The 72089-nt window shown below is 32.6% G+C and overlaps 3 protein-coding genes and 1 long non-coding RNA gene across 11 annotated transcripts in view; all 4 read left to right on the top strand.

The window, feature by feature from the left end:
* Nucleotides 1–21554: 21554 nt before the first annotated feature.
* LOC115724196 (B3 domain-containing protein REM19-like) lies at nt 21555–23471 on the top strand. The gene is made up of 6 exons (XM_030653676.2): nt 21555–21780; nt 22245–22361; nt 22495–22585; nt 22659–22760; nt 22846–23033; nt 23165–23471. The coding sequence occupies exons 1-6, from the start codon at nt 21667–21669 to the stop codon at nt 23426–23428; spliced, it is 876 nt and encodes a 291-aa protein (XP_030509536.2). The 5' UTR covers nt 21555–21666; the 3' UTR covers nt 23429–23471.
* Nucleotides 23472–31366: 7895 nt separating this feature from the next.
* On the top strand, nt 31367–35832 carry LOC115723561 (B3 domain-containing protein Os03g0620400). 8 transcript variants are annotated; one of them, XM_061103610.1, is made up of 7 exons: nt 31369–31620; nt 32006–32116; nt 32257–32745; nt 32820–33105; nt 33225–33517; nt 33605–33914; nt 34081–34191. In XM_061103610.1, exons 3-7 carry the CDS (start codon nt 32710–32712, stop codon nt 34149–34151), a joined length of 996 nt encoding a protein of 331 aa, XP_060959593.1. In that variant the 5' UTR covers nt 31369–31620; nt 32006–32116; nt 32257–32709; the 3' UTR covers nt 34152–34191. The 8 variants fall into 8 exon arrangements, with proteins under 8 accessions (XP_060959590.1, XP_060959594.1, XP_060959591.1 ...); XM_061103605.1 differs by lacking the exon at nt 34081–34191 and having other exon boundaries at nt 32257–32392; nt 32545–32745; nt 33605–34074; XM_061103604.1 differs by lacking the exon at nt 34081–34191 and having other exon boundaries at nt 32257–32392; nt 32550–32745; nt 33605–34074.
* Nucleotides 35833–42591: 6759 nt separating this feature from the next.
* LOC115723562 (B3 domain-containing transcription factor VRN1-like) lies at nt 42592–49605 on the top strand. The gene is made up of 5 exons (XM_061103613.1): nt 42592–42746; nt 48063–48360; nt 48438–48587; nt 48683–48840; nt 48996–49605. The coding sequence occupies exons 1-5, from the start codon at nt 42729–42731 to the stop codon at nt 49257–49259; spliced, it is 888 nt and encodes a 295-aa protein (XP_060959596.1). The 5' UTR covers nt 42592–42728; the 3' UTR covers nt 49260–49605.
* A 20735-nt stretch (nt 49606–70340) lies between these two features.
* Nucleotides 70341–72089, top strand: part of LOC133030757 (uncharacterized) — a 2722-nt gene continuing 973 nt past the window's right edge. The window contains exon 1 of the long non-coding RNA XR_009684295.1: nt 70341–70823. This is a non-coding gene — a long non-coding RNA (uncharacterized LOC133030757). The remainder of the gene's footprint in view (nt 70824–72089) is intronic.

The raw sequence follows: 72089 nt of genomic DNA on the forward strand, positions 1-72089 counted from the left end.
AAGTTCCTGGGCTTCATCGTCAGTCAAAGGGGGATTGAGGCAAATCCAGAAAAAATCCAGGCTCTCCTGAGCATGCCATCCCCCAAAAAGCATAAAGATGTGCAGAGCCTGACTGGAAAGGTAGCTGCTTTAAGCCGCTTCATCTCACGGTCCACGGACAAGTGCATACCCTTCTTCAACGTGTTAAAGAAGTGCCAAAAGTTTGAATGGTCGGACGAGTGCGAGGAGACATTCAAAAAGCTAAAAGAGCACATGGCCAAGCCTCCTATCTTATCAAAACCTGTTCTCGGAGAAGACCTATTTCTTTATTTGGCTGTCTCCGAACACGCGGTCAGCGCTGCCTTAGTCCGGGAAGAAGAGAAAACTCAACATCCCGTGTATTATGTCAGCAAGCGCATGATAGGAGCCGAAACCAGATACCCAGTCATTGAAAAGCTGGTTTTTTTCCTCCTGATGGCGTCAAGGAAATTGAGGCCATACTTCCAAGCACATCCGATCAAGATCCTGACCAATCACCCACTCCGGCAAGTCCTCCAAAAACCTGAAGCATCCGGAAGGCTCCTCAAGTGGGCAATGGAGCTAAGTCAATTCGACTTGCACTACATGCCCCGAATTTCTATAAAAGGCCAAGTCTTGGCAGACTTCATTACTGAATGCAACGAAGTCGAGGCAACCGCGAACACGCCGGTACCGCTAATCCCCACATGGAGAGTATTTGTAGACGGAGCCTCCAATGAAAACGGTTCCAGAGCCGGAGTGGCTATGATATCACCAACCGGACTGGGACTCCAGGCGGCCCTACGGTTTGACTTCGCAGCTTCAAACAATGAGGCCGAATATGAAGCCCTAATAGCAGGACTGAAATTAGCGAAAGTTGTAGGAGCCAAAAGAGTGGAAGTCTATAGTGATTCCCAACTGGTCGTAAACCAGGTATCTGGAGAATACCAAACACGCGGCGAGCGAATGGCCGCGTACGTAACAATAGTCCGGGAACTACTCCACGAGTTCGCGGACTACAAAATAGAAAGACTCCCCCGGGAAAAGAACGCTCACGCGGACTGTCTGGCTAAGTTAGCCTCAGATAGCGAAATCGAAGAGCTGGGGGTAGTACCAGTGGAACGCTTGGCAGAGCCAAGCATCAAAATAAAAGAGACCACGATAACGGTTGGGCAAGAACCCAGCTGGATGGTCCCAATCATAAAATACATAACAAAAGGTGAGTTCCCCCAAGAAAGGGCACTGTCTCGGAAGATTCAGTATCAGGCTCATCGTTATGTGATGATGGATCAAATTCTCTACCGAAGAGGACTCAGCATGCCTTATTTAAGGTGTGTATCGGACCCTGAAGCTAGACAAATCATGCTAGAGGTCCACGAAGGGTTCTGTGGAGATCATACGGGAGGACCTAGTCTCTCAAAGAAAATATTGAGACAAGGGTACTTCTTGCCAACAATGAAAAAAGATTGCATAGACTACGTCCAAAAGTGTGATTTGTGTCAAAGGTTCGCGAACATACCGAGAGCTCCTCCAAATGAAATCACCCTGATGACTAGTCCCTGGCCCTTCGCGGTATGGGGAATAGATCTTATTGGGTCCCTGCCAACAGGAAAAGGAGGAGTAAAGTATGCAATAGTAGCAGTAGACTACTTCACCAAATGGACGGAGGCTGAGCCCATGAAGACAAAAACTGCCAAAAAAGCACTGGACTTAGTTATCAAAAACATAGTGTGTCGATATGGCTTGCCTCACAAAATAGTCTCTGACAATGGAAGCAATTCGATTGTGAGGAATTTACTGACTTCTGCAACCAACACGGAGTAGTGAAAAGCTTCTCCGCGGTGGCCAGACCTCAAACAAACGGTCAAGCGGAAGCAGTCAATAAAATCCTAAAGGTCACCCTGAAGAAAAAGCTGCTGGCCTGCAAAAACAACTGGCCTGAAGAGTTGCCAAGAGTGTTATGGGCCTACCGGACGACCCCCAGAACCACGACCGGTCACTTGCCTTTTTCAATGGCGTACGGTTGTGAAGCGATGGTCCCGGTAGAAACGTTATTCCCATCCCACAGGAGGACGACTTACAATCCAGCCACGAACCAAGCTTTGCTTCAAGAGGCTTTGGATCAAGTCGAAGAACTCCGGGATGAGTCACAAATACGGATGGCAGCTTATCAAAAGAAGGTGACCAAGTATTTTAACTCTAAGGTTAAAAACAGAAAATTTGCTATTGGGGATATGGTCCTAAGAAGAGTCTTCCCAGCCACCCAGGAACCCGGAGTGGGGGTACTTGGGCCAAATTGGGAAGGACCATATGAAATCGAGGACGAAATCGGCTCCGGCACTTACAAGCTAAAAAGAATGGATGGAACCATTGTGCCAAGAGCCTGGAATGCCGATCACCTCAGAAAATATTACCAATAGCCAAAAATGTAACTTAGACTTTGTTTAAAGAGTTTGTACCATCCAAATGTATACCTCCTCCGCACGTTGAATAACACTGAGTGCCTTAAAAACAAAGTTTCTATGCCACTCAGGGGGGTACTAGGGTATACCGCACGGACAGACAGAAAACAAACTAAGTAAAATACCCTGACCCAAAGGGCACGTCAAAAAAAAAGTATGCACAAAAATAAAAAGCATAAGTGTAAAAATCCTGATTCAAAGGACAGGTCAAAAAAGAGAAATATGTGCGTCAAAAGAGATCACATATAAATATCCTAGCCCAAGGGACAGGTCAAAATATATACAAATGGCCCGGGGACAGGCCTTAGAAATTGTCTCCCCTTTAAATAAAAAACAGCTACATAAATGTATTGTCTCAAAGTAGTTGTATGTAAATAAATATATATAAAAAAATAATAATAATAAGAGAAGTGGGTGAAATCCTGGTTGTACTGGGTTAATCTCGAGCGGCCTAGTCAATGTGCATAGGAAGACGAGGTCCGATGCGTGCCTCCACCATGGCATCAAGCTTCTTCTTCTTCTCCCTAAATTTGTCAATCATCTCTTCAGGTTTGGGGTAGAAGGTAAGCTTGATATTTTGGTCATTGGTAGACCAAGCCATGAAGACTCCATCATCGAAGCGCTTAGGGCACCGGCCACAGGAAACGGGAGAAAGAAGCTCAGCTCTTTTTGCCTTCTTTGAGGCTTGTTCCTTAAAGTCCCTGAGCTCCTTCAGCTCCGCGGCTAGAGCGGCCCTGGACTATAAGTTTGCCTGGTGAGTTTCCTCTAAGGATCTCACCTTGGCAACCATCTCGTCCAAGGCTTCCCTGGCCTTCCGGAGCTCCCGCCTGGCCTTTGCAGCGGCCTCACCTTCCGCCCTCAGCTCCTCTTGATGCTTGGCCTCCAGCCTGTCTCTCCGCAAGGCCTCATCCCGGATCATGGCCTCCGCCTGGGCTTCCCTCCGCTTAGCCTCCTCCTCATTGGCCTTGGCAGCAACCTCCTGGTAAAGCTGCCTCTCCGCAGTAAGATCTTGAAGGACCTTCCTGACTTCGTTCATGTACCCAAAATCAGACAGAACGAAGCCATGGTTGATTATGTTCTTGGAGAGGCGGCCAGCTTCAGCAGCAAGCTAAGCAACAATTCAAGTATAAGAAAGAATCTCCAAAGAGAATAAGGGAAAAAACAAAATCACGAAGCACTTACCACAGTGAGGGAGTGGCTGAGATCCTGGACCTGGAAGATGGAGTTCAGGGAGGCACAAGTAGCGAACCGCTTAGGCGCGCACCGGGTAAGCTGAGACGCAAACTCGCCAGTCATCTCCGCGGCGAAGGGAGCCAAGGTGGGCCCAAGGAAGCAACGGAACCAGTCCGATAGGGGGTCCAAATTTAGGTCCCACGGATCCTGGTACTCCGGGTTGTTGATGGTTTCTTGCACCTCAACTTGCAGAACCCTCCTAAGGGCTTCCACCTCAGCAAACCCCCGGGAGTATTCATCCATGGCGTAGTTATGCTTAGCTATCCGGAGCTCCTGTCTCGCCTCGTCTCCATGGACCGGAGTCAGCACAATGTTGGGAGGGGCAGTATGCTCTTCCATGGGAGAGATCCCACCATCAAGGCCGTGGGCCGGAGTATCAGCTCTCCGAGGCCGCTTGGGCTCGTCCTGGGCAATCATTTTGCCCTTACGCTTGCGAATCAGAGCAATCTCTTGCTCTTCTTCACTTTTTTCAGCTTCCTCAGGAAGAGCCCAGAGCCCTCCTACACCTTCTTCAACTTCCTCAGAAAAGCCCCATTGCTTTTCTTGACCTTCTCCCGGCAGCACCTCCTCGTCATCCAATAAATCAATAGTGTCTGGAGGAGCGCTGGAAGAAATCTTTAGAGCAGGGGCCAGCGGGGAAGAAGTAAAGGCAGGAGGAGCCTCACGAGTGTGAACCCCAGCGAGCTGATCCAAAATGGCATCCATGGAGATACCTGCTACAACAAAAGAAAGCAAGTGTTAGAACATCCGTGGGAAACCACCAACACAAGATATGGCAAATAAGCTAGTCCTACCCTGACTCTCTAATTCGGCCCTAGCAAAGTTTCGAATTTTTATGCTGGCAGCATCATCTCCGAGATAGCTGTCCGAAGGCCGGAACCAGCTGGATGTAATGTAAGCTGAAGGACCTAAGGGAACGGGCTCCCGAGGACCAGAACCCATCCGGGACCGACCTAAGAAATCTCCTAAGTTTGAAAAATAAAATTCCTTCAAGTGATCCCCCCACCGGGTCGAGGGCATCCTAAACCTATACACACGCTCATCGAACCCTACGGGCCTAAGACTGGCATACTCGCCAACAGAAGGAACATAATGAACTACCAAAGGAGACTTACCGTCGGCGCCGGAAGTGCTGGCACCAGGAGCCCCAGTGTTCGGCTCTGGAACCAAAGGCTGTGGCCTGGGAGCCCTTCTCTCCGTTGAATCCCCAATATGAAGGGGCTTCCCGGCAATCGCCTGACTCCTTCTCTCCACCGGGCTCCCCAAGCGGAGCGTCTTCCCGGAAGCCGCCTGGGCCTTAGAGTACGCCTTCTCCTGGGCCTTCTGGTAGAGATACTCCTGGTATTTCTTCTCTGCCGTGGCAATGATCTCGTCCCGGAAGGTCTTCTCTGCGACCGGCGCCCTCACATTGGGACAGATAACCCGGGAAAGGTTAGAGTCCTCCACGGATTGATGCGGAAGGATGAGTTTTGCCTTCCTACAGTTCTCCTTAGTGACCAGACCCCCAACGTCAAGATCGACCCGGTTGTAAGAGGCAAAGGCATGGGCTCTCCGAAGAAAGGCCTGAGTAGGTGCAGTCCGTTCATAGGGGGGAATCCTCACCCACTCAGTAAGGAGTTCCGGATGGTCCACTGCCCGGAACCCGGAGGAGAAGAAAAAACGATGGCGATACTCCTTAACATGAGTTTGCCTGTTATACGGGACCACCCCTTCGTTAGCAGGGTGGGCCCGGAACCCATAAAAACCGTCCTTAAGTTTGTCCCCCTTCTTGGGGACGGAAACAAGTTCATAAAAATACAAAATTTCCGCCGGGCGGGGAGATCCCCATCCCTGGGCGGTGTAAAAAATAAATAAGCCGGAAAGCAGGCGGTATGCTTGGGGAATGAGTTGGTATGGCACAAGGCCGACAAAAACTAGAAAATTAACAAAATAATCCTGAAGAGGAAGCATGGCCCCGACCATCAGATGCGTTTGGCTCCAGGCCCCGAAGCCGCCGTAGTTGTGGTTGGGCGTCTCCCCGTCGCGAGGTGGCCGGTGGTAGGTCCCTGAGGTGGAAGGCTTGATTCCAGCAACCTCCACAATGTTTTCCAATTGATGGGGACAGGTCAAGGTGGAGTAAAGCTCAGCCGCTTCCCATTCGGTCGCCCGGGACTTGTACCCCTCCTGGGCAACGGGTTCCAGGGAGACCTCTTCAAGGGTAGCCATGCGCTTACCACTTTTCTTTGATGACTTTGAGCCAGAAGCAGACACTTTTCTATTCTGTAAAAAGAGTAAAATTCCAGCAGTTAGGCCCCATACCAAACCCTAAATTAAGAAAAAGGGAATGGGGGTCCCCTAACCGCTGGAAAGAGGCCCCCTCCGGACACGTGTCACACAGGAAACCCTGGAAGGATTCCCTGGACAAGAGTCGGGTGCAATAAATTCACAGAAGACGGCTTTACGCGATAAAGAAAACAGAAATAAAAGAGTCTGTCCTATGCCCTAAGCAACCATTATACGAAGGACGTATGGCCTTCTGCAAAGAAAGTAATAACAACAGAGGCGTGACAATAACAATCCTATCACTAGAGCAGTAAACTCAAACAGATCCTGTATGAAGGATTTAAACACTTGCATGCCCAGAAATTTCGAATGCAAACCCAGAAAAGAACAAGCAGATAAGTAATAGCATGCCATTAAATAATAAAGCAAAGGATGCAAAGAACTTACGATGAAGTGTTGAAACTGGGGGTCTTGCTGTGAGTCGAATAGAGACAAGAAGGAGTGGTAGCAACGAGCGAAGAAGAACTGGGAAAATCGCAAAGTGTTTAAAGGCCTTGTTCTAGGTCTGAGAATTTTCTCTCTAGGAAATTTGAGCAAAGATGGCAAGAAATGGGAAGTAACCGAAATGAAGAAAAGGTGGTGGCTTTTATAGGCAAAAATGCATGAGGAACAGGCGTCATCACCTACCAATCGAACGGTGGGGGAGGCGCACGATTCAAATGCTCAAAGATCAACGGACCAGATTGATTTACAATAAAGGCGGTGGAAACGCTTGAGTATCCGTCTGACACCATTAATGCGCCGTATCAATCAATGGGCGCGAAACGAATCGACCCCTGCAAAAAGTGAATCGCTGCATTAAAAGCCATCATTAAATACACCCCCACGCGCTCAAAGCTCGTGCCAGGAAACCGAGGAGTCAACCGGAAGTACTTGAACAAGCCTTGCTTCATTTTTCAAATAAACAAGGCTTGGGGGGTAAATGTTGTTGGGTTTTATGCCCTAAATAAAACTCATTTCAAAATAATCAGATTTACTTATTAATATAGATCAGAAATAACATTTAATGTTGCATGGTTCACATGATTTATTTCATGATTATATGTACATAATGTATAAATTCATCTGAAACCCTTTTCACATACTTGATCCTGTTTATTGTGCCGTCAACACATTGGAAAGTAAACATGACTATGTGAATAAAGTTTCCTAGATTTATCAGACACAGGGTTTTACTGATATGATAATCTACAACAAGAGTTTACTTGTATTTGGAGAAATACTATGTTCTTTCCAGAACATTGGTTAAAGTAAAGCTCAGGTTGGATGCATGGAGTATGCATCGGAAGGGACCGATATTGAACTTTGACTTAGATTTATTAAACTTACCGTAATATCTATTCAAGTCAATATCGCCTAGTTGATCCTAGATCAAATGATCTTAATCCTGTTATGATTAGGCTCAATCTTGAAAGGCTATTCGTGTTCTTTGATTTGTTAGTTAAGCCTACTTTTAGGTCAGGGTGATACGTACATTTTGGGAACACGGTAGTGCAATTGAGTGGGAGCGCTAGCATAAACATGGAATCTATAGCTTCTATCTGGCGAATAGTAAGCAAAGGATGATCTCCTTCGAGCTTGACCAAACGAAAAATAAATGGTGGAGATCTCATTTCACATAAGCTGAAATATCATTTATACGGGGTCAAGTGTTTTAAGGATAAAATACATAGTAGGGTGTTACGGTAATTTAATCCCTTTACTGTGTAGATCATTCATATAGAGGATAATTGATCAAATTAGGATTATAACAATGGATAACTAATGATGTGTCTATATGGTGGAACATATAGAGCATTGTATATACTGAGAGTGCAATTCGAAGTTCTATGCGTGGATTCAACGAAGAATTAATAAGTTAGTGAATTTTAGTGCTAAATTCTTGATCTACTTATTGGAAGCTCGGTTATATAGACCCATGGTCCCCCCACTAGTTGAGATAATATTGCTTGTAAGACTCATGTAATTGGTTTTGATTAATCAATTATAATTCTCAAATTAGACTATGTCTATTTGTGAATTTTTCACTAAGTAAGGGCGAAATTGTAAAGAAAGAGTTTATAGGGGCATATTTGTTAATTATGATACTTTGTATGGTTCAATTAATAAATATGATAAATGACAATATTATTTAATAATTATTTATAGTTATTAAATAGTTAGAATTGGCATTTAAATGGTTGAATTAGGAAATTGGCATTTTTGAGAAAATCAGATGTAGAAAAGGTAAAACTGCAAAATTGCAAAAAGTGAGGCCCAAATCCACTAGTATAGGGCCAGCCACTTTTGTAGGAAATTTAAACTGATATTTTCATTATTTTAATGCCAAATAATTCAAACCTAACCCTAGTGGAATGCTATAAATATATAGTGAAGGCTTCAGGAAAATTACACTTAAATTTTTCTATTTTTTCTTCAGAGAAAAACCTGAGCCTTTCGCTCTCCCTATCTTTAGCTGCCACTTCTTCTTTCTCTTCCCTCTTGAATTTTGAAATCCTTAGTGTATGAGTAGTGCCCACACACAGCAAGTGATACCTCAATCATAGTGAGGAAGATCGTGAAGAAAGATCATCAGCAAAGGAGATTCAGCATCAAGGATTCAGAGAAAGAGATCCAGGTTCAGATATTGATAATGCTCTGCTACAGAAAGGAATCAAGGGCTAGATATCTGAACGGAAGGAGTCATATTATTCCGCTGCACCCAATGTAAGGTTTCCTAAACTTTATATGTGTTTAATTTATCGTTTTAGAAAGTTCATATTTAGGATGTTAATAAACATACTTGTGAGTAGATCTAAGATCCTGGTAAAATAATTTCCAACAACTGGCCTCAGAGCCATGGTAATTGATTTACTTGCAAGAAATTTGGACTTTAAAACGATTGTTTGTATGTTTTTGGATGGTATCATGTTGTATTGAGTGTTATTTGATGATTGATTGATGTTTGTAAATTTTCGTGAAAAATAATTGCGATTTTGTTTCTGGAATTATTTTTATTGGATAGTATGGAAAAAATTAAGCAAGTTAGCCTTTTACAGAACTCAATTTTGATTTTATTTGAATTAGTTATGAATTTTTGAAGATTTGAAAAAATCTGGCCGTCTTTGAAATTTTCCTGCGATCGCAAATCTGTCCGTACAGTTCACAATTTTTTCGTTTTTCTTCGATTTTTCATGCTTTTTCATGGAATTAACTTCCGATTTTTGGTGTATTTTTGTATTTATACTATTACTATTCCTAATTCAATTCTAATTATCATTTTGAATTAATTTAATATTTTTTAAATTTAATTCAAGATATTAGTGTAATTTGAATTTGAATAGAATTAGTATCTATCTTCTTGCTTAAAAATCTATCTTATTTTTAAATTTGATTATATCTTATCTTAATTTTAAATTTAAGGTCAGATTTTATATATATTTTTTAAATTAATTTTTTTTTTAGATATTTTAATCTTATTTAAATTTAAAATAAGATAATTATAATCATGTAATTTTAAATAGATGTAAGATATTTTGCTAACTTTTAAATTTTGTTATTTTATTTATTTAAATTAAATTTAAAATCTGAAAAAGATATTTAACTTATCTTTTCTAATTTTTATTTAATTTTTATTTATAAAATAACATTTAAATTTTAAAAGTAGTTAGCAAATTTTGAAATGATATTTAGGTTGGTTGAAACCTAATTTTTCAAAATTGTAGGTTTAATTTTAAATTTAAATTTTTTTTAAAATTTTGAATGATTCAAATTTTTTTAAAATTTTCGAAAATTTTTAATTATTTAATTAATTATTTTCGAAATTAATTATTTAATTTAAAATTAAATAAATCCTACATCCAACTATCCAGCTAACCTTGTTGCAGGAGTATGTGTTTTAGCTTATGTGTAAGTTTTCAAAACCTATTATTACTTGATTGCAAATAGCCATGGTTACTTTTTGCCAGATCTAATGATCTGATGGCTCCCTTGGTCAAGATAATAATTTGTAACAGGTATATTTACAATCTTCTTTCATCTGTGTATGACCTAACAACATGATAGGACCCATCCAACGTGTGCCTGTGTGAGCCTATGTGTTTAATTTTATTATAGATGCATATAGGTTAATGTTGCTAAAATAAATTATCATAGTTCTTGATAGAATTTATTTAGGCCCATTTAGTTTTTGGGCTTATTCAATTAATAACAATTGTTCTTATTAAGGTTAAATTCCTCTCTTTTGGGCCTTGTGTGAGAGTTGGGAGCCATAGAAGTGGGTACGACATACTGAACCCAGCACCCCCTCACATGAACCACCCCAATTGTGAAGACCCATTTGCCTGATTTGAACAACTGTACTAGGTTAATTACACTAGTTTAACCTAATAAAATTGATTAGCAACATAATTAATTTCATTTATTTTGAAATTAATTTAAGAAAATTATAGTTTAAAGAATTCTTTATTCTAAGCTAAACTATATGTATTTTCTTGTATTTAATTAAATATAGAATTATAACCATCTAGATTCTTTCTGGAACATAATTTAAATTTTTCATTAAATATTCTTATTTAAGTTGATATTTAGTTATCTACAACTAACCAACTTAAATATGAATATCTTTTGAATTTCAAATTTTCAAAATTAAGTTGAGAAATTTTAGGCATTGGTTATTAAGATTCTTTAGATATTTTTTAAGTTAATATCTTTTTAAATATTAACTTAAAATGGAATATTTTCAAATTAAGTGGTTACAACTTAATTTTTGATATTTAATTAAATTTAAATTTGAAAAATATTTAAGTTCTAGATTTTTTCTAATACAACTTAAATTAGATATTTTTTTTTCAAATTTTGTGGAAAAGATACTTAGTCAAATAAGATATTTTCTAGATAGTTATTTCTAGACTACTTATTATTTCTAATATTAAATAGGAAAATATTATACATTGTGAAATTAATTATTTAAATAATTAATTTTGGTACAATTTATTTTAAGTATATTTTTTCCTAGTATTAAACTAGAGATTAATAATTAAGCCTTCTCTACACTTAATTATTTATTTCTTGAATTTAATACATTTAATTAATTTGAAAAATTAAATATCTAAGTTGATTTTTATCATCATACTTAAATATTTCTTTTTCATGACATTTAATTAAATAGAAAATTATTTTTAGTTGAAATTTATTTTTTCAACTAAATTTAAATAATTTTCAAAATATATTTTTTCTTTATTTTATTAATCAATTTTCGAAATTGCATTTCTTAAATGCTAGAATTTCGAATTTTATCTTGAAAAATAGATTAAGTTGTAAATTAATTATTTATTTTAATTAATTCTTGGATCAACTTAAATCAATGATTTTTTTCATTTATTGATTAATTTAAAATAAATTGAATTAAAGTATATTATTAGAAATTGAATTAATTAGTCAAAGGAAAATCTAGATAGATGATATTTTTGCTTGAAGTATTTTTTAAGTGTATTTAATTAAATAGAAAATTAATATTTAAGTTGATTTTCATCATCATACTTAAATATTTGAAATTTTTCTTATATATTTAATTAAATAGGAAAATTATATTTTTTGTTGTAAATTAATTTTATTAATTAATTTTGGGCCAACATTAAATTAGAATAATTTTTCCAGGATTAATTTTTTATTTTAACATGCATTTTCGAAAATTGTATTCTTAAATACTTTAATTTTTCGAAATGCAATATATATTTATAGAAAATTAAATTTGAGTTGTAAATTAATTTATATTAATTTTGTAACAACTTAAATTGAATATTTTTCTAAATATTTATTGGAAATTATTACTAAGATGGAAATAATTCATGTTATTTTCATATCCATCTAAGTAAAATTTATAAATATTAAATTAAAATTTATATTTAGAATTTTTCATTTTAAATTGGAAATTTTAAATAAATATATATTTAAAATAAATAAATTAAATAAAGAGAATCAAAGAAAATATATCACTTTAAATAATGAGCTTGATTATTATTAAGACATTCGATCTCCATTGTGGGTTTTACACTGCGTTTGTTTTAGTGAGTAATCCTCCCTAATGGAGGAACGTTCATTAGCAATTTCGCACCGTTTAACCTCGCATGATAAGTAGTTTGTAAGTGTTTTGTATGGTATATATCACCTTAATGGTGACGACCATACTTGACTTGCAAATTATGAAACAATGGTGGAAGCTCATAAGATAGAATTGCCTTGACTCTCGCCTAAACGGGACAACGCTGAATTCCAATCTTGATCGAATAAAAGGTTGCTAGAATGGTTATCATTTTAGATGAGCTGACAACTCTATTCAATGGATGATGCTTTGACTCTCGCATAAACGGGACACTGTATCAGTTTGTTGAAAAACCTTGGAAATTATTTAGGATTGTATGTTTTAGTATTTTCACTTGTCATTCCTACTTGCTATATGCTTATAATTTCTGAATTGTGTATGAATTTATATTGAACCATGTTAATTTCTGTTATTAAATTGTAGTTTAATTTCGAATCTTCATTGTTGGTCTAACATGTTTGTTTATCTAATGAGATAAATTCCTAATGGATTTTCACCATTAGACATACATAATAGTGTAAGATCTCGAAAGATAAATATTGTATATGCAACATCTAGCTGTTCATCAATTGATGACACCTTAGACTAGTATTTTTACAATATGAAACAAGAAGATTACATAAATAAGATTACTTTGTCTTTCGCTAATCGAAGCATCGTTGGATTCTTATTTATAAACGAAATTATCCTAATTCCTCTTAGCTTATTCATTTCGAATTAGCTTCAAAACATATCATTGGATGAATGGTCTATAAATCATTTCATGTCATTCTATATTTTCTCTTAAGAAATTAAATGACGCATATGATTATAATCCCGAAATTCTATTCCCAATTGATATAAATCCTCAATCTTAGAAATCTCCTACTTGTATGGGCAAATCAGACTTAGAATTAAATTAGTAGTGGTGGTCCAAGAAAGAATTACTCATTATATTTGGTTGAATTTAAGTCATTGACTTTAATTTTAGAATCCAAACAGAAATTTTCTTATATTTCTAATTCCAGGATGCAATACAGTTACACCTTCACAAGGGTTTAATATCCATCTTCTATTAATGGATTCAAACTGTATGGAATATGAGTTAGGTATTCTGTGACCAGGATCCACTTGCACTATTCTAAAATTCTTTTATAAACCTAAGTCATCAAAAGACACTACCACTTTTTTTTTAATCTATGGCATTTGTATCTTGTTCATAGTGGATTTGACAAGATCAATCTCTGCAAAGAGTTAATATGCCTATATCCACTGAAAGTAGTTCATCTCATTCGCAGATGGATGTACATTCAGGGGTGGATATGAGTTTTTCGTTGTATTCTTAAAACGATAACTCTAGATTATACCTTTTAGCAAGAAATTTGAAATGTTTAAAAATTTCATTAATTTCTAGCAATGGTTAAAACCATTAAGGTAAGTGGTTAAAGATCTTGCGAACTGATAGGGGTGGAGAAATAGTTAGTAGATATGCAGTTCAAAGATCATTAAATTGATTTTTGAATTATATCCAAACTTACCTCCCCAGAAATTTGGAGTTGCATGTTGATGATTAGTTACTAGTCGTTGCCTAAATCCTTCTATGGTAATACAATTTCAGAATGATGTAATGGTTGTATACTTAATGTAAATCATTACTAGATTCATGGATGACCTAATCAAAATCTTAAGAAAAGCTAGAACTATTAACCATGGTTTGTTAGCTATTCTAAGTGATTAGGGGTGGACCATCCCATTGTCAATAGATAAGAAAGTGTTTGTTCAAACAAATACTACTTTTCTAAGAAAATGACTAAGTCTGAAAAACAAGTAGCAAATAAAGGAGATATTTTTCTTGATTCCAAAAGTGTTCTATCATCTTATATAACATATGATGATCCCACTGCCTCTGTTGTCTTGTCACAACCAAAGAGGTTAATACCATTTAGTTTTCTTCGACATAATTCACGGTACCTTGTCGTAGTGGGAGAGTTTCTAGGAACTCACCTTCTTATGACTTGGGAGACACTAGTGATTAATGTCCATTGTGAGTTTAAACAAGTAATGGATTGTTAAGATAAGAAACTAAGAAGAAAGCCAATAGAACTATGGTTTAATCCATTCACATGGAGTAACCTAAAGTTTTCTATTACAAGGACATAAAAGGAAATTTTCGTTTATAAGTCCATTCAATGGACTTAACAAAACTTCCTGTTCCTAGTATTATAGGTTTGAGTTTATCTAAACCTATGGCTTGTGGTATACCTGGTAATTACTTACTCTAATGCAAGCAACTTACTTTAGTAAGATGCTGAAGCATTTTCTTTCTAATGGCAATCTATAGAAGCTTCACAACTTCTTAGGTATAGATTTTATTTATCTAAGGAAAAGTCTTAACTATTCCAGAAAAGATAAAGCCATGAAAGAATTTCTTATATCAACAGTGAGAGGTCTTAGATATGCTTTTGTATGCCTTAGACCAGACACTTGCTGTTGAGTGGGAGTAATGAGTAGGTATCAGATTAATCCAGGAGAAGAACATTGGAAGACAATCAAGTAAATCCTAAGATTAAGAAGAGGAACTATATGTTAGTCTATAAGGGTGTGTTTAAAACTCTTAGACTACACCATATCAGATTTCGAAATTTGCCTTTGTGCTAGTAAATCTTTCTGATAAGATGGTGGTTACTCTGGGGGTGGAATAGTGATTTTGGAGAAGTGTAAAAACCTATCTGAAGTCTCTAGGTCTACCAGAGAGGGACTGAATGTTAAGGTTGCAGGAAAGGTACTTATTCAGTCTAAGGAAAGTTCTATACATTTTTGGCATCATTCCGAATTGCCTTAAACTACTAGTGTTAATTTCCTGATTAACCAAATGTAGTTGCCAAAGATATAGAATCCAGTATCCCAAGAGAGTAGACATATAGAGAGGAATTTCACATTATCAATGATTTTGTGATTAAGGAAAAGTAATAGTGGAGAAAAGGTTGTGGTTAATTCAACCTTTCAGATCCTATTACAAGGAGTTTACTACTACTACACTTGATTTATATATCAAGGTGTTGAGATTATTTGAAACGCACTTTTTGTTTTATATTAGTGCAAGTGGGAGTTTGTTGGGTTTAATGCCCTAAATAAAACTCATTTCAAAATAATCAGATTTACTTATTAATATAGATCAGAAATAACATTTAATGTTGCATGGTTCACATGATTTATTTCATGATTATATGTACATAATGTATAAATTCATCTGAAACCCTTTTCACATACTTGATCTTGTTTATTGTGCCGTCAACACATTGGAAAGTAAACATGACTATGTGAATAAAGTTTCCTAGATTTATCAGACACAGGATTTTACTGATATGATAATCTACAACAAGAGTTTACTTGTATTTTTAGAAATACTATGTTCTTTCCAAAACATTGGTTAAAGTAAAGCTCAGGTTGGATGCATGGAGTATGCATCGGAAGGGACCGATATTGAACTTTGACTTAGATTTATTAAACTTACCGTAATATCTATTCAAGTCAATATCGCCTAGTTGATCCTAGATCAAATGATCTTAATCCTGTTATGATTAGGCTCAATCTTGAAAGGCTATTCGTGTTCTTTGATTTGTTAGTTAAGCCTACTTTTAGGTCAGGGTGATACGTACATTTTGGGAACACGGTAGTGCAATTGAGTGGGAGCGCTAGCATAAACATGGAATCTATAGCTTCTATCTGGCGAATAGTAAGCAAAGGATGATCTCCTTCGAGCTTGACCAAACGAAAATAAATGGTGGAGATCTCATTTCACATAAGCTGAAATATCATTTATACGGGGTCAAGTGTTTTAAGGATAAAATACATAGTAGGGTGTTACGGTAATTTAATCCTTTTACTGTGTAGATCATTCATATAGAGGATAATTGATCAAATTAGGATTATAACAATGGATAACTAATGATGTGTCTATATGGTGGAACATATAGAGCATTGTATATACTGAGAGTGCAATTCGAAGTTCTAATGCGTGGATTCAACGAAGAATTAATAAGTTAGTGAATTTTAGTGCTAAATTCTTGATCTACTTATTGGAAGCTCGGTTATATAGACCCATGGTCCCCCCACTAGTTGAGATAATATTGCTTGTAAGACTCATGTAATTGGTTTTGATTAATCAATTATAATTCTCAAATTAGACTATGTCTATTTGTGAATTTTTCACTAAGTAAGGGCGAAATTGTAAAGAAAGAGTTTATAGGGGCATATTTGTTAATTATGATACTTTGTATGGTTCAATTAATAAATATGATAAATGACAATATTATTTAATAATTATTTATAGTTATTAAATAGTTAGAATTGGCATTTAAATGGTTGAATTAGGAAATTGGCATTTTTGAGAAAATCAGATGTAGAAAAGGTAAAACTGCAAAATTGCAAAAAGTGAGGCCCAAATCCACTAGTATAGGGCCAGCCACTTTTGTAGGAAATTTAAACTGATATTTTCATTATTTTAATGCCAAATAATTCAAACCTAACCCTAGTGGAATGCTATAAATATATAGTGAAGGCTTCAGGAAAATTACACTTAAATTTTTCTATTTTTCCTTCAGAGAAAAACCTGAGCCTTTCTCTCTCCCTATCTTTAGCTGCCACTTCTTCTTTCTCTTCCCTCTTGAATTTCGAAATCCTTAGTGTATGAGTAGTGCCCACACACAGCAAGTGATACCTCAATCATAGTGAGAAAGATCGTGAAGAAAGATCATCAGCAAAGGAGATTCAGCATCAAGGATTCAGAGAAAGAGATCCAGGTTCAGATATTGATAATGCTCTGCTACAGAAAGGAATCAAGGGCTAGATATCTGAACGGAAGGAGTCATATTATTCCGCTGCACCCAATGTAAGGTTTCCTAAACTTTATATGTGTTTAATTTATCGTTTTAGAAAGTTCATATTTAGGATGTTAATAAACATACTTGTGAGTAGATCTAAGATCCTGGTAAAATAATTTCCAACAAATGTTGCCCCTGATTTTGCCCAATATACGTGGACCAATCAGATAAGGACACGTGGATCAAGCAATTCACAATATTTGCTAAGTCTTTATGCCATAAGGTAACGTCCAGGACGTAGCCCCCGGAGAAGGCACATGGAACCCTATATGCTCCCGGAGACTCGAATAGCGCTAAGGCATCTCCGGGAGGTGTCAGGCTTCTCCTGAGCAATCAAGTCGCATTAAATGCCGCATGGGAGGAAGCGTGTTGGGACTGCTACACGCAATAAAGTCTGACAGAACAACCTCCAACCAAGAAATGCAGACAAGAATGATCATTTAAGTCTAGCGACGGCTACACCGTGAAGAGTCACGTCAATCAAAAGACAAAAAGGACATTCCACATAAAAACCCTACAACACCTAGGGATTTGACCATGCATTACCCATGGTATATTCATTGGGAATACCCAATTTTATGGATACTTACAGATACACTTGTAAGGACAATTCTAGGGATTACCCTACCAAAAACACTATAAATATCCCCTCAAAGCTCATTAAATGGGATCGAGAATCTTGGGCTGCATATGAGCAAGTAGAGTAAATACTCACCAAGAACATTCTCTGTATTTATAAGGGTGAAATTCTCCCAAGTATATTCTCTGTATTAAATACATCCATAAATAACAAAGACTCGTGGACTAAGGCTCATTAACGCCCCAACCACGTAAAAATCCTTCTCTCACTTTCTTACAGCTCGGTAATTTTATAATATTTTATTAGTTGCAGAAAATCTCGGTCAACAGTAAGTAACCATACATTATTATATTATTAACATCAATTATCTTCTATTACTTATTTTATTTTAATGGTGTTGTCCTGTGCAGCAAATTTCAAAAGCATTTTGGGTGAAGTATTGTGAGTCCTTATCCAATCAAGTATTTCGTAAGCTTCCATGTGGATCAACAGAGGAGACAAAGTTGACCAAAAGTAGTGATGGAAAGGTATGAATTAATAGAAAAAGAGTTTGAATAAATTTGCACAACACAATTAATTAATGCTATTATTCTTTAAGTAAACTCTGAGTTAAATATTTGGTATTTGATTATCCTAATCATTTACAGGAGCATAATGTTGATATTGATGACTCTAATGAAAATTCAGACTCTCGGCCTAACAAGATAAGAAAGACTAGTCCTTATGATAATTCTGAAGGTATATATTCATCATCATCATCATAACTGAATGCAAATATGGCTACAGAATTAATTTAATTATGCAATTTTTATTTTCAGCTGCAAATAAGACAAAATCAGTATCTGAAGCAAATACTGATCATGACAATCAAGGCACAGCCACTAATAATAATAATAAGAGGCCTTCATCTGAAGCAGCCACCAAATTCTTTACAAACAATCCTTACTTTCAAGTGAAATTGAGAGCACATCAATTGCGTGGAAATGGAAATTTGGTATGTACAAGTTGTTACTCTCATTCATAGACATCTCTGTATCAAAATTGTCTTTCTTTGTAGATAATTTACTATATTGATTCTTGTTTGTGCAGTATATTCCAGTGGCTATCGCAAACTCTTGATTTGAGAAAAAGGCACAAATTGTGAGTCTTTGGGTTGGTGAGAAATATTGGCATGTGAATTTAACTATTAATAAGCGACCAGAATATAAGTTTTCTTCTGGATGGGCTGCATTTGCAAGAGACAACTTTCTTCAAAAAACTGATGTTTGCTTCTTTGAACTGATCAACAAGAATCAACCTGCAGAGATCAAAGTTACCATATTTAGACAAAGTAAAAGTAGTATGGCTCAACAACAAACTCTTGTAATTATACCAAATCTTCTACTTGTACAATTTACCCCAGCTGAAGGGGTTTTATTTTATATAATTGACCCTTAATCAATATCAACTAAAATGGTTGCTTATTAATGTTGATGTTGTTAGTGTTTTGTTAATTTGTAATTAATTCTCTTAAGCCATGCATGCCTATTTGATTTCTAAAGTTCACTTTAAAAAATACTTTAGACCAACAAGAAGATTACATCTTAACAAGTAATGATGATATGAGTCTATTTTTATTGTACTGAGATATGTAATGAGGAAAATCAAAATCAATTTTCAATCCTACAAGCAAAATCAATTTCAACTCCTTAAAATATGGTCGGATTTAGACTTATTATTATATTTAGTTTAAAATTTTAATTATTGCCTATTTTTATTTTACATCTATTTATCATGTAAGTTCAATGTAAGTCCAATATATATGGATCGATTGAATATGCCTTTAAATGGACAATAAACTTTATCAATTAATTTTTTTTTTTACCAGTCACATATTATTGTTATCTTTTTATTAGACCATCTCCAATATTAAATAAGTATCACTAAAAATTAGTTGAATTTTTAAGCTTACCAAAGATAACAGGGTGTTTCTTAAGTGTAGTTGGAGATAATTGCACAACTTGTTTGTCGACCATGACCATGTATGTAATTATAATGTAATTATGTAATTAAAAGTAATTGAGAGTATCCAATTACACTCTACAAATCTCATGGCCCTATAAGAATTGAGTGTAATTATTATAATTTTTTTATTTTAAATATTAACTATTAAAACATATTATTTTCTTATATAATTATTAATTATTTTGACAAATAAAATATTAACAATTTATATATCATTAACAACACATACCACATTATATTTTAAAATATAATGTAATTAATAGACACTGTAATTATTATAACTTACACTAAACATGAATTTATTCTTTTAAAACAGTTTCAGGCACTAAAAAATATATATTTTTTTTTTGAATAAAGTAGTAAACTTTTATTAATGATAGCAATCATTCATAACAATTGAACGCACTTCAGCAGAACAGTCCTCAAGCTGAAATGCACGACCTGAAAAGAAACAAGAGCTCCTGGCAAGACAGTGAGCTGCTTTGTTTGCAGATCGTTTAACAAAACAAATTTCAATATAATTCTTAGACAATAAAAACTTACGCACATCAATCACTAACAGACCGAATTGAGATAACATAGGAGTGTTACTCTTAATTGCTTGAACACACAGTAGACTGTCAGTTTCGAGAACAACACTTTGCCAATCATGTCTATCAATACAGCTCAAAGCCTCCTTGATACCGATAATCTCCGCCATTTCGGGTTGGACCAAACCTGTCCTACCTAGAGTAAAGGCTTCAATCACATGACCGGTATTGTCCCTGGCTATACATCCCAATCCAAAACGTCCTTCTTGAGTAAACAAAGCCCCATCTACATTCACCTTGATCTTGTTCCCATTGGGTCTCTCCCATTGCTCAGTTTTAACCCCATCCGTAGCAAGATGAGATAGAGAAAATCCTCTCCGTTCTTGAGCAATTTTATATTGATCTAGGCATGATCTTGCAGATGCAACTATACTTACTGCATTAGAGACTTTTTGTTGTCAAACCACTTCGTTACGGGCTCGCCAAATAGCCCACGCCATCACTGCTAATTCCTCCAATTCAACAATCCTTCCACGATTTACAGCCCCCAGTAGCCAAGTGTAAAAATCAACATAAAAAACATTACCAACATCCACTGAAGATCTGTTCCAGCAGGATCTCGCAACAGGGCAAGCCACAAGTGCATGAAAAATAGTCTCATCTTCCCCTTTGCAAACTGGACAGATGGGACTAAGAGGAACATGTCTCTTAAGAAGTTGAACACATGTCGGCAAACAACCAGAGGCAGCCCTCCACAAGAAATTACAAACTTTAGGAGGCACTTTAAGATCCCAGATAGATCTCCATAAATTCGTAGGTTGAACAGTAGGCCAAGCACCCTTAAGCACTTGAAGATTTTTATAAGCAATTGTAGTTTTCTTGTTGATTTTATGTTGTTTTCGTGTTGTTTCTCAGAAAACCGTAAAAATGTAAAAAAAAAAAAAATATATTATTTGAACGTAAAAATATAAATATTTTACAAAAAAAAAAATTGTGTCTTATGTAATTATTCCTTATTATAACTCACTAAACATGAATTTATTCTTTTAAAACAGTTTCAGGCCCTAAAAACAATTTTAGTTTCATTAATTTGGGGGAATATATTTATTAAAAATAAAAATAAAACTTGTCTATTTTAATAATTTCACTAAATAATAAAAATATATTTTAACTTTTTCTGAAAAAATAAAATAAAATTGAGGTGTACTCATACAGTCATACCTATTTTTTAGTCTTAGGTATTTTGAGTGTAAAAATAACTCCCATTTCTCTATATTCTTTTAAAAAAAATACATATCCTTTTTTTTTTTTTGCTGAACAAAAAAAAAAAAATACATATCTTATTTTTGTGAACCTATACCTTATTTTTTATTGTAAACCTATACCTTTAAACGACTTTTCAAAAAAAAAAAAAGGAAACGAAAGTTTTCCGTTAAAAATATTGGAATTATAAGATTTTCATATCAATAAAAAGGAAAGTTTCCAAACTTGATACACAAGAAACTTTTGCTTACATATTTCCCTTTTTTTGTTTACTTAATAGTGTTTGAATCATTTGTTTCACAGCAAAATTAAACGAGAAAATTGTTCAACAATGGCTTCTTCTGATTCTTATAGTCATATTACACAGGTTGAGACACAGTTTCCTCTAACTGCTCACCATATTTTCAATATTATTATTGAACAAACTCCTCCCAACACCAAGTTGGTAAGCATACCTTATTACTACTCTACTCTACTCTTTGTGCATCAACTTTAATTGATTCTTTTTCGATGATTTATTATGTATGCACACCAGATATTACAGCTTGATAGCCTTGATTTTGTGGTAAATTCGTCTAAATTTATTATGTATACATATATTTATGTATAGCCCTGATTTGTGATTTTGTGGAAAAAAGAAATTTTACCCTAAGTTTGTCTAATTTGTTTACTTTGGAAATATTGTCAATGTGCTAAAATTAGAGGATGGCATGTTAAAGTAAGTCTCTTATGATATGTTGAATTTTCGATTCCTCTAAATATATCCCTAATCATAATCTCTGCAACTTGAAAAAAGTGCTTCTTTGATTTATATAGGTTGCAGTCATGTGTAGTTATGTTTTCTGGTAGCTTAACTTTAGTGGTAATTTATCTTCCATTAACATTTTTTTATGGTGTTCTCTTGTGCAGCAAATTTCAAAGGCGTTTTGGGTCAAATATTGTGAGTCCTTATCCAATCAAGTATTTCCTAAGCTTCCATGTGGATCAACAGAGGAAGCAGAGTTGACCACAAGTAGTGATGGAAAGGTATGAATTAATAGAAAAAGGGTTGGAATAAATTTGCACAACACAATTAATTAATGCTATTATTCTTTAAGTAAACTCTGACTTCGATGTTATGGTATTTGATTATCCTTTTACTCCTAATAATCATTTTTAGGATCATAATGTTGATATTGATGATTCTAATGAAGATTCAGACTCTCGGCCCAACAAGATAAGGAAGACTAGTCCTTATGGTAATTCTGAAGGTATATATTCACCATCATCATCATCATAATTGAATGCAAATATGGTTACTAATTATGCAATTGTTGTTTTTAGGTGCAAATAAGACAAGTTTAACTCCTTGTGTGAAAATTGAACCTTCTTCTACTAGCAATAATTATGATGATAAAGCAAATAAAGAAGTAATTGAACCTTCAGGTAACAAGTCTATTATGATTCAAGACAAGAATAATGTCAAGCGTTCCCCTAGAAAAGTTAGCTTATATACATTTTGTTTATATAGTTAATGCAGAAAAGTTTGCAAAACTGGTATGTGAAGAAAATACTAATGACAATCAAGGCACTAATAATAATCAGAGGTCTTCATCTTCTGGACTTAGTCTAGCTTCTGAAGCAGCCAGCAAATTCATCTCAGACAATCCTTACCTCCAAGTGAATTTGAGATCATCTCATGTGCATGGAAGAAGAATGGTATGTAAAAAATGTGGCCCATTCATATACATTATTATCATGACATCTTTGTATCAAAATTGTCTTCTTTTTAAATAATTTCATCTCATGAAGAATGAATTATGTTTGAATATCAATTCTTCGTTGTGCAGTATATTCCAAGGGCTTTTGGAAACCTTTATTTCGAGAAAAAGGCACAAACTGTAACTCTTTGGGTTGGTGAGAAAAATTGGCATGTGAACTTAACTGTTAATAAGGGATCAGTTGGATTAGAGTATAGGTTTTCTAGTGGATGGGCTGCATTTGCAAGAGGGAATTGTCTTCAGCCAAGTGATTTGTGCATATTTGAGCTGATACAGAGGAATCAACCTCAGATGAAAGTTACCATATTTAGACAAAATGGTTTGTCTCTGTAATAAACTGTTGAAATAATAATATAATGACTAAAATGCTTGCTTTTACAATGGTGTTTGTGAATTTGCGATTGTCTTAGGCCATGCCTAATTGATTTCTCAACTTCACTTTTTCATGTATGGTAAATAATAACTATGAAAAGAACTATGTAATGTTTTGGTGTAACACATATAACACAAATAAAAAAACCTATGTAGACCAATTTGGAACTTAAGACTAAATTAATGGCTAACAAAATTGTTCTAAAAGATTCTCTCAGAAGTAATCAAATATGTTAAAGTATATGTCATGCTTCAAAATTCTATAAGAGCTGTGTGTGAGGAAATTGAGAGGTTAATTGCAAAATATTTGTGAGTCTTTTCAATGTAAGACGCATGATTTAGTACATATCAAATTTGAGGGGCATGATTTGGTAGATATCAAAGTTTAGGAAGCATGATTTAGTACATAAACAATCACTAAAATAGTAAAATTAAATGAAATTAGGCAAAAGTCCTTAAATTTAACAATCTCAATAGTTCGGGAAAATTTTTAACGGCAAAAAATATTTAAGGGACACGATTTGGTACATGTCAAAGTTCAGGAAGAAAGATTACTAATTAGCCTAAAAATAAAGAGAGGAAAGAATATGGTTTCAAGGATGAAAGAAATATACAAAAATATATATATATATATATATATATATATATATATATGAAAGTGTAAGAATGAAAAGAAAATAAGTTCATTCCATCTTGTTATTTTTTTTTTCGTGGATATAGAAAAAAAGAAAATTTCTTTACATCAAATTTTGATATGAAAAATAAAATTATCATTTTGATTAAATTTTTTGAGGATAATTTAGTAATTTAATATAAAAATAGAGTTTTATTTAGAGGGCTTATATTTACATGCCAATAAATTATAAGTACACTTTATTTTATTGGTAAATTTGACTAATGTATTTATTGGACCAAAATTGTTTTCCTAAACCTAAACTATTCCATATTGGTCGAATATATATTATTTTTTCCTAAAACTCCATTGTACTCCTTCCATTTGAACAACCCTCTCTCTCTCTTTCTCCCTTCTCTCTCGCTCTCTGTAAACACGAACATGAAGAAGCACACAATCAGACCACCCACACAACTCACGGACCACCTCGACCTTGCAACCACACTACCACACGACCCACGGACCACTGCGACCATACCACCCAACACCGACAATGTCTTCGTCAAAGGTAATTCCTAATTTTTTTTCATGAGTTTTTAACTGTAATTATTTTATTTTTTCATGATATAGGGTTAAAGCAATCAGATTTAGGGTTAAGTTTGTATTTTTAGTGGAGAATATGTAATTTTTGAGGTTTTTAGGCTCAAATCTATATTTTGGAGTGGAATCTATGATTTTCGCCTCGCCTGATGCAGATCCGATGTAGGCTCGATATGGGACCCGATGGTAGTTTAATGATGAAGGAGTTGAACGTTGAAAAAGATAGCCCGATAGGTCCAATATAGGGCCCTATGTTCCTCATAATTTTAAGGGGGAAGTTGAAAAATGCCCCTTTTATTAATCAATTAATCAAATTTACCTCTAATTTTATATTTATTTGAAACATACATCTTTTTATATGTATTGTACCCAAAATACCCTGATATAAGAGAGTCACATGGAGAATATCTTGAAGTGACATGGGCAAAATTATTACAATATTTAAAAAAAGAGGTAAAAATAAAAGAGGACAATATAAAAAGGGTATGGAGTGTAATTTCCTCTAATTTTAAGTTTTATTGTGACACGATGGGTAGTTTTATTTTGATATTTTTAAATTTATATTTTTAAAGGGGTTTTTTTTAAAAAAACTCCAAATCGATTTTTTTTTTTTTTTTTTTTTTTTTTGCATTTTTATAGAATTCCACGTAAAAATCCCTATAGCAACTAATAGAGAAACCTAAATCACATGTATAGTAAAAACTACCGGAAAAACTCAAACCTTAAATTTAAAATAAAAAAATAAAAAAAATAGTATATAAAGTGATTTTCTTATCTTTAATATTATAAATATATAACTTTAATTTATAATTATAATCTTAAGATATACACATATAGAATAAAAATAACAAATATTTAAATATTAAGACAAAATAAACAAAATAAAATAATATATGAAATTTTATTTTAAAAATAAAAAAATATATATAAATGATTTTAAAATGAATATGAAAAAAATTTAAAATAATTATTAAAACTTACCCAAAATAATATGAATTTTTTCTTAAAACAAATATTAAGAGTGATATTTAAAATAAATTTAAGTTTATTTTCTGTTAATAAGTTTTAGGGGTGCAATTAAAACAGTCTTCTTGATGATAATCTCTTTCTCTCCACTTTTCTCTCTTAATTTTTATTTTCTTTCACTTTTTCAGTCTACCAAACACAGCATTTAACGGAGTATTAAAGTTATTGGCCCACTGGGCCTCATACTCGGCCCATTCCTCTAGGGCAGCTGCCTTATTTTCCCTATATATACTTAAGTTGTTTTCATCATTTTATTCTTTTTGGCATATAGCCGTGTAAAGCAATATCAGTATTAATAAAGAGTTTCTTTATTATGTTATGGTATCAGATGTAAACAAAAAACCCTAGCCTCCATTTTCTTCACCTCCCTTCCTTCCTTCTTCTTCTTCATGGCTCTAAGGACTAGAAACTCCATGGCCGCCGCCTCCGTCTCCGGCCACGAACTTTCCACCGCCGAAACCATCATCGCCGACGTCGAAGCTGCGCCGCCCCTACTTCCGACTGCTCCTCCTTCGTCGGACACGATCGCAGCCCCTTCTCCTCGGTCCGATCCTCCCACTTCTGGTGCTTTTGGCTCCGACAACGGTGCCGATCTCCCCATTAGTGGAACGATCGGACCATCCTCCTCTGTCCGATCATCTCCACCACGACGCCGCCGCCATCTTTCTCGGCATCTCTACCATATAATCCGCTTCCGCCTTTTTCCGCCACCACCACAACCCCGACGGTTCAACCGACGTCCGCCACCTTTTCCGGCACCACCGCGGTCCCTGCCCCCATCTTTGGCCAACCGACCTTCGGCCAGCAGAACCAAAACACCACATTCGGACCGAGCCATGTTCTTCTTGGTGGTAATATTCCTAATCTTGGACATCAAAGCCATGTATCTTTTAATGATAACTCTTTGTTTAATGCTAATCACGGCCTATCTCGTGCCGTTTTTTATCGACCTTCTCATGATGAGCGTACTCCGCTTTATCTAGGAACTGGAGATCACCCAAACAATCTCATTGCTTCATTTCTCTTGACTGGTCAAGAAAATTTCCAGTCATGGAAGCGTGCAGCCTCTATCAATATTGCTGCCAAAAACAAAACCCCCTTCATTGAAGGCACCATACCCCGTCCTCCTCCAAATGATCATTCTCGATCTGCATGGGACATTTGCAACAATATGGTTATGTCATGGATTCTTCAGTCTGTATCTCGTGAGATCGCTGCTAGTATCATGTTCAAAACCACCGCTAGTGAGATGTGGTCCAACCTCCATGACCGCTTTAACCAAAGCAATGGTCCCCGCATCTTACAGCTTAAAACCGCCGTTGGCAATGTCAAACAGGGTGATAATTCTGTCACCACATATTTTACTCAGTTGCAAGCTCTTTGGGACGAGCTCAACGAATACCAACCTAATATTCCCTGCACTTGTGGTTGTACTTGCGGCGCGATGCAAAAGGTTCAAGACTATTATACAAGAGACCAGATTATTCAATTCTTGATTGGTCTCAATGAGTCTTACTGGGGTATTCGGGCTCAGATTTTACTTTACGAGCCACTGCCTTCTCTATCCAAGGTGTTCTCCATGGTCGTTCAACAAGAACGACAACGCTGCCTTGGCAATACTGGCGTTGTTGCTGCTACTTCGGCCAAACCTAACCCCAACCAACCATCTCGAAACAAGAAACCCCGACCAACTTGCTCCAACTGTCTCAAACCGGGTCACCTTGTTGACAAATGTTATTTCCTCCACGGTTTTCCTCCCGGATATGGAGACAAGAAAAAGACCACCACCACTGCTCGGGCCAATCAAGCCACGGTGACTCCCACTCCAGACCCCTTCGCGGCTGGCACTTCACAAATCCAGCTCAGTCAACAGCTGATCTCTCTTCTCAATCAACAAATCCAAGGCGCCCCTTCCACCAGTGAAAACCTTCCTGTGGTCTCTAACGTCTTCGGTAATAACAACTCTTTTCCCCCTTTTTTATGGATTGTAGATAGTGGTGCTACTCATCATATTTGTCACTCTCTTCATTGTTTTACATCTTTAAACAAAAATAATGTTGCTAACTTGGTCACTTTACGTAATGGTCATCAGATTCATATCAACAAAACGGGAACTGTTAAAATTTCCGACCAAATTGTCTTAACGAATGTCTTGTATATTCCTGAATTTAAATTCAATTTATTTTCGGTTAATGCTTATCTTGAACATTGTCCTAACAAAGTTACTTTCACTTTTGATCAATGTTTGGTTCAGGATCCCTCCCTGACTTTTACGATTGGGACAGCTAAGAAAGTTGGACAATTTTTTTTCTTTGAACAGGATCATCGTCTTCTTACTACGGATATTTCTGTTTTTGCAAACACTACATGTAATTTGAAGGATCCCTGGCATTTCCGCCTTGGACATCCTTCTATGAATATTTCTACTATCTTAAACAATAGTTTGCAATTTTGTGAAAAACCTATTAATTTTATGTGCTCTATATGTCATTTTGCCAAACAAAGGCGACTTCCTTTTCCATCTAGTAATAATTTTGCTAATTCTGCTTTTGATTTAATACATCTTGATGTATGGGGTCCTTTTCATGTTAGTAGTATTGAAGGTTACCGCTATTTCTTAACTATTGTTGATGATTTTTCTCGCTATACTTGGGTTTACATGCTCACTTGAAAATCTGATGTTTCTTTCATTATTCCCCAATTTTTTTCTCTCATCGCCACTCAATTTTCAGTCAACATTAAAGCTGTTCGTTGTGACAATGCTAAAGAACTAAATCTATCAGCCTTCTATGCCACCAAGGGAATCTCAATCAACAATTCTTGTGTTGGCCGTCCTCAACAAAATTCTGTGGTTGAGCGAAAACATCAACACATATTAAATGTTGGTAGAGCCTTATTATTTCAATCTCATTTATCTTTACCTTATTGGAGTCATGTCATTAATACTGCTGTTTATCTCATAAATCGTACTCCATCCAAATTACTTAACAAGAAAACTTCTTTTGAGATACTATATAACAAAGCTCCCAATTATACTCACCTCAAAGTTTTTGGTTGTCTTGCTTTTGCTTCGACATTAGAAACCAAACGGCACAAGTTCTCTCCGAGATCTCAACCTTACATTTTTATAGGTTACCCCCCTGGTATGAAAGCTTATAATCTTTTAAATATCGAAACTCAAGAGATCATTTAATCTAGAGATGTTTACTTTCATGAAGATATTTTTCCCCTTGCTAACACTACATCTCCCACATCTATAAATGAATTATTCTCACTCTCTTTAATTCCTTCTACAGGACATTCACATACTTCCTCTGAGGACCCTCCACATGTTCCCACATCTGATGGAACTTCATCCTCTAACAGCTTGCCTGTCACAAATATTACTCCTGATGAAGTTCCATCCACACCTAAGAACATGTCTACTACTCCTCCTATCACTTCAACAATGGGAAGACTTTTATCTAAACCAAAACGTCTTTCTGATTATATTTGCAATACTACTACTGCTTCTTCTACTGCTCACCCTATTAATAAACATTTGTCTTACAATAGGTTGACACAGCCCTTTCGAGCCGCAGTTCTCGCTGCTCATACAATTGTAGAACCCACCAGCTACAAAATGGCAGCAAAGGATCCTATATGGCGAAAAGCTATGGACACTGAAACTGATGCTCTAGAAGCCAATGACACTTGGATAGTTGTGACTCTTCCTGATGGTCACTATGCCATTGGCTGTAAATGGGTATACAAAATAAAATACAATGCTGATGGCTCTGTTGATCGATGTAAGGCTCGATTAGTTGCCAAAGGCTTCAACCAAAAACAAGGTATTGGTTATCTTCACACCTTTGCTCCTGTTGCAAAGTTTAATACCTTAAAACTTATGCTTGCCATTGCGGCCATTAACAATTGGTCTCTGTACCAACTTGATATAAACAATGCCTTTCTTCATGGCGATTTAAATGAAACTGTCTATATGACACTACCAAAAGGGTATAAACCCAAGGGACAAATTCCCCCAAATGCTGTTTGTAAGTTAACCAAAAGTCTCTATGGCTTGAAACAAGCCTCTAGACAATGGTACTCGAAACTCAGCAATTACCTTCTATCCACTGGCTTCACCCAGTCCCTTTCAGATCACACACTGTTCATCAAAAATGATAAAGGTCTTTTTCTTGCCCTTCTAATATATGTTGATGACATTGTAATTACCTCTAACAATGATGATGTTGTTTCAGATTTTAAACAGCAACTTAACTCTGTGTTTCAACTTAAAGACCTGGGTCCTTTGCGTTTTTTCTTGGGATTGGAGATAGGTCGTTCTTCCTCCGGAATACCTGTCTCCCAACGCCCTTTTACACTTCAACTTTTAACTGCCACAGGTTTTCTAGGAGCATCTTCTGCCTCTACCCCAATGGAATCCAACATTCGGCTCTCATCCGATGTTGGAAAACCATTAGACAATCCCAAAACCTATCGCAGCCTCATTGGTAAACTTCTTTACTTAACTATTACACGGCCTAATATCTCATTCGCCGTAAACAAGTTAGGTCAATTTCTATCCAATCCAAGGGTTTCCCACCTCACTGCTGCTCACAGAATATTACAATATCTCAAGGGTACCTCTGGTCAAGGACTATTCTTTTACTCAGCATCTTCTACTAATCTATCTGCTCATGCTGAAACTGATATGTCTAGCAAAGACTTTCATCTCAAATTTTTTTCAGATGCTGATTGGGCCTCTTGCAGTGACACTAGAAGGTCTGTTTCTCGCTACTGTGTTTTTCTTGGCAGATCTCTCATCTCTTGGAAGTCTAAAAAGCAGTCAACAGTTTCTCGCTCTTCTGCTGAAGCTGAATACCGGGCTATGGCTCATGCCACATGTGAGATCACTTGGTTTTTGGCGCTTCTTCGCGATTTTGGCATTCTTCACAAAGATCCCGCCATCCTATATTGCGACAACACCGCCGCCATTCATATCTCCGAGAATCCCGTCTTTCATGAACGCACCAAGCACATAGAGATTGACTGCCACGTCGTCCGAGAAAAGATCCAAGAAGGCACACTAAAGCTCATTCATGTTACCACAAAAAACAACATTGCTGATATACTTACCAAACCTCTTCTACCAAGCTATTTCCAATCAATTGTAACCAAAATGAACTTAAAAAATATATATAGTTCATCTTGAGGGGAGGGTATTAAAGTTATTGGCCCACTGGGCCTCATACTTGGCCCATTCCTCTAGGGCAGCTGCCTTAGAGCATGTTTGGTATTGTTTTCTGTTTTTTGTTTTAAAAAATTGTTTTTAGAAATGAGAACAAAAAATAGTTTTTGAAGTTTTTAAAACACAAGTCACGTTTGGTTAGTGATTTTTAAAAACAATATGGACCAAAAGTGAATTGGTTTTTAAAACAGAAAATAACATTTTGTTGTTTTCAAAATTCTTGTTTTTTGTAACTTTGTTTTCGGAAAACTGTTTTTAAAAAGCAAAGTCAAACAAGCCAAATTGTTTTTAAAAATAATTTTTTATTTTTAAAAACAAAAAACAGTTTTTTAGTTATGATTTCAAACATGCACTTATTTTCCCTATATATACTTAAGTTGTTTTCATCATTTTATTCTTTTTGGCATATAGCCGTGTAAAGCAATATTTTTAATAATAAAGAGTTTCTTTATTCTGTTAGGGAGAAGCTGATGACGCCTTCTGCCTCTGCGCTTTGACCTTTCTTTGCATATTTATTTATATTGCTTCACTTTTCTGTTTCTGACAAAAAAAAAAAAAAAATAGAAAAAACTTTTCAATTCAACCATGGCTTCTTCTGATAGCCATTTTGACAAGGTTCAGACAAAGTTTCCTTACCATATTTTCAATAGTATTCTTGAACAAACTCCTGGGAACACCAAGTTAGTAAGTAAGCTTATCATATGTATATATAGCCCTGATTTTTTTTTTATTTTGTTGTAATTTTTTTTACCCGAAGTTTGTCTAATTTGTCTACTTTGGTTTGGAAATATTGTCAATGTGCTAAAATTAGAGGATGACATGTTAAAGTTAGTCTCTTTGTGATATGTTGAATTTTCAATTCCTATATATAATACTTAATCATAGTTCTGCAACATGAAAAAGGTGCCTTCATCAAATCAAATGCTTCTTTGATTGGAATGAAGAGGAGGATATATGTATACATGTATTTATATAGGTTGCAGTCATGTGTAGTTATATTTTCTGGTAGTTGAACTTTAGTAGTAATTCATCTTCCATTATCCATTTTTTATGGTCATCTCTTTTGCAGCAAATTCCAAAGGCATTTTGGGTGAAATATTGTGAGTCCTTATCGAGTCAAGTAAAGCTTCCATGTGGATCAAGAGAGGAGGTAGGGTTGACCAAAAGTAGTGATGGAAAGGTATGAATAGAAAAGGGTTGGAATAAATTTGCACAACACTATTCTTTAAGCTGTGGAAATCTGTTGGTTTTTGAATATTAACGGAACTCTAATTCAGTGTTATGGTATTTAGTTATCTTCTAACTCCTAATCATTTTCAGGAGCATAATGTTGATATTGATGATTCTAATGAAGATCCAGACTTTTCATGGTTTTCTAAAACCAGAGACAAGTCTCCATTACCTTGTTCTCGGCCCCACAAGAAAAGGAAAACTAGTCCTTATGGTAAATCTGAAGGTATTCATGATCATCCTAAAACTGATTAAGCCATATAGTTTTAGCTGTTCTAAGGAGCAAAATAATGCATGACAGTTAAAGATAGATAAAATTCTCATGTAATTATTAAATTTTGTTGTATGTTTTGACTAATCTGTTGAATAAGTTTTCAGTGAAGTTTGATTTGTCAGATAACATAAGTGGAGAATCTTCCCTACCAAGATGGAAGGAACCTCAAAATATTATGAGGAAGCAAATGTTTAACTGGAAAAGAAAAGGCTGAAGCTCTTACGAGAGCTAAAGGTTTTAAGTCTGATGATCCATTTTTCATTGTTCTCATGCAACCATCGTTTGTTGGAGCTTCGTATAATATGGTAATTACTTAATTTCTTATTACAAGTTCATCTTTTGAAAAGGTTTCGCATATTGACTTTGTTCTTTTGTGAAGGCTATACCATTCCTCTTTGCAAAAAATCACCTCCGTCTCAGTAAGCATGAAGATGTGATCCTTAAGGTTCAGGATGAGCGGATTTGGCCTGCTAGGTACTATTATAGAAAGTATAAAGGATGTTCGCAAACCAGATTTGAGTGGGGTTGGAAGGCCTTTGCTATAGACAATGATTTGAAAGTAGGTGATGTTTGTGTCTTTGTTAAGAGAAAGAACATTGGGATACTGTTATTTGAAGTTGTTACTTTGTATAAGAATGAAGTACCAAATTCTTCTGTATTACCAGGTAATTAAACAACAATTCGATCATTCTATAATAATTGTTACTGTGCTGCTGCTGATGCATATAACAATCTAGGTGAGAATTATAATAATATTGTTGGCATACACAAGTGTTGTTTTCAGCTGCAAATAACAGAACCTCTTGCGTGAAAGTTGAACCTTCATTTACTAGCAATAATTATGATAAAGCAAGTATGATTTCACATGACATAATTGCAAAGAAAGAAGTAATTGAACCTTCAGATAAAGTATGTGGAGAATCTCCTGTACCTGAAAAGTTTATAAGAAATCAGAAGTTAAGTAGAAAGGATAAGGCTGAAGCTTTCCAGAGAGTGAAAGATTTTAAATCCGAAGACCCCTTTTTCATCGTTCCCATGCAACCATCATCTGTTGGATCCAAATCCAGATATAATTTGGTAACTAATAAGCTTCTCAATTACAACTTTATCTTTTCAAATATGTTTCTCGTATTGATTTTACTATTGTATTCATCTTATGCCAAGGTTATACCATCTTTCTTTGTGAAAAAGCACCTCTTCAGCATCAGTAGTGGTCCTCAAGATGTGATTCTTATGGTTCAGGATGGAAGGACTTGGTCTGCTAAGTACTATGTCCATGTCAGACCACATGGAATATCTTCGACATTCAGGATCGAGAGTGGTTGGAAAGCATTTGTTCAAGACAATGACTTGAAAGTAGGTGATGTTTGTGCCTTTGTTTTTAGAAAAAGCATTGGAAGAATATTATTCGAAGTGGTTATTTTTCATAACAATGGAGTAGCAAACTCCCCTATGGCTATGTTACCAATACCAGGTAAACAAAAACTTTGTTCTGTAGTAATGTACTGTCTTGATCATTCCCTATTTCACCCTAAACATCACATATAACAATCTAGGTGAGAATTATAATAATGTTCCTAGACAATATAATTGAATGCAAATATGGCCACAGAGTTAACTTATACTATTGCTGTTTTCAGCTACACCATCCAAGCCAAAGATAACCCCTTGTGTGAAAGTTGAACCTTCATTTACTAGTGATTATGATTAAGCCAGCATGATTTCAGAGGACCTAATTGTAAAGAAAGAAATAGTTGAAACTTCAGTTAACAAGTCAGATAAAGTATGTGGAGAATCTCCTGTACCTAGAAAATTTATAAGAAATCAGGAGTTTAGTAGAAAGGAAAAGGCTGAAGCTTTCCAGAGAGCAAAAGATTTTAAATCTGAAGACCCCTTTTTCATTGTTGCCATGCAACCATCATTTGTTGGATCCAAATCCAAGTACTGTATGGTAATTGATACGCTTCTTACTTACATGTTTATTTTTTCAAACATGTTTCTCATATTGATTTTACTCTTGTGTTCATCTTATGTGTAGGGTGTACCATCTTTCTTTGCAAAAACGTACCTGATCAGTAGTAGTCCTCAAGATGTGATCCTTAAGGTTCAGGATGGGGGGACTTGGTGTGTAAAGTACCATGTCAGACCGCTAGGAGTATCTTCAAAAGCCACAATCGAGAGTGGTTGGAAGGCATTTGTTCAAGACAATAACTTGAAAGTAGGTGATGTTTGTGTCTTTGTTTTGAGAAAGAGCAGTGGAGTAATATTATTCGAAGTGGTTATTTTTCATGACAATGGACTAGCGAATTCCCCTATACAACAAATACCAGGTAACAAGAACTCTGCTCGATAATAATGTACTGTCTTCATCATTAGAACAATCTAAGTGAAAATTATATTAATGCTCCTAGCCAATATTATTGAATGCACATATGGCTGCTGAGTTAACTTATACAATTGTTGTTACCAGCTGCAAATAAGACAAGTTAAACTGAATGTGTGAAAATTGAACCTTCATCTACTAGCAATAATTATGATAAAGCCATTATGATTCCACGTGACATAATTGCAAATAAAGAAGTAATTAAACCTTCAGGTAACAAGTCTATTATAATTCAAGAATAATGTCAAAAACATTCCTAAAAAAAGTCGGCTTATATAAATTTTGTTTATATGTAATGCACAAAAGTTTACAAAACCAGTATCTGAAGAAAATACTGGAAATCAAGGCACTAATAATAATAAGAGGCCTTCATCTTCTGGACTTGGCATAGCTTCTGAAGCAGCCATGAAGTTCTTCTCAGACAATCCTTACTTCCAAGTAAAATTGAAACCATATAATGTGGGTGGACATGCACAAGTGGTATGTAGAAAGTGTTGCTCATTCATATCATTCTGAATAAAGTGACATATACATTATTATCGTGACATGAATATTGATTCTTGTTTGTGCAGTATATTCCATTGACTTATGCAAATCCTTGGTTTGAGAAAAAGCCACAAACTGTCACTCTTTGGGTTGGTGAGGATTATTGGCATGTGACTGTAACTCTTAATAAGGCATCAAACATTGGTGGATTAGAGTATAGGTTTTCTGCTGGATGGCGTGCATTTGCACGAGACAACTCTCTTAACCCAAGTGATGTATGCATCTTTGACCTGATCAAGAAGAATAAACCTGAGATTAAAGTTACTATATTTAGACAAAGTGAAAGTAGTATGGCTCAAGAATAATTTGTTGTAATTATGTTGCCAAATTTTCTACTCATTTAATTAGGTAGCTATAATTGTCCCTTATTTAATATCAGGACTAAAATGGTTCTAAATTTGTGATTCTGTTAAGCCATTCCCATTTGATTTCTACGCTTAAATGTGAAAGTACACTTTCCCCAGCTGAAGTTTTCTTTCTTTCTTTTCTTTTTAGCTGACCTTTAATATTATGGCTAAATTGTTTTTTTTTTCTTTGAGATAATTATGGCTGAAAGGCTTGCTATTACATGTTATTGCTGTTTGTGAATTTGTGACTGTATTAGGCCATGCCTAATGATTTCTCAACTTCACTTTCTAAAGTATGGTAGCATACGAAGATATCTATTTTTCTTTTAAATAATACAAAACAAATACGAAAAAAAAAAACTGATGAACACAAAATTATTATATGTATACCTTGTAAAGTTTTGGTGTGCACATAAATATTTAGTAAAATACTACATAAAACTACAGGGGACAAGTTTTTTTTTTTTTTTCACTAATGGAACAAAAAGAAAATAATGAAAATTATACTTGAAATAATTAAAACACATATTATTATTATTATTTGGATTGTTATTAAGATTGTTATATCGTATAGGTTGATGAAAATTGAAAAGTTGGGAAATGAGAATGTGGAGGCTTGAACTCCCAACAAGAACCAACACAACACCAAATTAAACATACAAAGATCAGAAATGCAAACAGCACTAAACCAGCAACATAAAACCAGTAATTAAACCAGTAAATAACTTGCAAGAAAACACTAAATGAACACAAAGAACTTACGTGGTTGGGCTACATAATCAAGGTGATCATGAGCTTAATCCACGGGAGAAAGCAGCCTTAATCATGGCTGAGATGATGAATTTTATTACTCTGAACAGAGGTACAAAACAGGGATCAAAACCCTGAAGCAACAATGGAGACTTGCTCCTTACAGTTTCTCAATCGAGATACAAGACTCACAACTCTCAGTTTCTGTTTCTCTCTTTCTGTTTCTTCTCTCAACCCTCTGAATTTTGTCTTCAACTCATCATCTATCATAGGGCACTTCCAGCATTATATATAGGTGTTTAGACTAACTAACTTAACTGTAAAAACGCTTAAGTTAGTCGACGTATTTTACCAACTCAAAATCGACAAGAACAACCGATTTTAAGTGTTCAAACCTCAACAATTCCACCTGGTTTGATCACTTGAAATCTCTGAAGTTTCCATTGAAAAATGTAGACTGCTTTCTAATTCCAATATGAGACATGTCTTTTAGTTTACACTTAGTAAGTTTAGACAATGTCTAAACTTGTCACCCGTGGTACTCTTTGTGAAGATGTCTGCAGGGTTATCATTAGTCCCAATCTTCTTGACTTGAACTTGCTTAGAGCTGATTATGTCTCGAATGAAGTGTAGTTTTATGTCAATGTGCTTTGATCTCTCATGAAACATGGGATTTTTCATGAGATGCAGAGCACTTTGATTATCACAGAAATGTTGATATCATCGTAGGTTTATTTCCATTTCGTATGACATTCCTCGAGCCAAATTGCTTCCTCGATGGCTTCGTAGTGACCATATATTCACTCGGATGACAAAGCAACCACTTTCTGCAAGTTCGATTTCCAGCTAACACATCCTCCATAAACAGTGAACACATATCCTGTTAATGACCTTCTAGTATCAATGTTCCCTGCATAATCCGAATCTACATAGCCAGTAACATCACCATGTATTTGATTTCTACTGTCAAATACCAAACCAGTGTTCAGAGTACCTTTAATGTATCTCATTGTCCACTTGAGTGCAGACCAATGTTTCATTCCAGGATTTGCCAAATATCTGCTTGTGACACTCATGGCATGTGCAATGTCTGGTCTTGTACACACCATTGAGTACATTAGACTTCCTACACAACTAGCATAGGGAACACTGCTCATGTGTTTTCTTTCGAAAGATCGCTTGTTGGAGATCGAGAGTATAATTTGAAATGTCAGGTGCTAGAGGTGTTGATACGCCTTTGGAATCTTGCATTCCAAACTTGTCAAGGACCTTCGAGGTAATCGTTTGAGATAGAGTAATCTTGTGAGGTCTTTCTCTTTTTATATCAATTCCCGCATCCTCTTTGTCGTTCCCGTATCCTTCATCTCGAACTCTTCACATAGTAGGTGCTTTAACTTGTCAATTTCTGTCCTTTCCTTCCCAACAACCAGTATATCATCAACATACAAAAGCAAGTAGATTTTGTTAGCAAAATATACACAAGGATCATAGTTGCTCTTACAGTAGCCAATCTTACTCATGTATTCATCGAATTTCAAGTTCCATTGTCTAGGAGCTTGTTTAAGGCCATATAGAGATTTCTTCAAGAGACAGACTTGATCTTTGTCTTTGGTTTCAAATCCTTCAGGTAATTGCATATAGATCTCTTCTTCTAGATTTCCATGTAGAAAAGCTGTTCTTACATCCATTTGATCCACCTCAAGATCAAATTTAGCAGCCTTTGACAGTATCATTCTTATCGAGGCTTGCATTGACAACAGGGTGAGAAGATTTCATTGAAATCTACCCTTCTTGTTGAGTGAAACCTCAGCTACTAACCTAGCTTTAAATTTCTTTGAACCATCATTAGAATCACCTTCCTTTTCTCTCGAAAATCCATTTGCACCAACAACTCTCTTTCCAAAGGTGTTTCGACCACAATCCAAGTTCTGTTCTTTCTAAGTGAGGTCATTTCTTCTTGAATTGCTTGTAACCATGCCTTCCCATTCTTACCATTTACTGCTTCATAGAAATTTGAAGGTACTGAGCTGTCAATTTCATCAGCAACAGTAAGTGCAAAAGCAATGAATTCTGCATATCCAAGTCTATCAGGTGGTTTTGTTTCTCTTCTTTCTCTGTCTCTGGCCAACTGATAGTTGCTGAGATCCTCCTGGTCATTTCCTCGATCTCTCGTTCTTCTTCAATCGAATTTTCGTGTCCGATCCGAATCATTTGGTTCCACTAAGCCGTAAACTCGCTTGAATTTGTGTCCGCAAGAGAGCAGCTTCGATGCCCGTGTTGTGGTGGTTTTCATGGCCATCTCATCCTCTCTAAACACAACATCCCTACTTATGATACACCTCTTAAAACCATTTTCAAGACACCATAACTTGTATCCCTTGATCCCATCAGGATAGCCTAGGAATAGACACTTGATGGCTCTAGGTTGAAGTTTGTCTTGCCTAATGTGTGCATAGGCTGTGCATCCAAATACCTTTAGATGTTCATACTTAGGAATTTGACCAGTCCACATTTCTTGTGGAGTTTTGAAGTTGATTGCTGTTGAGGGACACCTGTTGATTAAATAACAGGCTGTCTTTAGTGCTTCTCCCCAAAACTTCCTTTCCAAACCAGCACTATTCAACATACATCTTACTCTTTCAAGAAGAGTTCTATTCATCCTTTCAGCCAATCCATTTTGTTGTGGATTTATGACAACTGTGTTGTGTCTTCTAATGCCTTCTTTTGTACAGTAGCTCTTGAACTCTTCTGAGCAAAATTCGAGTCCATTATCAGTCCTTAAAACCTTAATGTAACACCCTGTTTGTTTCTCAATCATTGTTCTCCAATTTACAAAGGTTTCAAATGCTAGATTCTTATTTTTAAGCAAGAATACCCAGACTTTCCTAGAGTAATCATCAATGATACTAAGGAAATAGTTTGCACCCCCTAATGTTTGAATCTTAGAAGGGCCCCATAGGTCTGAATGTATGTAGCTTAATTTTTCTGTAGTCGTATGCATTCCTTTAGGAAATTTTACTTTGCAACTTTTCCCTAACACACAAGATTCACAGAATTCTAGTTTTTCTTTTAGACCACCTTTGAATACACCTTGTTTGTCAAGTTCCATCAATCCTCTTTCACTTACATGTCCCAGCCTAAGATGCCACATTTTTATACTATTCATCAGTGATTTGTCTATTACCGGTGCAAACAGACCAATGTAGAAAGTGCCCATCAAGAAAATAAATTCCATTTTTGAGTTTGCCTTTGGCAACAACAAGTGATCCTCTAGTAACTTTCAGTGTGCCATCATCTATCTTAACAGTATAGCCATTTTTATCAAAAGCACCAATTGAAAGTAAGTTTCTCTTTAGATCAGGTACATACCTTACTTGTTGCAGAGTTCTAATTTCACCATCATGCATTTTCATTTGTACTGATCCAATTCCTTCAATCTTGCATGATTTGTTGTTTCCCAATAGGACACTTCCACCTTGTTCATTAGACAGTGTGTTGAACAGTTTGTCATTTGGTGTCATGTGAAATGAACAACCCGAGTCTAGTATCCATTCTTCACCAGACTTTATGCTTGATGCAACAAGTACATCAGCAGACTCATAACCATCTGTGTTAGCCTAGGTCGCCTTCTCCCTTGAACTTGCTTTTCTTGTTTTGCTCTCTCTTCAATTTGGCTTTGAGAGCAAGACAATCATACCTAAAGTGCCCTTCCTTTTTGCAATAGTAGCATTGTTTCCCGTCGCATTTCTCGAACCAGATCTTGCCTTGTATCCTCCATTCCCATGATGATTCTTGTTCCCTTTATACTCTCTTTTCGTGCTTCCGCTTCTCCGGTGAATAAACCTTCCCCATTTGATTCAATCTTGTTGTCATCCTTTCTTTGAATCTCTTTAGAACTTAGTGTTTTTCGACTTCGTCATGGTGAAAGTGAGTCTTTCCCATAGGACAAAGGTGTCAACAAAATGTTCATAGTTTTTAGGCAATGAACTTAGCAAAATAATTGCTTGATCTTCATCATCAATCTTTACCCCAATGTTGCACAGATCCAATACAATCTTGTTATAGTCATCAAGATGCTTTCTTAATTCCTTTGATTCATCCATTCTTAGAGTGTACAGTTTCTTCTTGAGATATAGTTTGTTGGCTAGGGATTTCTTCATGTAAATCTCAGATAGCTTTTCCCACAATCCCAAGGCTTTCTCCTCACTTCGAGGACTTCTCTTAAAACTTCATCACCCAACCGAGCAAAATTGCACTTCGTGTGCTTTAGTTTCTATTTCGAACTTCTTCTTCTTATCATCAATAGCTGCAAGAGCTTCTAGATTCAAGGCCTCTGAAATACCTTGATGTACCAACAGTGCTTTCATTTTGATTCTCCATAGACCAAAGTCATTGGTACCATTGAACTTGTCAATTTCAAACTTTGAGCTGGACATTCTTGATCTTCTTGGTGAGTTCTTTGAAGAACTGATTTGATTCTTGAACAACCGAGATTAACCTCGGCTCTGATACCAATTAGTGGAGGCTTGAACTCCCAACAAGAACCAACACAACACCAAATTAAACATACAAAGATCAGAAATGCAAACAGCACTAAACCAGCAACATAAAAACCAAAAGAATTAAACCAAATGCAAATAACTTGCAAGAAAACACTAAATGAACACAAAGAACTTACGTGGTTGGGCTACATAATCAAGGTGATCATGAGCTTAATCCACGGGAGAAAGCAGCCTTAATCATGGCTGAGATGATGAATTTTATTACTCTGAACAGAGGTACAAAACAGGGATCAAAACCCTGAAGCAACAATGGAGACTTGCTCATGCTTCTCAATCGAGATACAAGACTCACAACTCTCAGTTTCTGTTTCTCTCTTTCTGTTTCTTCTCTCAACCCTCTGAATTTTGTCTTCAACTCATCATCTATCATAGGGCACTTCCAGCATTATATATAGGTGTTTAGACTAACTAACTTAACTGTAAAACAGTTAAGTTAGTTGGACAGATTTTACCAACTGTCAAAACTGACAGTAACACTGATTTTAAGTGTTCAAACCTCAACAGAGAAGTAATTAATAAAAAATAAAATCTTGGAATTATGTTCATAATAATTAAGAGTTTTATATGAATAAATGTGATAAGACAAGTAAGCAGAAATTTGATGTAGAAGTTAATGAGACCCTCTCCCTTTGCGTTTACCCCAATATTGCCTTTGACTGAAGGCTTAGTTAAGACTTTAACTGGTAACTGGTAACTGGTAACTGGTAACTGGTAACCAAAGCTTTATGTGTGTTGGAGTTGAGTTCTTTGTTTTAAAACAAAAAAACGTGTTCAACCATGGCTTGTGATAGCCATATTCCCAAGGTTCAAACAATGTTTTCTCCTTCTGCTCCCCATTTTTCCAAGATTATTCTTGGCCAAATTCCTGGTAATACCAAGCTAGTAAGTATACTATACATTATTATTACTCTCTCTCTCTCTTTCTCTGCTTCAACACATTATTTTCCTATGATTCATATATGTATGTATAATGTATGTACACCACACCAGAGATTAGAGTATGACTTAACATATATATTATTTATATAGCCATAATTTTGTTGTAAGATTCATCTGAATTTGAAAAAATTGTACAGTATCTTTTTCTTACATGAGTTCTCAAAATTTCTGTCTGTACTATATATTCAAGCCTAGTTTTTGTTTTGTTTTCTCAAAATAAGAGGATGGCATGTTAAAGTGAGTCTCTTGTATGATATATGTTGAATTTTCAATTCCTATATTACTTAATCATAGTTTCTGCAACATGAAAAAGGTGCCTTCATCAGATCAAATGCTTAACTTTAGTGGTATAATTAATCTCCATCAACAATTTATTATGTCTTCTCTTGTGCAGCAAATTCCAAAGACATTTTGGGTGAAATATTGTGAGTCCTTATCGAGTCAAGCATTTCTTAAGCTTCCACGTGGATCAACATGGGAGGTTGGGTTGACAAAAAGTAGTGATGGAAATGTATGGATGGACAAGGGCTGGAAAGCCTTTGCACAACATTGTTCTTTAAGCCGTGGAAACAACTTAGTGTTTCGGTATGAAGGGAACTGTCGGTTCAATGTAATCATATTCAACAAAACCATGGTTGAGATAGATTATCCTTTTGATCCTAACCATAATGTTGATACTAAAGATGATATTTCTGTTGAAGTATGGGGCAAGTCTCCATTACCATGTTCTCAGCCCCACAAGAGAATGAAAACAAGTGCATATGGTAAATCTGAAGAAGGTATTGATCATCCCAGAACTGATTAAGCAATGTAGTGTTTGTAATGTGTTGAATCTATTTTCAGTGAATTTTGATTTGTCAGAAAATTGAGCCTGCGAAGAATTTCCTGTACCTGAAAAATTTATAAGAAATCAGAAGTTGAGTAGGAAAGAAAAGGCTGAAGCTTTCAAGAGAGCAAAATGTTAAGAAAGTTAATTAATTCATGCTTAATATTAATACTCTGTTTAATGTCACTATCAGATATTGTTAGTATTGTTTCCTTATTTTTCTTTTTTCTGTTTTGGTTGTTCCCTTGGCACCAACACTAGGGCCACATGTCACTTTGTTATTAGTGCTTGTATTCTTCATCAGAGTATAAATGAAAACCTTTCTTCTCAGCCTCACTTTTGAGCTGAGTTTTGTGTAATTGCTTTCAGTGCATTCTTTAACTTGGTATCAGAGCACGAAGGCCCGTGCCAATGTCTGTTAATTCTCAGACTCCTCAGGGAACCACCACTGCTGCAGCAGGTGCTGCTAGCTCTTCTGTCCCTGTTACCCACTCAACATACACACAGCCTTTCAATACTCTCAATCAACCCTTTCCTCTAAAATTGGATCGTAAGAACTATGTCCTATGGAAGACAATGGTCTCAACGGTTATCAGAGGTCATCATCTTGATGGCTTCATCAATGGTAGTCGACCATGTCCGACTGAATTCATCACAACACCAACAGCAACTGAAGGTGAATCTGGTGTTGATCTCACCATTAATCCAGAGTATGAACACTGGATAGTCAGTGACCAGCTACTAATGGGCTGGTTGTACAGTTCAATGACCGAAGGTATAGCTACTGAGGTGATGGGATGTGATACTGCTGCTGCTCTGTGGAAATCACTCGAAAACTTGTATGGAGCTCACTCAAGATCTCGAATCGATGATACTCGTACCCTAATCCAGACAACTCGAAAAGGCTCTACATCAATGGAAGATTACCTGAAGCAGAAGAAAGCGTGGTCTGATTCCTTGGCTCTTGCTGGTGAGCCTTACCCAGAAAATCAACTTGTATCCAATGTTACCTCTGGTTTGGATATCGAGTATTTGCCCATTGTTCTTCAAATCGAAGCTCGACCTTCAACAACATGGCAGGAGCTGCAAGGTATTCTCCTTGCCTTTGACAACAAGATGGAAAGGCTTCAGAATCTGAGTCTCAACAGCAGCAACAAAACGACTCATCCCAGTGTTTCTCCAAATGCAAATCTAGCCAATCGTTCTTTTCCCAACAACAGAGGCCGTGGAAACCATTCTTATTCAAATCAGGGAAGTCATCAACACCAAAATCAGTCAGGAGGAGGTCGAAGTAGCTACAATCGTGGAGGTGGTAACAGTGGAAGAGGACGTGGTGGTCGTTCGAATGGACCTAAACCAACTTGTCAGGTTTGTGGTCGTTATGGTCATTCTGCAGCTATCTGTTACAACAGATATGATGAAGCCTACATGGGATCTGATCCAAAGCTTCATGGCCAAACAAATCAAAAACAAAATCAAGCACCAACAGCATACACAGCTACTCCAGAAACAATCGACAGTGAGGCTTGGTTTGTGGATAGTGGAGCAAGTAATCATGTGACAGCTGATGAAAACAACATGGTGCAGAAACAGGAATACGGTGGTAAGGAAAATCTAATCATTGGTAATGGTAATGGTTTGCATATCTCCCATCTTGGTTATGGAAAACTAAATACCAATACTAAGTTTGCATCTCTATTGCTGAATAACATGCTTCTTGTTCCTGATATTGCAAAGAACTTATTGTGTGTCAAGTTTAACTTCTGATAATGGTGTGTTTGTTGAATTTCATCCTAATTGTTGTTTTGTGAAGGACAACATCACAAAGAAGGTGCTGCTGGAAGGAGTGCTTAGAGATGGTCTCTATCAATTCGCCAACAAACCATGTCCCAATCAAAGTCAGTCTCAGTTCTTTACTGGTGTTTCGAGTCTGTCAAAATCAAATGCTGTTAATACAGCTAGTTTTTATCATTCCAAGAAGGATTTGTGGCATAGACGTCTAGGTCATCCATCTACTAGAGTTCTTAAGCTTGTGTGTGAATTGAACAATGTAAAAATTCCAAAGAATGAAATGGAAAATTTTTGTGAAGCTTGTCAGTTAGGCAAATCTCATGCATTACCCTTTAAACTGTCTTCCTATAGAGCATCTAAGGTACTTGAATTGATTCATACTGATTTGTGGGGGCCTGCTCCAGTTGCATCCAATACCAATTTCAGATTTTACATACATTTCATTAATGATTTTAGTAGATTCAAATGGCTATATCAATTGAAACAAAAATCTGATGCACTAAATGCTTTTATTGATTTCAAAGCCTTTGTTGAAAACCAATTTGATGCAAAAATTAAAAGCATAAAATGTGACTGGGGTGGGGAGTATCAAGCATTTGAGACACTTGTTAGAACAAATGGCATTCATTTTCAGCACTCATGTCCTCACACTTCAGCTCAAAATGGAAGAGCTGAAAGGAAGCACAGGCACATAGTTGAGATGGGATTGACACTCCTTGCTCAATCTAGTATGCCACTTAAATTTTGGGTAGATGCTTTTCAAAATTTAGTTTACTTGATTAATAGATTGCCAACACCTGTTTTACACAACAAAACTCCTTTCGAGACTTTATATTGCAGAAAACCAAATTATAAACAAATCAAAACATTTGGTTCAGCATGTTATCATTGCATTCGGCCATACCAAAATCACAAGTTTCAATTCCATTCATTGAGGTGTGTGAATCTAGGATACAATGATTCATATAGAGGTTACAAATGTTTGAGTACAACAGGGAGAGTTTATATCTCTCGAAATGTTGTATTTAATGAAAATATGTTTCCATTCCAATCTGGCTTTCTGAATACTCAAGCTCCTGAAAAACAACTTGTTATTCACAACGAGTCATGGTCTCAGCTTCCTAATTTTCACTTCAAACACTTCACCTCTGTGTCACAAAATACCAATTCCTCTGTACCATCTCGAGCTCATCATGATTTAACTCCTACAGCAGCAACTTCTTCAAATCAGGTAAATCATACAAACTCATCTCAACTAAACTTTGACTGACTTGATCATGGAACTATTACACCAGAAATCGTTCCTGCTGGTTCCAGTGCAGATGAATTTTGCATACAGCAGATGCCTCTAAATGAAAATTCCACAAGTGCTGATCCTGAACCTGCAGAACAAAATACAGAAGCCTCGACATATGCAACTCACAGTCTTCACATTGGTCCTACACATCACATGATCACGAGGTCAAAAGCTAGGATATTCAAACCAAAAACTTACCTGAGTCAAGCCAAGTGGGAACCAATTGCTGAAGAACCAAGAATTGTACCTGAGGCTTTGCAGCATAGAGGGTGGAATGGAGCCATGAATGATGAAATTGTAGCTCTTAAAAGAAATAAAACTTGGATTATAGTTCCAAGGTCAGAAGCTGGTAATCTGATTGGGTGTAAATGGGTGCACAAAATCAAAAGAAATGCAGATGGATCTTTTCAAAGGTACAAATCAAGACTTGTGGCCCAGGGGTTTCATCAAAGAGCAGGGTTGGATTATGGAGAGACATTTAGTCCAGTTGTCAAAGCAAGTACTGTAAGAATTGTGCTAAGCATTGCTATGTCAAAAGGCTGGGATGTTAGACAACTGGACATAAACAATGCATTTTTGAATGGTCATCTGGAAGAAGATGTCTACATGTGCCAACCAGAAGGTTTTGAAGATCCAACAAAACCTGACCATGTGTGTAAGTTACTCAAGTCCTTGTATGGACTCAAACAAGCCCCGAGGGCATGGTTTGACAAATTGAAAACACCCTGCTGTCATGGAACTTCAGCAACTCAAAGGCCGATACATCTTTGTTCTTCTATATCAGCCATGATGTCATTATTCTTGTATTGATCTATGTTGATGACATTATAGTCACAGGTAACAACAAGATTCATCTAGACAGATTCATTGAAAGGCTTAACAGGCTGTTTACACTTAAAGATCTTGGGGCCCTTCACTTCTTTTTGGGCATTGAAGTTACCAGAAATGAAACTGGCCTGTATCTCACCCAAACAAAATATATAGAAGATCTGCTGGAAAAGAACAATCTGCAACATCTAAAGCCATGTCCTACTCCAATAGCTACTGGAAAATCATTGTCACTAGCAGATGGGAAACCAATGGAAGATCCAACTATCTACAGAAGTCTTATTGGAGCCTTGCAGTACTTGAACCACACCAGACCCGATATAAGCTATGCTGTCAACTCCCTTAGTCAATTCCTTAAAGCTCCAACAACTTCTCATTGGACTGCTGCTAAAAGGATCCTAAGATATCTCAAAGGCACTAGCTTTCAAGGTCTTCATATCTGTTGTAGTGACAGACTCAATCTCACTGGGTACTCAAATGCTGACTGGGCCAGCAATGTTGATGACAGAAGATCTGTTGGCGGGTATTGTGTCTATTTTGGAGAAAGCCTTGTGTCCTGGTCATCAAAGAAACAGGCAGTTGTTTCAAGATCCAGTACTGAATCTGAGTACAGAGCACTTGCTCATGTTAGTGCAGAACTAACTTGGATCGAGTCCTTACTTAAAGAAATCAAATTTCCTCTGCCTACTTGTTCCATTACTTGGTGTGACAATATGAGTGCTAGTGCCTTAGCTTCAAATCCTGTGTATCATGCCCGTACTAAGCATATAGAGATCGACATACACTTTGTGAGAGATAAGGTACTGAACAAGTCATTGGAAGTAAGATACATTCCTTCAGCTGATCAAGTAGCAGATTGTATGACAAAGCCTCTTTCTCATTCAAGATTCAACTACTTGGTTTCCAAACTCGGTGTGAGACACTCACCCTCTTGTTTGAGGGGTGGTGTTAAGAAAGTTAATTAATTCATGCTTAGTATTAATACTCTGTTTAATGTCACTATCAGATATTGTTAGTATTGTTTCCTATTTTTCTTTTTTCTGTTTTGGTTGTTCCCTTGGCACCAACACTAGGGCCACATGTCACTTTGTTATTAGTGCTTGTATTCTTCATCAGAGTATAAATGAAAACCTTTCTTCTCAGCCTCACTTTTGAGCTGAGTTTTGTGTAATTGCTTTCAGTGCATTCTTTAACTCAAAAGATTTTGAATCTGAAAACCCCTTTTTCATAGTTCCCATGCACCCATCATATGTTGGATCCAATCCAGTTATAATATGGTAATTAATAAGCTTCTTAATCACAACTTTATCTTTTCAAATATGTTTCTCACATTGATTTTACTCTTGTGCCAAGGTTATACCATCTTTCTTTGCAAAAGAGTACCTCTTCAGGATCAGTAGTAGTTCTCAAGATATGATCCTTAAGGTTCAGGATGGGAGAACTTGGTCTGTTAAATACTATGTTAGACCGGATAGAGTAACTTCGAAAACCAGGATCGAACGTGGTTGGAAGGCGTTTGTTGAAGACAATTACTTGAAAGTAGGTGATGTTTGTGCCTTTGTTTTGAGAAAGAGCATTGGAATAGTATTATTTGAAGTGGTTATTTTTCATGAAAATGGTGTAGCAAATTCCCCTATGTTACCAATACCAGGTAAAACAAAAACCCTGTTCTATAATGCTCCTAACCAATATGGCTACAGAGTTAATATATACAATTGTTGTTTTCAGCTGCATATATGAGAAGTTCAACTACACCATCCAAGCCAAAGATAACCCCTTGTGTGAAAATTGAACCTTCTTTTACCAACAATAGTAATGATAAAGAAAGTATGGTTTCACAGGACTTAATTGCAAAGAAAGAAATAGTTGAACCTTCAGGTAATTTTAAGTCTATATGAATCAAGAATATAATGTCAAACATTCCCCTAGAAAACTTAGCTTATATACATATTTTGCTTATAAATTTAATGCAGACAAGTTTATGAAGGTGAAATCTGAAGCAAATACTGATGACAATCAAGGCAGTAATAATAAGAGGCTTTCATCTTCTGAAGCAGCCAGCAAATTCATCTCAAACAATCCTTACCTCCAAGTGAATTTGAGATCATCTCAGGTGTATGGAGGAAGACCGGTATGTAGAGAAAATGTTACTTATACACATCAATCAATATAAGGACACATATACTTTATTATCATTATATCTTTGTGTTCATCTTTTGTTTTTTCATATCATGATCAAGAGACTACTAGTCATGAATGTTTGTATGGTACTTCTTGTTTGTGCAGTATATTCCAATGGCTTTTGGAAACCTTTATTTTGAGAAAAAGGCACAAACTGTAACTTTTTGGGTTGGTGAGAAAAATTGGCTTGTGAACTTAACTGTTAATAAGAGATCAGTTGGGTTAGAGTATAGGTTTTCTAGTGGATGGGCTGCATTTGCAAGAGGGAATTGTCTTCAGCCAAGTGATGTGTGCATATTTGAGCTGATACAGAGGAATCAACTTCAGATGAAAGTTACCATATTTAGACAAAATGGTCTGCCTCTGTAATAAATTGTTGTTATAATTTTCTACTTATTTAATTACTTTAGCTACAATTTGCCCCAGCTAAGGGGTTGTTTCTTTAGGTTGCTTTAAGTGACATATCAGGATTAAAATGATTCCTTTTGTACATGTTATTGGTGTTTGTGAATTCTCTTAAGCCATGCCCAATTTGATCTCTAACTTCACTTGAAAGCACTTTACCACCCATATCAATTCTTCAGATAATTACCAATTCCTTCCTTTTTCTTCTTTCTTTATTTTGTTCATGTACCCTAATATTAGTATATTATGTGTTTTAGTTAATTAGATTATTTTATATGTATCTTTTATTTTAAAAATATATATTTTTTTAAAAAATATATTTAATTATTTTTAATTTTAATATTTTTGTGAAATATTTAATATTTTTAATTATACATTTTTTTATGACTTGCTATAATAGGTAATTAATAGGTAAATTTTTTATTTTTAGACTTAAATTAATTATATACTTAAAATAAATTTATTTTTTGATAAAAATATTTTATAAAACCTTTTCAAAAATCAATATTTATAATTTTTTTATTTCTTTATTTTAAAAAATAAATAAATTCAGATTAAATATCAAGTTACAAATTAATTATTTTTAGTAAAATTTTAAATTAATCACAATCGTCTAATAATGATCTAATGGTTTAAAGTAAATATAACCATCATAGTTATATATTTGATGTAACCATTAAAATTTCTTTTGTGTATATATATATTTAAAAAATACATATACAATAAATATTTAACTGTAAAAAATAGTAATTTAATAGTAGATCAAAAGCTCATTTGGTCTGTAGTGTTAGATTATATTGTATTATATTGATATAATTTAATACAATAATATGTTTAATATTAATTTGTATTAATAGTTTGTATAAAATTATATTATTTTTTACCATAAATGTGTATTTCATTCTTAATTATATAAACAACATAATCTAAAATAAAATTAAACACTTATTTATACATATAACATTTTTTTTCTTCTTTTGAGTTTGTTACAATTTATGACTAGGTATAGTATTTTCGTCGATCTTTAAGACCAAAGCCTATTCGATCGTCACAAAACTAGGTAGAATAGGTGTCGGTAAAAAAAAGTCGGCAAATTTTTTACTAGCACTTGAAACCTGTCGTCATTAGTAAGAAGAATTATTGACGATGTTTCACAGTCGCCTAAATTTAAAAAGGTTTACAAATACTCTGTTAAAACATTACAACCATATACTTATACTTTTTAGAGTTGTCGTAAATGAAAACCCTAATTACTCGGTGCCCAGGGTCGGATGCACACTTAAGGCTATAGTGTGAACTTTTTTTTTTTGGTATTTATTATATGGTGGCCCCCATTCACAAAAAAGTCAAACTAAAATTTCAAATTTTTAATTTTGTTTTTGTCATTAGAAAGTTAAATGCTAAATTAAATACAATTTCTTTCTATTTTTTATAAAAAAAATTATGTTTCCTTTTTACAATATTTATTTTTTCTTACCTAATAATATTAAGTAGTCTGTTTTCCTAATCTAGTCACCATAGCAGCTTAGTTGAAAGCTAATTAAAATATGTTTATCTATTCAACTATAAATATAATAAAAATTACACTTTAGATGCAATTTTTAAGTGATTGTTTATTAGTATATATTGAAAGAAAAAGAGTAATTTGTGGCATAATACCTAAGTTTAACTTTATATCTAAGTTCAATTTTTAACGGTAATAATACTTAGTTATATTTCTAAAATTTCTGTAGGTACCTAACCGTTAAGTGTCAAGTCAATTGCCATGTAACAATTCCTAATTAGTTCAGGTCAATAAATTTTTTATTTTTTATTAAAAATTAATTTAAATATATCAATAAAAAATGACATTTGGATAATAACTTGACACTTAACGATCATGTACCTACAAAAGTTCTAGAAATATAACTTAGGTATTATTACCGTCAAAAATTAAACTTGGGTATTTATCTACAACAGAGAATTAAACTTAAGTATTTATACTGCAAATTACTCAAAAAAAAATATTAAAAAATTTAGTGTAAATTTACTTATAAATGACTTTCGTAATATGCAAGAGAGATGTTATATATTTGTATTTTAATCATAAATTAATAATATATTTTGAAATATTTGTCACTTAAATATATACACAATTTGGCCCCCCTTAATTTTTCATCCTGGCTCCGCCCCTGTCGGTGTCGCCGATCAAATAAGCTAATATGTACATTTACCAGAAAAAACCTCTAACTCATGGCTGATCTAGCTCGGTTCTTTCTAACCTGCACTATAAAGTACCCATGATTCATAAAGACTCAGCAAGAAAATTGAAAACATAAACAGTATACATCCAGGTACAGATTTAATCACACTGTCGCTTAACGAGGCAGTCTAATATCACTATCGTTGTCTAATGCGACAACCGATAAGTATGAAACCTAACAACGTTTTAATTAGAGTATTAATCTCATTTAAATTGTACCATTATCCTTTGGCATTGCAAGGCCTATCTGGGTTGAAGGACGTCTAAGCCTAGAGGCGTTGGCGTCTTCTGCGCCTGAGAAGGTCTGTTAGCTTGATTCGTGGTTTTTTAAGGAGGTTCAGGGGCACGAGAGTTTTTTGGGTCACACCCATTTTTGCCTCCCTTTGTCTTGTACAAGAGCATAGGTTCCAATGCCAGCGGGGTTTTCCTAGTATTTCTTGTTAGACATTTATATGTATAAACTGAAATATATATGTTTAAGTATAAAGTGCGGAATTAATCAAACATATATACACTATGAATAAGGATCGAAATACCTCCAGCCATTGAATCTTGAGCTTCAAACCCACATAAGCTTTGATCTACAAAGGAAATTGACTACCATGGGTAATCGGGCTTCCTCGCTCTCTCAACTCTCTTTAGATGGAATTTGCTGTTATGAACAGAATGAGTGAGGAGCTCGGGGACTGAGACCCTATATTTATAGGTGAGATACTCCATCAGTATCTGCGCCACATTAATTGTCAGAATATTTTGACAATTAATTCAGGAAATCAAATCAGGTAATGAATATAGAAATCTGACCATATATAGAATATTACATAATTGATTTTGTCCAGATTCAATGAATATAAAATATTCATTTATCAGAAAATCAATTATTTATTTATTTCCTTAAATAGAAAATCATTTCCTTAATTAGAAAATAATTTCCATAAATAAAATATTCTAATATTCTCCCACTTGGTCAGCATTTAAACTAAATATTCAAACCTAACGTTCCTCATTATATAATAAACATACGAATCATAGCGACATGTCCTCATTATGAATCGAGTATTATCTTCCATGTATTACAATACATTTACTATATAACAATGTACTTTATGTGGCAATATACTTAAGCGAATAAACCCTAACCCTTATGTTTATTCAGGTCCTCTTACGATAATTTTCTCAGATGAAATTAAGGTGCACATAAATATGAGAAAATATCGAAATTAGAGTTTCATTAAATAATTTTTGGTTGTACAAATAAATAAAAAAAAAACTGCATATGGGTTAATTGAATCCCATATTTACTTTATGATCCTTGAATTTGTGTTGCGGCATGCCTTTAGTCAAGGATCTATGCGATCACTCAATTCAGCTTGCGTGATTAATGACCACTTATCACGCCTTTTTATGGCTAAATACTTAATGTCGATATGCTAGCTTCGACTAGTACTCTTAGAGTTATTAGCCATAAATATTGTAGCTGAATTTATCGCAAAATTTTCTTAATGGCCTAATGAAACTGTAATTCTGAACTCTAGGCCTACTATGAAACTCTATAATACATCATACGAGATGTATCCTCAAAACAATAAATGAATCTGACTTCTATAGTGGAAATAACAATCAAGATTCTCTACAATATAACTTACTGGTAATCTTAAGGACGTAATAAAATATTAATTTACGTGAATCAATACAACCAGTGAAGTACGTTAGAATCTAATTGGTTAACTATATTTCCAGATGGTCAATTCATCTTAGCAAAATATGTATGAATATGATTTTTAGTATCTTAAAGACACCTCATCACTTTGTATGAAGAATAAAGTGGTCTTAACTTTAGTTATTCTGATACTACTTAACGATCCTGAAACAAATGTAATGCAAAGTCTTATTCAGACTCTTAGGCATACATTAGGCTTCTAAAATAGAAGCAAATGAATGTTCTTAATTTATTCTCACTCTGGACATCATTTTTCGCATGTTTGGTTCGAGTTGAATTTATCACACTTAAAGATAAAAGTTATATCAGATGAATAATACATAATTTTATTTAATCAGAGATGCTGTGGCTACTCTCTAATTAATTAAAATTATATATGTTATTTATATGCATTATCTCAAAATAATAATTTGAGATATGAATTATTTCAACTTATATAGAAAACTTTTATCATCATTTGCAAGTAACATATTGTCTACGTATAAAACAAATATTACTCCCACTAACCTTCTGGTATATAATTATTTCCATAATTCTCTTTTCAAACCTAAAGGAAAAGATGATATAATACCAATTTGTGAGATGTTTGTTTTAATCTATAAGTAGACACTTTAAGCTTGCATATGTTCACCACTTATTAGAGGAAAATCTTTATGGCAGTCTATATACCTTCTCCTCTAGTTCACTGTTTGGAATTGATTGATGAATTAAAACATGCAACAAATGCCAAGGTCTATAATAGAATCTTTTATAAAAACAAGTGAGAATGTAAATCTCATTTATTACTGATTCTTATTTCAAAATGAACTTCTTAGCAATGAATATTCTTTTATATCTTTATGTTTCTCAATGTTGCCTAATGAATATTATTGGTGAAAAAACTTATGCTTAATTAATGTTCTCCACACCATTAGGCAACTTTACTAAAGATAAACTTTATTGCTCTTTAAGATATTCATTTCTTCATTCGTGGCATATTGTACTACAACTTCAATTCTTTATCATTCTATAATTTAATTTGTGTCTCAAATTAATATTGTAGTTGAACTCTTATTGTACAAAATGTAATCACTAGAAAACATTGATCTTATCGTTCTAATAAGTCATCTTAAGGATGGACCAACAAACTCTTAAAAGAGCAAATGGTTCAATAACATGTTATTTTAGAAATTGTAAGCAATTACTAAATAACATAACTTATTAGAATTTTACCAATGACTTGTATATTATTAATGATTAGTTATGAATTCTCAATAACCATTAATCTTAAGGGTTGTTGTGAATCATAATTAATCTAACACTTGAGGTGGAAGTTTGAGAAAATATGAATGATCTTTCTCGGAAACTAAGTTCCTAGATTGATCACTCCCACTGATCAAGTCAATTCTTAATTCTACAGTTCTAGTGTTGTGAGATGGATAATAAAATATGTAACCCTTAAACCTTATAGCTTTTCAAATGAAATATGCTCATTTATGGTTTTGGGTCAAGATCTTTTCTTTGACAATTGTACTCTAACTATATATGGGTATTTATAAAATGTGTACATGTCATCAAGTCGGTTTTCAACCTTATCACAACTCAAAATATGTTTGAGAAACAACTTTGGTTAGAACACGATTCGATATGTACACCCCATTGTTGAGTATCAATAGACAAAGATTTAGGAAAGATTGGAGTTTGCTATGTAGGCTCCACCCCATGTCTAAAAAATGCTTAGTTTCTTAAATCTGTTACACACTATAATTTGGGTGTACCAAGCATATGTATCGGGCAATGAACCCATGCTTTTAAAGAAACTTTACAAATAGACTGGGAGGTTATCCATACTCACGAATTTTAATGTAGTATTCTCCATTTTATATTTGATCTCACTATCTTAATATGCAAAATGCACCATTTCTCTACTTAAGATTTAAATGTCTTTGAAACATATAAATCTATACTTTTGTAGAAAAATTATTTATGTGAGTAATCGTTAAAAATGAGATGCAAAATTTGAGTCCATGTCTTCAAAATTAATTGACTTGTATGATTTCTAATATGATAGAATTCTAGTATGCACCGATTTTGACTTGTTGGAATACATATTCTTAATGAAATTCACACAAGTTCTAAATAAAGTTAGTAAAATCAAGTGTAATGAAGATCCCCACCATTTACTAACATTTATTCTATTTATGGAGATATGTTCCATAATTTTTTTGGTGCTATAATGTAGAAGAATTCTTATTAATAACACATTTCTTATTGTCAGATTGAACTTGCATATCTTTATGAGTGACATCATTTGTAGTAAAGACCTCCAAATGTGTCTAAATCAAGTTTCAATAGAATCTTGGAACATAAAGGTCTTTGCCAATTTTAAAACAAAGCCACTACTATATTGCTTGTTCCTTAAACTTCTAAATGTGAGAACTTATCTTGTATGTGGATAAGATTTGCTCACAGTTACTAACTTTCTTAGGTTTATTTGTAAACCTTGCAAGAAATTATGAATGTGGAATAACAATCTAAAATAATCCACTATGTGTTAATAATCACATTAACTATATTAGAATGAATTCATACACAATAAATTAAAATTTATTGGTGATAATAAAGTGTGATTTATTTTTCTTAATTATACAAGAAAAATCGTACATTTTAGATTAAGTTATCGAATAAATTTTTGGAAATTTCTACTGGTATGGAAGAAATTTATGAATAGTGATGTAATAAAATTACATATATAGTTTTGAGGTTTAAATGAATCATGTTTTTACCAATGAATAAACATGCTTACATATGAAATCTTATTAAACAAAAATTGCTTGTGGGCTAAATTTTTAATTTAATAAGATTAGATTTAGATGTAGATTATGATAGATTTATACAATTTATGAAAAACTTAAAGTTTAATATTTCTATCTCAATGAAAGGTATGAAACACTTAATTATTTATAAATGTTTCAAAATTTTATACTTTATGATAAAATTATTAAATTAAATCTACATAATTTCCTGTGGGATAAATTAAGAGAATTTAATTTAACATATTAATTATGTAAATATAATAAAATCCCTGTAGGGTAAGATTATTATGTTCACATAATTCATGTCCATTATGTGATCTTAATCCACTTAATATATATAATTTTATATAATTAAGGATGCTGTGGCTACTCCCTAATTATTTAAAATTATGTGGTTCACTAGACACTAAAGTATAAACTGAAGATTAAAATTTTACTAAATCTAAAATTGCCTGTGGGCTAAATTTTAAATTTAATAAAATTAGATGAACTTTATGATAGATTTAATTAAACAATTAGTTAAGGAAAATGAAGGTTTATTATCTATCTTTATTAAATTTTTGATAACACTATTAAATTAAATCCCCATAACTCCCTGTGGGGTAAATTAAGAGAATTTAATTTAACATATTATCCTAATTAATTATATAAATATAATAAAATCCCTGTGGGGTAAAATTATTATACCTATATAATTAATTACAAGTTATGTCCATTAAGGTGAATTTTAATTAATATATAATTTTATACAAATAAGGATGCTGGCTTACTCCCTAATTATATAAAATTATATTTTCACTTGACATTAGGTATTGGGCTCTACCTAAAAGTAATTTCGTTATTAACATAATAGACAATCACTGAGATTAGTGCTCCTAGTGTGGTCGTCCGAAGATCATTAAAAACCGTTCTAGATATGAGCATTTGTCCCAAATTCATGTTTTCTTATGTCAAACCACAAAATTACTTACATTTTATTCATATTTTATTCATTTTAGGAAGTTTTATGAATATTTTATGAATAATTTTATGAAGTTTTATGAAACTTAATGTGCGAAATAAAATATTCAACCTATCTTAATGTTTGAATATTTCTAAATATATCTAGCACTATAAAAGGAATTTATGTATAGCATTTAATTGTATTAAAAATAAATTTGCCAAATAAATACAATAATTGTATGATAATAAATTAAATGCTTAATTCCATAATATATAATTAATTATGCATTTATGACCATATAATATCTTAAATATTTGCACTAATAATTAATTTGTATAAATAAGGTAAATATACAAATTAGTACAATTAATTATATGAAATGAATTAAATGCAAAATTAAAGAATATACTTAATGGCAGATTTTTTTCAACTTTTATTAATTTAAACAATAAATTACATAAATTTGGTAATAAATAATTAAATGCACAATTATTACATGCCTAAATAAATCATGTAATTAATTACCAATTTAAAACAAATTTCCATTTTCAATTTATACTAAATAACATATTAATTCAAAATATATGTATTAAATTAAAAATGGAAATTGAATGAATGTAATTTATTGACTAAATTAACACAAAATAGGAAAATAATTAATATTCCAAATAAATAAAAATTTGAAATTTTCCTTTTTTTTTATTTTAAAAAAAAAGAAAACTGCCCCGACCCAAACCCGAACAGGAAAACGAACTCCGACGATAAAAATTCATGGAATCACTCCCATTTGAATCTCCATGCATAAATAAAGAGATTCATGTCGGTTTTAGGCAATTAAAACACGTAAAAATTGGACTTTAATTTTAATAAAAAATTTCTAGTCCGTATGAGTTCTTAAAAAATTAATTTTCAAATTTCAATGATTTTTCACATGTTTAGATCGATCTATAATACTATATGAATATAGTGATGTATATAGAATTCGAAATAAACACCGAAAAAAGAAAAATGAAATAAAACAACCAACGGACCAAAAACTCCAATTTTTTTTTTTTTTTCAAATGAATCTAAATGCAAAAATTAAGACATTCATATAGATTTCATGCATCGAAAACACGTAAAACAAAGACTTTAAGATCACCAAAAATTTCGGGTCCGAATATTTTTTTTTTGAGCTTTCTTTGTTTTTTTTTTTTCTAAATGAGTTTTCATGCTTTAGAACAATCTATATTAATATATGAATGTATTGATTCAGAATGTATAATGTATATATAAACATATATACATATATATACAGAAAATAAAATAATGTACCGTATGTATATATATAATCATGAAATGTATATATGTATATATTTATATATAGCATTTAGGTATATAAATAATATGATATAATGAATATATGAACATATATATATAATATATATACGTAATGAAATGAAGAAAAATATATATATATTTATAAACTGTATATGAATATATATATAAACTGAATGTATATATAAACAGAATGTATATGAATATATATATAAACTGAATGTATATAAGTCTATACGTATGAAAATGTATATATATAATATGAATATATATAATATGAATGTATATATGAACCCGAAAACGAATATATAATATATATATGAACACCGTATATACGTATATATATATTAAACTCAAACTAAATCAAGGCAGAGATATATAATCCGCTCTGATACCAACTGTTAGACATTTATATGTATAAACTGAAATATATATGTTTAAGTATAAAGTGCGGAATTAATCAAACATATATACACTATGAATAAGGATCGAAATACCTCCAGCCATTGAATCTTGAGCTTCAAACCCACATAAGCTTTGATCTACAAAGGAAATTGACTACCATGGGTAATCGGGCTTCCTCGCTCTCTCAACTCTCTTTAGATGGAATTCTTTGTTATGAACGAATGAGTGAGGAGCTCGAGGACCGAGACCCTATATTTATAGGTGAGATACTCCATCGATATGCACGCCACATTAATTGTCAGAATATTTTGACAATTAATTCAGGAAATCAAATCAGGTAATGAATATAGAAATCTGACCATATATAGAATATTACATAATTGATTTTGTCCAGATTCAATGAATATAAAATATTCATTTATCAAAAAATCAATTATTTATTTATTTCCTTAAATAGAAAATCATTTCCTTAATTAGAAAATAATTTCCATAAATAAAATATTCTAATATTTCTTTCAACGAATCATCATTAGAATTAAAATCACTTTTAAAAAATTAGTGTCTTCAATTTAGCTAATTACTTTCTTATATACGTACTAATGTACTATTAACTCTAGACAGTTTTTTTTTTTTTTTTTTTTTTTTTTTTTATTGTGAAGATCTTAATCCCTTTTATGGTGTTTAACATGTGAAGGTATCCTTTATTTGCATTTCCCATTTTTTATTGCCACGAATTTTTCACATTAATATTTAAATTCTATAAATATGTAGTACATTTATTGTAGAGTTTTTCATCCCTAAAATATATCAACATAGAAATATACTATAATCACGAGTCTACTATTAATTCAAACCAAAAGACGACTTTAAGGAAGAAATATAAATATGATGAATTTATTAGCAAAATTGAATTGACAAAAGTGTTTTATTTTTCTTCCTTTTCCATTACATCTTCGTAGCTTTTTAATTAGAATTTGCTATATTATGTCCCGTATAATTTACGCAGAAGACGAGATGACTTGGACTTTGTCTAACCCTAATTAATGTTCGTAACACAAATATTATACATAATTATATATATTAGTATTAGAATATAAATTCTCAAAATATAATAAATAAAATTAATATAATATTATTGGTAATATCATAATAATATATATAATTTTCTTTCTGTCATTAAATACTGGCAACAGTACGATACCACGCGTATATACATGTATATATACTAGTAAAAACATACGTGGGAGGCACGTATACTAAATTTTATGCTAGTTTTTTTCTATATTATTTGAAAGTGATACAATTAAAAATTAAAGAAAAAATATTATTAGTTATTAGGTGAGATTATTATTATTTATATAGGAAGAAATCACAAATTAATTAATCTTATAATCTTAACTTTAATCAAATAGGGTTCTAGATATATGAACAATAAATAATCACGTAAAAATTAAAAATAATTATTTGAATAAAGAATTCAATATACACAGTTATATATATGAATCCCATTAATTAAAAATAATTATCCAATATATGAACAATAATTTGTCACGCTATATGTTACTAATAAAGAAATCCACCTCCTCATAGTCAAAAATAAATAATACATGTAATACAGATCTTTGTAATATAGTACCTAAAAGAAACAAAACTTCAGTTACCATAATCCGAAAAGGTTTAAGTGAACTAAATAATGACTAAGAAGATCTAAATTACAAAATGAAAATAACATGTCTATATGAGTATGATTTTTTTGCTATATGAGCATGATTGATCTAAGAGAAAATAGATAAACCTATAAACATATAAATACACTTAATATTAATTTTGACAAAGAAACAATTCAATTATAAACAATTCTAAATATCAGCTTGACAATTTCAACACACTAATTACTCATTAAATAACCATAATGTATACATCATGATAATTTTATTTTATTTGATATCAAATGATATAGATTATTGAGGTTTTCAGCCATGGAAAACACACTATGATCAAAAAGTAATGCTCATTAATTGCATATTTCAAAGAAATTCAAATTTCTATGAATGTCCCTAATAAGATATAAACAATAAAGTTGTAAATAAAAGAAAAGTAGTAAAATTTCAGTTAATATAAGAAATAGAACAAATTGAAGATTTATACAATACTGGAATTTGAACTCTTAGAGGTCATTAGCGAAGGGGCGAAACTCGTTAGATCTCCTAGTAGAACACTACCTTAATGGTCTGAACACAAAAATTGTAGAAATCAAAATATGAATAAATTAGCATCATCAACAAAAGGAAAATTAAAGGAAAAAAACTTAATAATGACGTGACAAATAATTATTAACTGAATTAAAAAGTTAAGATTATAAGATTAATTCAAATTATTGTTCATATTGATTAATTCTTTAATTAAATAGGGTTTATAAAAGAGGCATAAATAATCAAATAGGGTTAGAAATACAATAATTAAAGAAAATCTAGAACCCTATTTTTTTTTTTTTTGGATTTAATGGGATTTATTTTATTATATATAAATAAAAAGTGACCCATGAATTTTTTATAAACCATTTTATTTTTAATAATAAACTATCTTATTTTTAATATAAATAAAAAGTCACTCATAAATTTCTTAAAAACCAAGAATTTTGTTATATGGACACACTTTATATAAAATAGATATAATCTGATGCATGCAAGAATTCATGCTATTAATATAAATAAGTGAAAGAATATATATACATATACACATGTATATGGTGGGTATGGTTCATTTTGTTGGTTTCATGGCTGGCATATTTCTTGTGGCTTTCATAATTTTGATGATGATGCAGCTCAACACAGTCCATGCCGTAGGTTTGTTCATCATCACAACTGCTTCTTTCTTTTTCGTGTATGAATATATATATATATATATATATATACTAGCAAAAAGTTACCTGCGAGGCACATATACTAAATTTTATGCTAATTTTTTTTAATGTTATTTGAAAGTGATACAATTAAAAATTAAAGAAAAAATATTATTAGTTATTAGGTGAGATTATTATTATGTGTATTTAAATATTATAGTTTATAATCACTACAAAAAACTGCTACTTTTAGTGACAACTTTTTAGTCACAACATAATTTTTTTTATGACTAAATGTGACTTTTAGTCACAACAAAATGTTACTTGTGACTAAAATATAGTCTTTAGTTACAAGTTGTCACTAATTTAGTTTTAGTCACAACAAGTATTGTAGCTAAAAGTACATTTAGTCACAAGAAATTGTAATTTTTGTGACTAATACCTTTAGCCGCGGACTTTTAGCCACAACATAGGAATGATAATTTATAATTAGTCACAATTTTTTTAAACTTGTGACTAAAAGTAAAAATTTTTGTAGTGAATGTTGTCAATTAAAAGTGAATACCGAATGCAATATATTAAGAAAGCTTGATGATTTAAATATGTTCTTAAGTTAATCCAAAAATAAATTAAAAATTGATGTTCCAATACTTAAAGAAACATTACTTAAATGGGTGTAAGATAAAAAGAAAATTAAAAATCAATCTCTAAATTGTTGATAATTGAAGATAGCATTTGTCTAAAAATTGTAGATAAGAAAACTAATGATAGTCATTGGTGGATTTCAATCTTCATTTGCTTCGATAGAGACAATAGTGTAATTTTTGTATTTTGCACTTTTCATTCTAGCCGGGTCCGCATATATCTGGATTGTCCATTTTTTCGTTGATAAATTGAATATGGTAGTGTCGACAAAAAGTGAAAACTATGTTTAATAAAAAGTGATAGTATTCTATAACAAAATACTATTAAATTATTTTAAAATATTATATTTTATCAAAATAAAACTCTATACGATTAAAATTTCATATTTATCTTTATTCAAAAAGAAAAAAAATGATAAAAAAAAAGGAAAAAAAATGAAAAGTTTTTATTATTATCTCTACTGCCTTTCTAGATATGGATAATGGTTTCTTCTTTCTTCCATGTTCTTCTTTATTTTTTGTATATTGTGTTTGCAGAATATATGTAAATTATTACGTAACTTTAAAAAACTTTGCTCCTGGAAACTAATGCATATGCCGAGCACTTAAAATTATTTGTTAGCTGTAAACTTTGTTAGGTTTTTTTCGCCATTGATGCTTGGTTTTGTGAATTTTGATAAAAGTCACACTTCTTTTTTTATTATTATTATTATTACTTATATATTTTGTTATTAAGTTGTGAAGAAAAAAAAAGAGAAGTGAGGATTGGAATATTATGTGTGATCCTATGGGAATGTCCAAATTGTAATAGGAAAAAGAATACAATAAATAATTAAAGAAAGCCCAATCGTAGATGTACAACAGCAAAAACTCAATCGTATTTTTTTGATTTAATGGGATTTATTTTATTTATTTTATTATATATAAATAAAAAGTGGCCCATGAATTTCTCATAAACCATTTTATTTTTAATAATAAACCATTTTATTTTTAATATAAATAAAAAGTCACTCATGAATTTCTCATAAACTAAGAATTCTGTTATATAGGCACACTTTATATAGAATAGATATATATATATATATGCATATGGTTTTAATTAGCACTTATATATTAATCAAAAATCATTTAGAAATTTAAAAGTTAATACAATAATATATAGGTGGCGTTTGGTAACACTTTTGTTTTCTAATTTTTTAATCACATAATCAAAGTAAAATTTTTGTTTTTGAAAAATAAAAATGTGTTCTGTAATCACTTTTATTTTTCAATTCCTAAGTCGTGGGAGGGGGATTTGTGTCCGGATCTGCTCGGAGTCCAAAATATTGATTAAGAAAAAAATCTATTTAAAAAAATATTGAAAGTATTTTTTTCCTTTTGTTTTTAAAATTTTGATTCTCAATTAAAAAATTGAAATAAAACAATTTTATAGAACATGTTTTTTTAAATTATTTTCACCTTTCTAATTTTAAAAATAAAAAACTAATTAAAAAAAATTGTTACCAAACGCCGCCATAATATATAACTTTTTTTATTTTAATCAGCATATAAATTTCCAAGTCAATTAATATTATTTTAGTTTTTTCTTTTTAAGGATTAGTATGTCTTATTATTAGTCATATCTCTGTTCTATATAAAATTATAGGGAGATTTTACAATGCACCCCCTTAAAAGAGATGCACTAATACAACCTCTATTTATTTCGGCATCCAGAAGAATTTTTTAGTCTAATTTTTTTTCATATTCATGTATGTTATAACTATTTAAGATATCCTACAAAATTTTGAAAAATTCAGAATAATTTACAATATGGAAAAATAATGCTCAAACAGTCTATTTTACACGCGTACGTATAAAATAAAATAGTCATACGTGCAACACACTATTTGAACGTAATTTTCAGCGTATTAAACTTTTCCGAATTTCTTAAAATTTTGTAGGTCTTAAATAATTATAATTTACGTGACTTCAAAAAAAAAATGAGTAAAAAATTATTTTAGATACTAAAACATATAGAGATGTATCAATGCATCCCTCTTAAAGAGTACATTATAGAATTTCTCAAAATTATATTATAACTATTACTTCAACAAAATATATTATTGAATATTTTTATTAATTTATAATATTATTAGAAATTTTAAATTATATGCATAATAGGGACTAAAATTGGTCCCATAATTTAAAACTATACAAAATTTGTAAAATAAGATAATTTTTACTAAAACCCAATTTTACCCCCCTCATTCTAAAGTGACTCTCTCTCTCTTGCTCCCTTTCTCTCTGTCTTTCCCCTTTCGAATTCCCACCACCCACAGACCATTCCCACTCGACCACCGATGAACCCACCACCCCACGAACCGAACCCTCTCCGGATCTTTTTTTTTTTTTTTCGTCGGATGTGATTCGAGAAAAATCTAAGTTTGGGGTTTGATTTCGTCAGGCCCGATGCAGACCCAATGGGCCCAATGGGACCCGATGCCTGTGTAAAAAACAATAGAATTTGATATGACCCGATGGTGGGCCCGATAGTGGGCCCGATGGCTATGAAATAAAAGAGAGAAGAAGAGAAAGGGGGTGATGTAAATGAAGGGGTATTTTAGGGATATTATAAAATGTATCATATCCCACAAATATCAAATATTATGAGTTTAGGGAAAAAAAATTTAACTATATGTAAGCATAAAAAATCGAATTTTCTTATTATTATTATATACATTTAAAAATTAAAATTATATTGTATATAAAAAAATTTAATTTAAATTTAAAATGCTTAAAATATTGTAAATAGTTTTAACCGTCCATTATTAGTTTAACTTTGAATTAAAATAAAAGACAATTTACACAATGTTTCACCACGATATCTTATATTTTATCTGTAATTTAGCTTAAAAAAAATAAAATCTCAAACTTTATTTAAAAAAATATATATGTATGCATTGCACCTACAACTTAATATATATTTATGTTTTTGGAATACTTTTTTTTTTCTTTTTTTCTAGAATAAGTAGAATATATGAATGAAGATGAAGTAGGATCTCTCATCTCTCTTCCTCTTAAAAATATGTGATTGTGCAATAAATTTTGTTGCACAGGTACAAAAAGAAATAAACAAAAGTACAATTGAATTTTTAAACTCTATTTTTAATATAACAAATTATTTAAAAAATTTTAAAAACGAATGAAATATCTACTATAACTATAACATAGAAGGTGATATTAAAAAATTAAATTTTAATTAATTTCTTGAAATGCAAAAAACATCCTTAATTACCCATAAGGATAAAATTAGTGGTCACTGAAGGAGCTAGTTGGAGACTACAACCTTCCCAATTTCTTTTCCATGTTTTCATATGTATTGATTAGGTAAAAAAGGAATATTATAAATTTGCCCCCTTCCCTCCCCCAATTTATCTTTTCTTTACAGTTTGCCCCAATGTATGTCTCTACTATAATTTTGTTCTAAATTAATTATTTTGTAAATTATTAATTAAGCAATAATTAATATAATGTGCAGATTTTAAGAGCCCTCCACCGCCACCTCGAAGATCGCCACCTCGTCAAAATAATCCCACAGCTCCAAAGTAGCTAAAATGGTTCCAGCCTTTTAAGCATGAATAATAAATTTTAAAATGTAGAAAAAGTTTTAGAATATCTATAATTTAATTTGCTTTTTATTAAATATATTAAAACTTCTTTATTTTAGAACATGTGATGTGAGTTGCGATTAAACAATTACACTAATGCAATCAAAAACAGAATTCAACAACACATAAAAATTTCAGTAAGACAAGCTATAACAAAATAAGAAATTAATTAATGAAGCAAGTTGAAAAGAATTAGCTCGATAGGGATTGAATCTGGATTTGAAAAAAATAAGCCGCCTTCATGGCTGTAGTGGATTAACACCTCTTGATCCTCACTGTTTAGACTCAATTCAGTGAGCAAGAACACAAACAATTCAAACAAACATAACTTGAATTAAACCAGCAATGACAAATAAACTAAAACTAGAAAACTTAGCTTGAAATTTAAGGGATAAAATGAATTGAATCTTTATTGATCATTAGCACTATATCACACCAGTTACAAAAGATCTTACTTGGGGTACCCTTGATCAAAAACATAAGGGACCTGTACTCACTTTATTTTAAAGGGACCCTTGATCAAAAACTATTATGGTAGGGATTGGTTATTTTACCTATCAATAGGGGATAGTGATTTATAGCCCTTGATTTAATCCAGTTCAAATCAACTCTTAAAACTACACCAAAATTAATATATTTTTATTTATAATTAATCTTTAATATTATTAATTGTAGGTTCAACTAACAAACTCCAAACCTAATGTTTTTATCTTTCTATTTTATTTCTATTTAAAATTTAATTTTAATTATATTCTTTTTTATTTCAAATTTACATAAAAAAAATATTTTAATTAAATTTATTTTTAAAACAATAATTATACTTATAAAAACCTATAACATATTCAACTTATAATAATTTTATAATAATCACTCTTAAAATAATTAAAATGTCACGAATTCAATACTTTAGAAGTAATATTTTCTTTTCTTTTCTTTACTTATATTTAATTTAAGATTTCAATTAATTTAATAGTTTGAAAATTCTATCATATTATATTAATTAATTTTATTTTTCAAGATTATAATGTTCAATGTATTTAAAATTTTTAGATATAAAATTAATTTTTTACATCAATTATATCATTTATAAAATCATACATGAACTAGTAAATAATATACATTCATAGTATGGTTATTCTTAAACTTAGTTTAAGGTAGGGTTCTGAAAACAGCAGACTGGTTCCCAACCGGAAGACCGGTTCCTGGGGATCAACCGGTCGACCAGTTGTTACAGGCTCCCCTGAACCGGTCGACCGGTTCAGTGCAGGGAACCCCAAAAATGTCCTCCACAACTCAATTCGAGCCCAAACTCTACCATACTCTCTAGAACACTTGCATATATTATACTAAATCCATTTCAAGCAACAGAACACATCAAATAGCTCAGAAATTAAAAACACCATTAGAGAGCCAACTTAGGCTCTCTAACTTCAAGTTTGAGTAATCCGTAGCACAACTAGCTATCTCAGCACAAAATCAACTAAAACAAACCTATCTTAACCCCAGAATTCAAACCCAAACTAGCTGCACACTACAGAACCTCAAATCACTAAAATCGTGCAATTAACCTATCTTGAGCTAAAGAAAACCATAAAGAAGAAGGCTAAGCATTATACCTTGAATTGGACCTCCTATTTCTGATTGAAAACTCTTTAATTGTAGCAAGGGTAGTTTAGTCATTTACCACTCCCGACAAATCCTCGATATCTCCAATGCCTAACAATAGTACCCCGCTATTGACATTCTAAATCATACAAAACGCGACTCTCTAATGGCCCACGTCACTTTACACCGTTACCGAACACAAGCACAGAAAATGCGAAATTCACATGTATAGCATAATAATATATTTTGAATTTAAATAAATCTCCAAAAACATGTAAATCATAATTAATAACTCAATATTGCAATTAACCCTAATCATTTAATAATCCAAAATATTGATCTTAAGCAGTCATTAGAGTTATCATATACTATCTAATTTGAATGAGATCAACGGTAATCGAGATCATTTAGATTTTTTTTAGTGCAAAACTTTTTATCTATTTATTATGCATAATTTGCTTTGACAAAGAGCCATAACTTTTCATTTGAATATTATTTATTAATGCATGTATTATTTTATTGTTCAATATTATAATTACAACCTTAAAATTTTTATAGTGTATTCCATACATATTGTTTAAAACAAAAATTTTAAATTATTAAATTAATTTAAAAGTTAAATTAATAATAAATAATAAAAAATCATGTCTTTACAAGGGTAGCAATTCGATCGTTTATAGTACGTTTGAAGCACTTTATAATTAAAGTTTTCATAAACTATAAAATTTGGATGAGATCGACAATAAATCGAAATCGTTTAGATATTTTTTTAGTACAAAATTTTTCATCTATTTATAATGTATTTTTTTTATTTGACAAAATATTATTATTCAATTTTTATTTGACAAACTTTTTATTTGATTATTATTATTGCTGCATGTGTTATTTTATTGTTCACTATTATACTTTATGTAATACAACCATCAATATATATTAACAAATAAAAGTTTAATTTTTCACCACAATAATTACAAACTTCAAAACTTTTATAGTATAAGAATTGTTCTATATTAGTAAATATTAAAACAAATGAACTATTGTTTAGAAAGAAAAAAATAAAGAAATTCAAATTATTAAATTAATTTAAAATCTTAAATTAAAAAAAAATCATATCTTTTGAAAGGATTGAACTCATGTCATTGTACTTGATATACAATAATTTTACCTCTTACACCATTATTATATTACTAGTAAATATCCCGCGCTTCGCAGCAGTTATATAAAATATTTTAAACTATATATAAAAAAAACTAAGTAATAAATTGCGCTTCGTGTGCGGTTATATTTTATTTAATGATAATAAGTGATAAAAGTATATCAAATTTTAAATTTTAATATTTTTATATATATATACATCTAATTTTAATAATATAAGTAACTTTTCTTTATCTTAATAATACAAAAAGAAAATACTATTGTATAAATTATTTTAAATTTAGTAAATTATAATTTTTTTAATTAATTTATTTATTACAAATAAATAGGATAATTTTTCAAAATATATCATTTGAAAAAAAATAAATTAGAATTCAAATATATATAATATAATAAGTAATAAATCTATAAAAAAACGCATCATATGATTTCAAAATCATTATCATTACCAAACTTGTAGTCGCAACTACATTCAAAGTCACTATCGTCACCGTATCTCACTTGTAATTATCACTATTATATTCTCAATAAATTTGCTCTAATCAAACAAATACAGTACTATTTGATCAAAGTTGTGATGTCATTATTATATCTCACTTGTTTTTGTTACTATCATTTTTCATAGATTTGCTCTATGCATAAAACAAATTAATCAAATGATGGATTAACTGATCACTTTTATACAAATATTATAGTGAAGAGAATATTAAAAATTAATAAATATCTTCACAAATAATAAAGATCTGAAAAAAGATATTGATATATAAATTTATAAAAAATTCTTACTTCAAAACCGCTATCATCACCGTATCTTACTTGTAGTTGTTATTATATTCAAAGTCGATGTCATATAGTAAATATACAAAATAATTAGTATCAAATTTTGAATTATAATATAATAGATATTAAGATGTTGATAAAAATTTTGTTGAGTGTAGTGTACGTACAACTATTAAGTATAAAATTAATTTTAATAGAACATTGGCAAATTTTTAATCTTTTTAGGAAGTAAATTTTAAAATATATATGTGCATATTTTTTTTAATTAGCTAATTAAAAAAATATAAAATAAATAAAAATAGAAAAAATAAAACGATAGGTGGTCATTAATTACCTAAAAGTTTATATAGAGAATTTTAAATTAATATATTTATAAATTGGAGGAAAATAAATTAAAAAAAATGTAAATATTTATCCAAATTAAAATTCGTTTTCTTAACAAATTTAGAATTCAAATTTAAAACTAAAAAGTTAATAATGTTTTGAACTTAATGATAATAAAATAGAACAAAAGAAAAAATATAAAGAAAATATCCAACAAAATTTAAATTTAATACTAAAAATCATAAGGAGAGTTTAAACATGATTTTTTTAAAAAAAAAAATATCTAACAAAATTTAAATTTAAAACTAAAAAAAATGATTAATTTATAATCATAATTCTATTTGAAAGAAAAAATACAAAATGAGAAAATATCTAACAAATTCAAAATTTAATTAAATCTGAGTTTTAAAATCAAATAATTATCTACAATAAATTAGAAAAATAAACTAATTAAAAGAAAAAAATAGGAAAGAAAGATATGGTGTTTAAAATATTCTCATACATGTTTAAAATTATGATATGGTGTTTCCTTTACATAACATTTAATATCCCACACAAAACTTACGCGCAAATCTCATAATCACATAATTATGTATATTTAGAAAAAAAGAACCATATACCTAAAGTTCCTATTTATAAAGAAGCTATATTAAATCTTAAATATATAAGAGAAGAGGCTTTCATTTCTCTTCATCTGTTTTGTTTTGTCCTTCTCCCTAATCTAAATCTAATCTTATAAGGCCCATCAGCACCGCAGTCGAAAAGTTTATTTAGGTCTAAGCCTGATACGTCCTCACTATCATCTCCATTTTCAGACAATTCTTTCTTGCCCTTTTCCGATTTCCTAGATTTCTTTCTCTTGGAAGGTGAAGCTCTAGAATTTGAATTTCTAGTCTGCTCATTAAACAACCAAACCTTTCCTATAATCATTGGAGCGTGGTGGTAGATAACTATGCCCACTACTATACCAATAAACAAAGCAAGAGACAACGCAGTTGACCAATCAAATAAGTTACTCTTACTTAATATACTATCATGCCCAAGGGCCTTGGAGCTTCGAAAAATTGAACGAAGCATCAAAGGAGAACAAGAATTCACCCAAGTTCACGGTAATCCTACCTCTTATTCTTAATTTTTTCTATTATTATTATTATTATTATTATTATTATTATTTCATGAATTCTAAAAGAACCGTAAATTATTAAATTGATTAATAAAAAGCAAAGAGTTCTCCGTTGATTGGATCAGCCAAGTGGGTGTTGGAATGTTTTGTTAAGTATAATATCAAGTATACTTGAATCAGTCGTGGTTGATATAGTTGTCTTTAGTTTTCCTAAGACTCTCAATCAAATTACTCCTTTCACTAGCATCGGAGGTAAGGTTCATTCTGGCATTCTTTTATCTTGTTCTCTTTAATAAGATTAGAGTTAAGTTCTCTTTAATCTTTTTGTCATTTTTTCTTCAATGAAATGGTGTAGGTTTGTTCTGTTCTAATCAATGTCAAAATATATGAAGAAAATCTTTAAAGTTTTATATGGTGTTGTTTTCTTATAAGATGTACCATCAATTTTTTCTTTTGCATTTTAAATTTTATATATTTTGTTCTTATTTTTATTATTTTTCTTGTATAATCTTGTTTTGATAGTTGTAAGAGGAAAGAGTACGGATGAAACTATGAAGTTTTCTTCAAAGAATTTGTTGTCCGAAAATTTCTTGTTTCTGTAGAGTTGAATTGTTATAATGGGATATATTGTAATATTTTTGTTATTGGTTTGTTCTATTTTTGCGCCATTTTTATATCTTTGGCGCCTTACAAGGCTATAGCGCCTATTACATGGCTGGCCCCTAATTATTTTGGGTAGTTTGTTTAAAATTTTCACGGCTTCTTGTATTGAAAATATAATAAAATGTTGACACAATAAAATTACAAAATAAACAAGTTATACACTAGACAAATTTTACTAGTTGGAATATAAGGGTTATTTAAGTTAAGGTATGATGTAAAGAAAATTTTAAAATGATATTTTAAAAATATTTTCAAGTGAAATAAGGTTTAAGGATGATTAAGTTTAAACGATAATAGCTTTTAGCTATGGTTAGTTCATATTTTTAGGAATTATTAGCAAAAAGGGAAATGGGTGGAATTTAATATTCAGATTCTAATATTTTTATTTAAAATTAATCAAGTAATTTAAAGAATAATAAATACGAAGATATTGTAATAAAAGGAGGTATCTTGTCAATTGCGAATTTATTGTGTTCAGATATATTTGGGAAGTAAAATTTTATGGAATTTGGTTTGTAATCTATGTGGTATAGGAATGTATCATTATAAATGTTTTTATGGTAACTTAAAAGGATACAATTTTTGGAAG

The sequence above is a fragment of the Cannabis sativa genome, chromosome 9 (genome assembly GCF_029168945.1).
Source record: "Cannabis sativa cultivar Pink pepper isolate KNU-18-1 chromosome 9, ASM2916894v1, whole genome shotgun sequence".
NCBI classification, from domain to species: Eukaryota; Viridiplantae; Streptophyta; class Magnoliopsida; order Rosales; family Cannabaceae; genus Cannabis; species Cannabis sativa.

What these genes read in the sequence shown, in the direction of transcription:
- LOC115724196 (XM_030653676.2), top strand. Translation starts at nt 21,667, where the DNA reads ATGGCTTCTTCTGATTCTTATAGTCATATTACACAGGTTGAGACACAG. An exon ending in CTCCTCCCAACACCAAGTTG is followed by an intron (nt 21,781 to 22,244) that starts GTAAGCATACCT and finishes TCTCTTGTGCAG; the next exon opens with CAAATTTCAAAGGCGTTTTG. An exon ending in TCCTTATGGTAATTCTGAAG is followed by an intron (nt 22,586 to 22,658) that starts GTATATATTCAC and finishes TGTTGTTTTTAG; the next exon opens with GTGCAAATAAGACAAGTTTA.
- LOC115723561 (XM_061103607.1), top strand. Translation starts at nt 32,710, where the DNA reads ATGCAACCATCGTTTGTTGGAGCTTCGTATAATATG. An exon ending in TTGGAGCTTCGTATAATATG is followed by an intron (nt 32,746 to 32,819) that starts GTAATTACTTAA and finishes TCTTTTGTGAAG; the next exon opens with GCTATACCATTCCTCTTTGC. An exon ending in CCAAATCCAGATATAATTTG is followed by an intron (nt 33,518 to 33,604) that starts GTAACTAATAAG and finishes TCTTATGCCAAG; the next exon opens with GTTATACCATCTTTCTTTGT.
- LOC115723562 (XM_061103613.1), top strand. An exon ending in AGAAATAGTTGAACCTTCAG is followed by an intron (nt 48,588 to 48,682) that starts GTAATTTTAAGT and finishes AATTTAATGCAG; the next exon opens with ACAAGTTTATGAAGGTGAAA. An exon ending in AGGTGTATGGAGGAAGACCG is followed by an intron (nt 48,841 to 48,995) that starts GTATGTAGAGAA and finishes TTGTTTGTGCAG; the next exon opens with TATATTCCAATGGCTTTTGG.